This window comes from Larimichthys crocea, chromosome XVIII (genome assembly GCF_000972845.2).
Source record: "Larimichthys crocea isolate SSNF chromosome XVIII, L_crocea_2.0, whole genome shotgun sequence".
Taxonomy (NCBI): domain Eukaryota; kingdom Metazoa; phylum Chordata; class Actinopteri; family Sciaenidae; genus Larimichthys; species Larimichthys crocea.
The window spans coordinates 21,792,119-21,863,580 of record NC_040028.1 but is presented as its reverse complement, the minus strand read 5'-3'; the positions used below and the strand labels follow the sequence as shown (position 1 = coordinate 21,863,580).

Genomic DNA, 71,462 nt, shown 5'->3' with positions numbered 1-71,462 from the left:
TGGTGGATGAAGACAAGGCATATGATGGATGAATTACAGCAGATTATCAGAATATATGCTGTGAACATGATCACAAAGTAAAGATATCTATATTTGTGCACTTCTACATGACCACCAAGAGTTATATATGTTACATTTAAATCAGCATCCATTAAGACAAAAAAATGATAAAACATACAAACACAAATTCTAAAAATCTATAAATTCTAACTTTGTCTATCGTTACCTGACATTGAAATGAGCTTGGTTTGTGTTCATCTAAAGAATTAGACAGTTTGAGCGTGTGCAATAACTTTTATCAGACTGCGTCACCCTCAGCAGACCTCATTAAAAGATTGACTAACATGTCAACAGCATCATCGAACTCTGGAGGCCTGACCCTGCTGGACTGACTGAGGCTAAACTGAGGCCCTTTCACATGCATCACTAAGCCAAGAGATTTCATTTTTCTCCATGTGGACGGTATGTTTTGCCCCTTTGATGTTTTTGTGTTACTACAGTCTATGTTGTACTGTCACCTTGTCCATTTAACCAAAAGTTTTGGAAAGAAAGCAAATAAGCATTCACACATCACAATTCTGTTTATAGTTAGTTGATGATTTGCTGCTGTGCATCTGTATCTCTCTGTCTCTATCACAGGTTCCACTGCTACTGTAATCTGCTTCTGGTGGTCGGCAATGGAGAAGGAGGTGGGGGGAATATGTGACTGTCTGTCCTGTTTGTGCGAGAAACAAGGTCCTCCAGTGGGTCTTCTGCAACCCCTCCTGGTGCCCCATTGTCCCTGGTCCGACATCTCTTTGGACTTGGTCACAGGTTTGCCCCCATCTGATGGTAACACTGCCATCCTCACAATTGTTGAAAGATTCTCCAAGATGGAGATGTGCCTCTCTCCAGTTTCCGAGGGACGTGGTGTCGGATCGCGGTCCACAGTTCGTGTCTCTGTTCTGGAAGGCCTTCTGCACCCTCATAAGAGCCACTGTCAGCCAGAACCAGAGATCATGGAGCAAGCACATCATTTCAGTGGAGTATGTGCACAACACACTTCCCAGTTTCTCTTCTGGTCTCTCTCCCTTCCAGTGTGCATACGGATACCAGCCTCCATTGTTCCCAGAGTCTGAGGTGGGGGTACTACCTGCCCAGGTACTCATTCGCCACTGCAGGAATATCTGGACTAGGGTCCGCCACATACTGCTCCGTAATGCTGCTCTGAGCAAGAAAGCAGCAGATCGGCGCCGGACGCCAGCTCCTTCATATCGACTAGGAGATCAGGTTTGGCTGTTGACTCGGGACCTGCCACTGAGGGTGGAGAGCCGTAAACTGGCCCCTCGGTTTGTGGGACCCTTTCCCGTCTCCAAAGTCATCAACCCCGCTGCAGTTTGCTGCCTTCGGCTCCCCAGGTCCATGAGGGTCCATCCCACATTTCACGTCAGCCGCCTAAAACCAGTTAAAGAAAGTCCTCTGAAAATCAATTTCTTCTGGTTCACTGCTGATGTTATAGTTTACTAAAGATGAAACCAGTCTGAACAATATTATTCAGCCACAACAGAGTGATATTATCAGTGATCTGTGCTTCCACCAGGTTCCCAGAAGCCATCCCACTCCGGAAAATAACGGCTCCAGCTGTCACCAAGGCTTTGGTAAAGTTTTTCACTGTGTTTGGTCTGCCAAGAGTGGTTCAATGAGATCAAGGCACCAATTTAGGCTGTACAGGAGTCGCTAGGTTTCAGTCCTGCTGAGCTAGTGTTTAGACATGAGGTCCGGGGTCCTTTAAAAGTCCCTAAAAAGCAACTGGTTATGCCAGAGAACGGAGTCCCAAGTATTCCAGAGTATGTTACCAAGCTCAAGGATTGACTCCAGCTAGCCTGCTCTTTGGCTAGTGACGGCCTGACCTCTTCTTAGGTGAAGATGAAGAGACATTACGATCAAAGAGCGACTGTCCACTCCTTTCAACCAGCTGAAGTTTTGATTCTCTTGCCTGTTTCTGGTTCTACCCTCTCGACTAAATTCTCTGGTCTTTATGTTGTAGAGAAAAAACTCAGTGACACGAACTATGTCATCAAAACTCCTGACCGCAGGCGCCTGTCCAGAATGTGTCATGTCAACATGATAGAGCAGTACTGCTCCAATCGGAATGGGTCATCCACAGCTCAAGATGTACAAATCGCCGTCTCACCTGTGAGCTCTCTTGACAGTGATGATGAGTTAGTGATGCATAGTGCTACCCCACAGGGGGCTAGGCTCAGTAATGGCAAAATATTATCTGATTTGTCCCACCACCACACTAGCGTTGAGAAACTTATACGTGATTTCCCCGGTCTGTTTAATGACGTTCCCTCTCAAAGTTCTGTCATTGCTCATGACATTGTTCTGACAAAGCCAGTACCGATCAAACAGCATTCATACTGGGTTAATCCCACTAAGAGGGAGATAATGAAAAAAAGAGGTTGACTATCTCCTACAGAATAGATTTGCAGTACCAAGTTTAGTCCATGGAGCTCCCCCTGTCTTCTGGATATAAAGTTTGATGGAAGTCTAAGATTCTGTACTGACTTTCGCAAGGTAAATGTTCCAGATGCACATCCCGGGGGCAGCGTCACCGGGTCCCTCGCTCTCCGGTGTGGCCCTACACAGGATGACCGGGAATGATGATGCCCAGTCATACCTCGAAATGTTCAAGGCGACAGCGTCGGTGTACGGCTGGCCGGAGGCAGAGCTGGCCATGCGCCTGCTACCACTTTTATCCGGGGACTCGCAGACAGCGGCGCTCGGCCTGCCTGCCTCCTCTTGGGGGCAGTACCAGTCCGTAAAGAGGGCTGTCCTTGACCGACTGGGATATTCGGCCGAGGACCACCGCGGCGTATAGATGGCTGCAACCGGGGGAGACTGCAGGCGAGAAACAGCTGATGGGCAAAATCGTACTGGAGCAGTTCGTGGAGGGGCTGCCGGCTGGCACCCTCGAGTGGGTGCGTTGTCACCGCCCCGTCGACCTGGTGGCTGCCGTCGCCTTCGCAGAAGGCCATCTGGCCGTCCACTCCCGGGGCCAGGTATCAGAGGCCCGGCCAGCGTCCTCAGGCCGTCCCAGCCCGGCACCTCGCAGGAGACCCACGCCAGTACCCGGTCCCCCGCATTACACACCTGCTCGCCCCTCCCCTGCTCCTCGCACTAATGTCCCCTCTTTTTCTCTTCTGCCACAGAGTCCAGCCACTATGGGCGCTGCTCTTAGCCCACAGAGGGTCCCTCGGGCGGCAGGGCAGGAGTGCTGGAGGTGCGGGCAACCCGGACACTTCCGCCGCGAGTGTCCACTAATGGAGGTCGAGCAGGTGATCCGGGTTGTTGGCCCTGCGGCACCCTCCCCTGGTCCAGGAGAGACTTACAGTGTTCTGGTAAGGATTCGGGGGGGTACACATCAGGCAATGGTGGACTCGGGCTGCATGCAGTCTATAGTTCACCAGAACCTGATTCGGGTAAAAAGCATAGTGTGAAGGCTGCGGTTAGTTTCCGCCTGGTGCATCCTCTAATCTTGGGCACAGATTGGCCTGGGTTTGATAGGTTATGGGGGCAGTGTGTGGGGGTGCGCTCACAACCGACAGGGACATGGGATATGTGCGCTGTGCTCAGCGGTGACGCGAGGTTGTCCGACACTGCAGAGGGGGAGGGGGAGCCAGCGGTGCCTTCACAATAGGCGCCGCAGGTTCCTGTGTTTGACTTCATGGAAGATTTTCCACTTGAGCAGTCTTGTGATGATACTCTACGCTTTGCCTTCGACCAAGTGATACAAATTGATGGTCACATGGTGCGCCCTGACACAGTGCCAACGTATCCACATTTTTCATTGCGCAGGGACAGATTATATAGAGTGAGTCGTGACACTCAAGCACATGACATAATAACCCAATTGTTAGTCCTGAAAAGCCGTCGGGAAATAGTTTTCCAGGCGGCTCATTATAACCCGATGGCTGGACACATGGGATATGATAAAACACTAAACCGGATAAGGGCTCGATTCAATTGGCCTGGCATTCGGGCAGACGTGCGCCGCTGGTGTGCGTCTTGTCCCGAATGCCAGTTAGTTAACCAACCGGCCATCCCGAGAGCACCGTTGCGCCCATTACCGCTGATCAAGGTCCCATTCGAGCGCATTGGGATGGACCTCATCGGGCCATTTCACCGGAGCGCACTTGGATACCGCTTTGTGTTAGTCCTTGTGGATTACGCAACGCGATATCCAGAGGCAGTGCCGCTGCGCACCATCTCTGCAAGAGTGTGGTGCAGGCACTGTTTCAAGTTATCTCCCGAGTTGGGATTCCGAAAGAGATCCTGACTGACCAAGGCACCCAATTTATGTCATAAACACTGACAGAACTGTACGGATTATTGGGCATCAAGTCTATCTGAACCAGCATTTACCACCTTCAAACTGACGGCCTCGTTGAGCGCCTGAATAAGACTTTGAAGTCCATGATCCGTAAGTTTGTGCACGATGATAGTCGTAATTGGGATAAGTGGCTACATCCTCTGTTGTTTGCAGTGCGCGAGGTACCCCGGCCTTCAAGGGATTTTCTCCCTTTGAGCTGCTGTTTGGCAGAAAACCACGCAGGGTTTTGGACCTGGTTAAAGAAAGCTGGGAGGAAGGTCCGAGTCCAAGTAAGAACGAAGTTCAGTACGTCCTGGACCTGAGAGCAAAACTCCACACACTAGGACAGTTATCACGTGAGGATTTGCTCCGGGCCCAGGAACGTCAGCAGCGGCTGTACAACAGAGGATCCAGGTTAAGACAATTTTCACCGGGAGATAAAGTGCTTGTATTGCTCCCATCTTCCAACTCAAAATTACTCGCCAAGTGGGTGGGTGAGGTTGATTATGAGCTTGTGTGATCTGACAGGGGAGGGGCGACACAGATTTATCACCTCAACCTCCTTAAAGCTTGGAGAGAGGCGGAGTCTGTTTCCCTGGTGACGACAATTAGAGAGAGAGAGGAGTTGGGGCCGGAGGTACCAAAATCGACCAATCCTGCCTCGCTCCTTTGTGAAAACCATCTCTCATCGTCCCAGAGAGCAGACATCGCCAGGTTGCAGCAGCGTTACGCTAACACGTTCTCCCCCCTGCCAGGACGCACAAACCTTATTCGACACCATGTTAAGACTCACTCGGTGTGACAGTGCGTTCACGGCCCGATCGGCTAGCTGAACACAAGAGAAAAGTGGTTCATGGTTCAGTGGTTGATGCTCTGCGGTACTACCTGCTGGGGCGCCCGTTCCATCTCTGCTCGGACCACGCTCCCCTCCAGTGGCTCCACCGCATGAAGGATGCCAACGCCCGGATCACACGGTGGTATCTGGCTTTACAGCCATTTAAGTTCACTGTGATCCATAGGCCGGGGGCACAGATGGCTGTGGCTTCCTTTCCCGGAAGCACACCTGTACCCAACTGTCTAATCACTCTCGCCCTTTTTTCCAACACAGTAGCGTGCTGGACCAGAAGAGGAGGCCGGACAAAGACACATGGCAGACGGCAGCGAGTGTATATGCATGTGTATATATTGTCTGCGTCTTCCTTTGTCTGTTGCCAGTTCGTCTTGTCCTTTGTGCCAGAGAACCAGCTCCTTACCATAGCCTCGTCCAAGTCACTGTCTCATGCTCGTGTCTTATCAGGTTTTGTATTTTGCTTTGTTACTTTGTCTAGCCTTTGTATTTCATAGATTTTTCCCTCGTAAGAGTGTTTTTTTGTTTGTTATCTCTTCCCTTGATTTTGTTAATAGGTTTCCCTCTCTTGAGTGGTTTTTGTTTTCTTAGAGTATTTGGTGTTTTTCCTCCCAGTGAGTGATTTTCTGTTGTACTTTGATAATAAAAGATTTGTTTATTTTGCACTTTGTCTCCCAAGTCGTGCATTTGGGTTCAAGCCATTGTTCCAGCCGTGACAGGATGTTTGTTTATCTTGTCTTTGCAATCTTTTGATTAAAAATTTAAAAAATGCATCAATTATTCTGCTCCTATTTCTTCTTTAAGTATTTTATGGGTTTATTAGGCCAGCACACTTCTGTCTATTTCTTTAATTTTCTGAAGGACATTATCAAAATTGTCAGAGCTACATGATTTGATCTGGAAGAGAGAAAAAAGGCCACTGACACAAGGTTCAGTCTAAGAACAGACAACGTGTTCCATCTAACAAAGTGAGACAAATGTACAACCCCAAACACTTGATTTAATTAAGTAACATATTTATTGTACATCCATTTAAATGTAAACAGTAAACTAATGTGACAACATTCACTTTATGATCTATTTATTTTTTTATGTATTCAAAATAATGATCAGGGTTCTCAGTCACATGTAGGGACAATCCTGATTTTTATGCCCTTGGAACTGAAATGCTAGAAAGTGTTTGTTCAGAAAGTACAATAACAAAGAAAGAAGAAAACACTCTAGTTAATTTCACTCAGGAAACTGGTAGCTGTTTTTTCTTTTTTGTTAAAACATTATTCAGACTTAGTACCTCATCACACCTCTTCACTGATTATGGTTAAGAAAGACTGTAAATTAGTGTTAATGCATTAGTTCACTTTGGCCTGACTGAACAACCTTTTCAGGTGTTTGGATATTTCTCTCACTTTCAGTCCATATATGACTGGATTAAAGAGAGGATTATACATGACAATCTGCAGAGTCATTACAAAACGTACAGTCTTTGGAAACTCAGTTTCCAGTTTAACTGTAATAACGTCATATGTAAGTAAAACAGAATAGTTGATTAAAACTAACAGGTGGGGTAAACATGTCTGTGCAGCTTTTTTGCGGACTTCTCCACAACTGCGATATGATATTATGAGGATCTTTGTGTACGTGAAAAGAATAAAGAGCATCGGGAAAAGTGCAAGATTAAGTAGAACTACTATACCATATACAGATAGTACTTTTGATTGTTCACAGTAAAGAAAGTTTGCTGAATTATTACAATAAATACCTTTCAAAGTAAAGCTACAGAGTTTGTTGTTAATATTTAGCACAACTGCTGCTGAAATCTGACAAGCAGGCACAAGCCAAGCTAAAACCAGCAAAATACTGACAGTGGTTTTCCTCATGATGGTTGGATATTGCAGAGGTTTACATATAGACACATACCTGTCATAAGACATGGCTGCCAACAATAAAAACTCTGAACAGCTTAAAAAGTAAAACATAAAAACCTGAAAGAGACAGGCTGAATATGTTATGATCTGTTTGTCAGATAAAAAGTCAATCAGAAGCTTTGGGTAGATAGCAGTGCTCGAAACAACAGAGTTTAGTAACAAAGCTGCAATGAAAATGTACATAGGCTCATGGAGGTTTTGGTGGATGAAGACAAGGCATATGATGGATGAATTACAGCAGATTATCAGAATATATGCTGTGAACATGATCACAAAGTAAAGATATCTATATTTGTGCACTTCTACATGACCACCAAGAGTTATATATGTTACATTTAAATCAGCATCCATTAAGACAAAAAAATGATAAAACATACAAACACAAATTCTAAAAATCTATAGATTCTAACTTTGTCTATCGTTACCTGACATTGAAATGAGCTTGGTTTGTGTTCATCTAAAGAATTAGACAGGCTGAGCGTGTGCAATAACTTTTATCAGACTGCGTCACCCTCAGCAGACCTCATTAAACTCTCTACCAAGATTCACTAACACGTCAACAGCATTATCGAACTCTGGAGGCCTGAACCCACAGGAAGGAACTCTGAAAATGGGGATCAATGATGCATGTTTCACAGGACCCAAGTCTGGACTTTCACATACTCCACATAGCCAAGATGTTTACCCTTTCTTCATGTGTGGGGGTATTTTTTGCCCTCTTCATATTTTTCCGTAACTACATACGATAATGTCACATTGCCAATTTAAGATTTGGTTCACACATTACAATTCAGAACATTCATATCACAAAATCCTTTGCATGGTTTATTTGTTAACATCATTACTGTGATTGGAGGTAAGACTTCCTGATTCAAATGAAAACAATCACTCGACTCATTTCTAATTTTCTAAGTTTATGTTTATGTCTCCAGATGCCAGTGAAACCTTTTCTAATAACATTTGACTTCCTAAACCACAAATCGTTGGTCGTGACCGCAACACTGATTCTCCAATTTGTAATAAGTTATACTTATTATCTCACTAGCTGCCACTGTTGGGCCTAAATTTAGGAATCACCAGTTGTTTTTTGTCCAAGTTGGACACAAAGCTTCAGTGTGACAGTGACACTGACAACCAGGTGTGTGTGGTTGTTAAAGCCTGCGCACAGTAAAGGGTCCACCTGCTATATATACAAGGTTGCCCATAAAGTTGGGATTTTGTTTTTATTTTTTTTTATTCCTATTTGTTCACATCAGGTTAACTGTGGTTTAATTTTCACTGTGATACGTTTGGAAGAGATTGATCAATAAAGTTTTGAGAAGATACAGTTTATCTATCAAGAATAAATCACGTTGTCTAATCATTTCATGAGAAGAGGTCAAAATATTTTACTCCAACTTTTATAAAGGGGACACAAGCTGATTTAAATGAATTTGGTTCATGGCATGTGTTCTTATTCCAGTGTCTTATAACTTAAAATGATGATAACTTCACTCCATGACCATTATGATCTTTATTAATGAATGCCAATACTGGTACAAAGACTCAGATCAGATCAGATACTCTTAATCACAGCAGGAAATTCATGTTACAGCAGTAGTTGGCAACTAGATTAATTAATAGATAGATCAAATTTATAAATGAAAATAAATAAATTTAAAACATGACATTAAAAAGTGATATACCTTTTATATACCAGACACATGTACATACATGATCTTAGACTATATGAATGAATAGTGCACTTCTGGCAGCCATGATGTGAGTACTAAAATATATAGTTTGAATAACAGAATATGATGTGTTATTGTAGTTATTTAAATAATATAAGGCCATGTGAAATCACGCTAGTGTGCTGCAGTTCATTTAGAAACAAAGATTAGAATCATGCATGCAATAATTACATAATTAAAACTGACATTAACATTTGGTGTAAAAAAAGATCTCTGAAGAAATTACTATCAGTTTTTCAGTTTGTCTTTACAGAACAACCTCTTCAAGTGTTTTGAGATTTCTTTCATTTTCAGTCCATATATGATCGGATTAAAGAGAGGATGATACAAGATCACCTGGAAGGTCATTATTAAACGTGCCAGTTTTGGAAAATCAGATTCCACTCTGAGTATTATGACATCATACAGACTCAAACAGGAAAGACTGATCAAAACCAACAGATGAGGTAAACACGTCTCTGCAGCCTTTTTCCTGACGTCTCTCCCACTTCTGTATGATATTATAAATATCCTGGTGTATGTAAAAAGTATGAAAAGCAAAGGGAGAAGTGCAACATTAAACAAAATAATCACACCGTATATAGAAAGTGGTATTGAAATCACACAGTGGAGTTTGTAAGCAGAATTGCTACAAAATATTCCTTGTACGGTGAAGTTACAGAGTTTTGTGTTAGCACTGAGTGCTACTGGCACTGCAATCTGACAAGCTGGCACAAGCCAGGCTAAAACCAAGACCATACTGATGGTTGTCTTATTCATGATGGTTGGATATTGCAGAGGTTTACATATAGACACATACCTGTCATAAGACATGGCTGCCAACAGTAAGAACTCTGAACAACCTAAAGAGTAATAGAAAAAACTCTGAAGGAGACAGGCTGAATATGTTATGATCTGTTTGTCAGATAAAAAGTCAATCAGAAGCTTTGGGTAGATAGTCGTGCTGAAAAGAACAGAGTTTAGCAACAAAGCTGCAATGAAAATGTACATAGGCTCATGGAGGTTTGGGTGAACCACAATAAGATACACAACAGTAGAATTACTGCAGAGAATTAGAATATATGCTGTGAACATGATCACAAAGTAAAGATATCTGTATTTATGAACGTCCACATACCCATCAAGAGTTATATATGTTACATTTAATTCATCATCCATTAATATGATCACAAATGAAAGTGTAAAGACAGGCAGATAAGACATACAAACTGTTAAAAGTCTCAGTAAAAGGATTTAATACATACAATGTGACTGCCTTGATAGCTGACAAGAGTTGAGAAAGTAAACCGTTTGAATCCAGATTTTATGAAACGCCTTCACCCCCTGTGGATCTGATTAACTCTTCCACTAAGAAGTCTTATCATGTCTTTCTTAGTCAATGAGACTAAACTTTTCAAGGGACTCGTTGCGAAGACAGGCAACAGCACAAACTAAGAAAAGTAAATTACAATAGACACAAAAGAAAACAGACAGCATAATCCAATATAAGTAAGAACGTGGCAACAGTCTTTTTTACATTAAAGGCAAAAAAAACAACTTGTTCCTAAAATAGAAAACACTGTTTTTAAGCCACATGGGCTTAAAAACAAGGAAATCATCAATCAGAATGCAGTTTAACCCTTTCATTAAGCTTTCCTTCAAGAGTGTGCACTGAAGGGCTTATTCTATATCATGAGCTTGGTTTTATCAGCATGAATTCAGATTTCAGCTGAGATCAGGTAGCCGTATTCACGCGAGATCACGCGAGAATCCTGAATGTACTCGAGACCCCATAACAACACTCCTCAACTTGTCCATAGAAAGTTCCTGGAGTACTGTGTTTGTTCTGGAAATAAGTGAGGACATTAAATACTTTCAAGAATTGATATTTCCACATGATGATTTGACTTTACATTGTTAGTACATCAAATGAGTTTGGCTGGATGGAACAACCTTTTGAGGTGTTTGGAGATTTCTTTCATTTTCAGCCCGTATATAGTATACTGTGCACATGATCACAAAATAAAGATATCTGTATTTGTGCAGTTCAACATGCCCACCAAGAGTTATATACATTACATTTAGTTCATCATCCATTAAAGTTGTCTAAAATAAATGTTCAGCAATAAAACCAACAGATGAGGTAAACACGTCTCTGCAATAATAAAAGTTTTTATGTTTATTTTATTGAGGTTTTCATCATACAAGGAATTTGCATTGTTACTTTGGTGCATAATGTTTACAACAAGCATAGTGAGAGAGAGAATCAAGTCAAAAATGTTAAATATAAAATACCAATTGAGGATTTCTATTGATGTCTCTACTTTTTGCAGAGGATCTAGTTCTGTTGGGTTCATCAGGCCGTGAACTTCGCTGGAGCGGCGCCTCCAAGTATAAGGCCAAGTTTCTCTGTTGGAAAGCTCCCACCAGGTTAGGATCAAACTTGGGATTTCTAGGCACATCCAACTGGTAAAGACCCTGGGAAAGACCCATAACCCATTGGAGTGACTATAAGGGCCTTTTTTGGACTACATAGCCTTTTTAGCTCAGCGGTGTCAGACAAACAGCCCTACGGTCCAATATACTGAGGCCCATCTATCAGGTAGTCCAGGACACCACGGGAGAATCTACCTGCTATCAGCTTGTTCCACAGCAGTGCAGGCTGGATGGTGTTCAGTGAACTGGACAAATCACATAACATGACACAACAGTGCTACCAGGCCTTTTTAGGAGAGCACAGTTGTGAAGAAAGAAGATGGTGGCATATTCTCAATCCAACTGGCTGGTAGGGATACTGAAAGGGGTCAGAGATGGTTTTATTAGGATTCGTAGGTGGACCAGTATCTCCAGGGACTTCATCAGGTAAGAAGACTGTGCAACTAGTCTGTAAGAGTTGAATGGGCTAAGGGGTGAATTCTTAGGGACTGGAACCAGGCACAGTGTCTTCCACAGCACAGCGACCCTTTGCAGACTCAGGTACAGATTGAAGATGTGCTGGCTTTGAGTACACTCAGAGGGGCAGCTGTGGCTCAGAGGTAGAGTGGGTTGTCCACTGATATCAAGATACTGAACTCCAAACTGCTCCCGAAGGCCGCACCATTAGTGTGTGAATGTGTATGAGTGGTTAGCTCCTAAAACTGATGAGCAGTCGGCACCTTGCATGGCAGCTAATGCCATCAGTGTGTGAATGTGTGTGAATGTGAGATGTAGTGTAAAGGCACCTTGAGTGGTCGGAAGACTAGAAAGGCGCTATATAAGTACAGTCCATTTACCATTTACCTTTTGCGCTCAGGCCTATACCATCAGCACCCACAGCCTGATTGGAGTCGACTCACAGTCCTCCTCTGTGTCTGGTTTGTAACCCGGGTAGAGTTGTTGGGCCGGCAAGATGGAGGGAATCTAAAACCACCGCAGAGTGGGCCAGGGACTCACAGGTGTGTGGCTCTGTCAAGGAGTTCACCGGGGCAACCATTAGGGAGAAGGCATGGGAGCTCAGCGGACTGAAGCAGGGCGGAGACTCTGTTTGTGATTACGCCATTCGCTTCCGCACCCTGGCAACAGAGAGCGGGTGGAACTCCACAACCCTGTACGACATCTTCCTGAAAGGACTGTCAGATCCCATTCAGGATCTGTTGGTTCCGCTGGACCTCCCCCCAGACCTCGACTCCCTGAATTCCCTCGCCATTCGCACGGGTAACCGTCTGCAGGAGCGGAAGCAGCGGCACGGGGCCAGGGCGGTGCCAGCCACCGCGCCTTGCACTCCCGCGGCCCTCCGGCACGCCTTGCCCTGCCGAAACCCCCTCGAGGATCGTCCTCAACTCTCTTCCGGGCGGGAGGAGGAGCCCATGCAGCTGGGAAGGACCTGGCTCTCTCGGGAGGAGTGGCTGCGGCGCACCCAGGAAGGGAGGTGTTTTTACTGTGATGCACAGGGGCATCTCGTTGCCGCCTGTCCCGTGAAAATGGACCTGACGGTGAGTCAAATCACAGCCGTAACCCCCACTCCACGCAGATTGACTACCGTTAAAATCATGCACCTCGGCTAAGACTATGAGGTGGAAGTTTTAATTGATTCGGGGGCTGACGAGAGTCTTATAGACTGGTGGTTGGTTCAGAGCTTGGGGCTCCAGGTTGAGCCGCTGAGTAAGCCTATTAAGACGAGCGCTCTGAACGGGAACACACTTTTCGACATTTCACACATCTCCGAGCCAATAAACCTCCAAATAGCTGATCATTGGGAACACATTAGGCCTTATGTGATAAACTCACCTCTCAACACTAAGCCTGATGCCCTGTCCCGTCTTTTCAGCCCTGAGCCCGTGGCCACGGAACTCGAGCCCCTCCTTCCACTTAGCCGTGTGGTTGGAGCGGTCACCTGGCCCATAGAAGCTGAAGTGAAGCAGGCGAATGGTGAGACTCCTCCACCTAGTGGGTGCCCCAATAATCGTCTGTTTGTCCGCGTTAATCTGCACCCACAGGTGATACACTGGGCTCACTCGTCTTTGCTCACCTGTCATCCGGATGTACGTCGTACCATGTTCGCCATCTCACAGCGGTTCTAGTGGCCGTCCATGGAGCTGGAGGTTCGGGAGTACATTGAGGCGTGTCCAGTCTGCGCCAGAAATAAGAACTCCTCCAGAGCCCGCGCAGGCTTGCTGCAGCCTCTCCCCATTCCTTCCCGGCCGTGGACGGAGATCTCCTTGGACTTTGTCACGGGCCTCCCGGTCTCCAAAGGTAACTGCGGTTCTTACTGTGGTGGATAGATTCTCCAAGATGGCACATTTTATAGCCTTACCCAAATTGCCATCAGCCAAAGAAACGGCTGAAATCATGATGAACAATGTCTTCAGGATCCACGGATTCCCATGAGACATCGTGTCAGATCGGGGGCCCCAATTTATCTCGCGGTTCTGGAGAGAGTTCTGCAAGCTGATCGGAGCCACTGCAAGCCTCGCGTTGGGTTACCACCCCGAGGCTAACGGCCAGACTGAGCGCCTCAATCAACAGCTGGAGACCGGGCTCCGGTGCCTGGTGGCACAGAACCCTGCGTCATGGAGCAACCATTTAACATGGGTCGAGTACGCCCATAACTCCCTTCTCACCTCAGCCACTGGTATGTCCCCTTTTAACTGTTTTTGGTTACCAACCCCCGGTCTTTTCTGAGTCCGAACCCGAGGTGTCTGTCCCCTCCACCCATGCCCTAGTCCGTCGCTGCCGCTGCATCTAGGCCACAACACGCCAGATGCTGATGCGACAAGGGGACAGGGTTAAAAAAGCAGCGGACTGAAGGAGGAGACCAGCTCCTGCCTACCAGCCTGGCCAGCGAGTGTGGCTTGCAGCCAAAGAACTGCCTCTTGAGATAGAGTCGCGAAAACTGGCTCCACGCTTCGTCGGTCTGTTCCCCATCACCAGGATTATCAATCCTGCAGCTGTGCGTCTCCGTCTGTCCCGGTCCCTCAGAGTACATCCCACCTTTCACGCCAGTGAGATCAAGCCAGCCAAAGACAGTGCCATGATACCGGCAACCAAGCCACCCCCGCCACCCCAAATGGTCGAAGGGGGGACCAGTCTATGTGGTTAAGAAACTGTTAGCAGTGCGCAATCGGGCCGGGGCAGGCAGTTCCTCGTGGACTGGGAGGGGTACGGACCTGAAGAGCGCCAGTGGGTCCCAGCCCGTCACATCATGGATCCTGGCCTCATCGAGGATAAAGAGCCCTCAGATATTCCAGGGCCGTCTGGTATTCGGCCTTAGGGAGGGGGTAATGTCACACCGGTATGTCAAGTTTTGTTTTTGTCCTGTCTCCATGTTTGTTTTGTGACTTCCTGTTTTATTTTGGAAATTAACTCTCCTCTCGTTTCAGGTCACTTGCCCTTCCTCATGTGTCACCAGTCTGATTGTCTTCCCTGATTCCTGATTGTGTCCACCTGTTCCCCATTACCTCCATGTGTTCATATAGTCTGCGTCTCCCTATGTCCTGTGCCAGTGTGTCTTGTCATTCATCTAGACCAGGGGTCAGCAATTAGCGGCCCGTGGGCCAAAACTGGCGCGCCATCAATTATATCTGGCCCACTAGATGACGTTGATTTATTTAAAAAAAAAACAACAATTCCACAGATTTCACAACATTTATTGAAAAGTAGCTGATAAGTAACGTGACAAAACAGCAGCCAGAACGTCCTTCAGCCTCTTTACTTGACCCACAGGTTGGAACACTAATTGGCACGTGCGTGCGCTGTAACCTGTGGAAAATAAAAGTCTCCTGTGTCCCTCATGCAACGGACAACGTGAACAAATATGTTTCATTAAATAAAAAATAAAAATAAAAACAACAAACAAGGTCGGCTCAAATATCAAATAGCCTAATTAAAAAATGCACATCAGCTGCATATCCATCCTCCAAGGATTTAATTTTCTGTGTTTGCGCCTCTGTCCCGAGAGGATATGCGTTTTTGAAGTGGCCATGCTTTGTCTCATGGTGTCTTCTAACATTGTATTCTTTACAAACTGCAACAACCTCGTTGCAAATGAGACACGTCGGCTTGGCATTAATAAATGCAGACTGGTCCTGTATTCGGAATCAACTTTTCTTTTCATGGCTTTTGACAACAACATTTTGCATCGATAGCTAGCAATCTTCAGCTGATGATTTCCACAGCATCCAAAACATAAAAAACTGGCAATTGTGTTCGTTAGTTACGGCAGGTTGCTAGGGTAGGGTGCCTCATGACAGACACCAGGAGATGCAGCAGTGGGCGTAAAAACAGCACATAGAAGCAAACTGATGTTTTAAATCAAATTAAATGGATTTTTTAAGGTAAATAACGTTTATTTTTAATAATAGAAAAAATAGAAAAACTTTTTTTTTCAGTAGGAAAGCATGTTCATGCCCCGTGATGGAATTGTCAGAAAAAAAATTTGGCCCAGGTCCAAACTTATTTGCCGACCCCTGGTCTAGACCCACCAGTAGTATCAGGTCATAGTCAGTTATTTCCTTCGACACTTTTCGCCTCAATTCGAGAGTTTTTTGTTGGCCTTTTGCCATTTAATTTTCATAGCAATAGTTAGTTAGAGTTTGGACTTCTTCCCAGTTTGTGTTTTTTTTCTCCTCTGAGGCGTTTTCTGTTTTCATCGGTTTTTGTTTTTTCCCCTAGACGTTAGGATTTTGTTTAGTAATTTTTCATAGCCATCCCTCCTGTTCGAGGCGCTTTCTGTTGTTTATTCCCCTTTTTGTGTGCTAAATAAAGCCTTTTGATCAGCTCTGCATCCGAGTCCTACCTCTGTGTCCCAAGCTTGTCAATAAACCTGTTATCGTTTTCCTTCTGCTATAAAGGAGGATTCTGTTTCATATAAATCATGTAGCCCTAGCATATTCCTGGTTGTTGTCTTTTCTTAAACTTGTGAAAGACTATACTGAAAGGTTCAGTTGAGAAACTTAATGTAAGGTAGAAATTCTTAATATCACAAGCTAAAAAAGCTGCCAAATGATCTCGAAGTGTAATTTCTTCATCAGAAACATAAAATCATCTTGAAACTACTTCCTTTTCATTCATTTATGTGACTGAAAAAAGCCATAAGGGTTGTAAATAGATGATTATCATGAACCCACAACTCTAAATTTGAAGCTCTAAACATGTGAGATCATGAATGAATAGTTACAGATTTGTGGGAGGTTGTGAGAGGTTTTTACAAATTGAATTAAGTCAGTATGAATGCAGAATAATTTGCATGTTTACAAAAACAAAGATGTATGAAGGTATACACATATGTATAATATATAATATTTGTGTTTGTGTCATAATCAATCACCTCACAGTTGTTTCATATACTGTTTATACTGACTCATCACACACATCTAAGAATCACTATGCACTGCACTGTGTCAGATTGTGTGTGACAATAAAACATGAAACACTATGTATGTATATAAACTCAAGACATTCTTTATTGTTTCCATGACAAAAAGTAAAAAATGTACAACCTGGAAACAAATCCTCACATTAAATACCTTTCAAACATCAAAACATTCACATCTTTGCATTATTATTACAGGAGAGATCACTGCACATAAACATCAGGTCAACAATAATACATTAATACATTAATACATTAGATCACTTTGGCTTGACAGAACAACTTCTTCAGATGTTTAGAGATTTCCTTCATTTTCAGTCCATATATGACTGGATTGAACAGAGGATAATATAAAAATGCTTGCAAAGTAATTATCGATCGAACAGTTTTTGGAACATCAGATTCCAGTCGAGCTATAATGACATCGTACGCACACAAACAGCAAAAGCTGATTAAAACAATGATGTGAGGTAAACAGGTCTGTGCAGCTTTGTTCTTGACTTCTCGGCTGCTTCGATAAGTTATTATGAGGATCCTGGTGTAAGTAAAAATTATAAAGACAAAAGGTAAAAGTCCCAGGTTCAGCAGAGCAACAAAACCATATATAGTTAATGAAGTTGAAGTCACACAGAATAGACTGTAAATTGAATTGTTACAAAAAATCCCACTTAAATTAAAATGACAGAGTTTCATATTAGCCCTCAGGATTACTTCCGCTGCAAGATGACAAGCGGGAGCAGCCCAGGCTAAAACCAGCAGAATAATCACGGTGGTTTTACGCATGATGGTTGGATATTGCAGAGGTTTACATATGGACACATACCTGTCATAGGCCATGGTTGACAACAGTAAGAAATCTGAAGCACTTAATGAGTAATATATAAAAAACTGAAAGAGACATGTTGGATAAGATATGATCCGTTTTTCAGATAAAAAGTCAGCTAATAACTTTGGGTACATAATAGTGCTGTAAAAAACAGAGTTCACTAGCAAACCTGCAATGAAAATGTACATAGGCTCATGAAGGTCATTGTGTATCCAGATAGTATACAAAATGCTGACGTTACAGAAGATTGTAAGAATATATACTATAAACATAATACAAATATATATATACCTGTATTTGTCCAACTCCACATACCCATCAAGAGTTATATATGTTATATTAAATTCATCATCCATGAAGGATCGCACAAATTAAACTGTTAACGAAACAGACAAGCAGATTGAACAAGCATGAATGAATAAACTTACTGTGCAGATTGCATCAACATAAAACATATATGTGATAGTTTGATTCATTCACAGATAACTGACCTTAAACTGCACTTGGTGTGTGTTCACAAAGTGAAACAGTTTGAGTCAGTCAAAGCTTCTTATGACATTTCTTCACCCTCTGTGGATCTCATTAACTGCTGAGCTTTTGTGAACAACTTAATTAAACTCTGGAGGCATGAACTTATAGGTTTTAAACTTTGTTTACAAGTGAGCGTGCTCTTTTCTGCACCCCCTTAAACAACAATAATATTGCATTGTCTTTAGAGATGTGGCCAGGTTGGTGTGAGGCCTTAGCATGAACACACAAAGACACTGGGTCAAGTTCAACTGTAAAATGTAGTACCATACAGGTATGTAGTACCATACATACCTGCAATTTCCCAGCTTGGGATAAATAAAGTATATATATCTATCTATGATAAATAACACACTGCTATCAGTCTGTGAAGGTTCTCAGTCATCGAAGTCATCTCCCTTTGAGAAGAGTTTAATCTGAGACAAGCAACTCTTCTCAAAGAACACACTGCTATGTTGTCCATCACAAAAGGTAATGGTCAAAGTGGAAAAAAGGTTTTTGGTTGGTTTGTTTGGTCCTGAACCCACAGACATTACTCAGGTTTATGGGAAGAGGGGTATATATCTGTCTATATTTGTATAGTTTCCTTTTCTTTCCTTTGATTCTATGATGATCAGAAGATCATACTCTATAAACCAGATTTGATGATGTATTAGTTCTCCTTTACTTGCAATGGGTGGCCTTGTGGCCTAGTCAATGCACTTTTGTATATCCCCAACATAAACACAATGGTCACACAAACGGTATAAACCTTAGGAGAGGTCATTTAAAGAGAGATCCCGGAGATATACACCACTGTTCTAGTCAGTGTTTCAAACCCCAGTGGTCTGGTAACTTGGAAGTTAGACCCTGAAAGTGCATAGAGAATCCAGTCTATGCCAGAGAAACACCATAGTCTAACTGCTGTCATAAAAACAGCCACAAGGGAAACAAATTAACTACGTAGCATATTTACACATTTAGAAGCACCTAAACCAGGAAAATGACCAACTCTGAGCTACTACACAACATCTGGCAGGCAAAACACACTGCTTCTGTGTGCAGCTCCATATGCAGGTCTGCAGACCATGTGGATCACAGGAATCTTCAACCACTGGACCATGCTTCACCTGTTTGTATGGATCTGATCAATGCTTGATCACTAATAAACAAGACTTTATTGCTCAATTACTTCTGCACCTCTTGCGAGTTCAATTTCATTTTTCCAAACTTCTTCATTCTTAATTGGCATTCTTCAGTTCCCCTTTGTACCCGTAAGAGTGAGGTAGTGTCTGTGTCACCGATCAGGAAGGCCCAAACGCAGTACAATCTTATTGTGGTTAAGTGTTCTTTATTACACTTCAGGTAACAGATGACTGCACTAGGCAATAAGAGGGAACACAGTCTCTTTAAAAGTCTTTCGACGGAGCTGCAGTTCAGAACTCCTAAGCACAAGCTCCGAAGGTGGCCGATGAGTAATCTCCCACGGAGAAGTCGGAGCAGCAAGACGCCAAACAGATGCAGACGAAATACAGCCAGGAAACTCACAGGCTGGGTTCAGAGTTGGGGACGGAAAGCAGTCAGGTTTACCAGGGCAGAGACAAAGAGTCCGGGTCAGGAACAAGCGGGGTCGGAACCAGGAAATGAAGCCAAAGAAGAGTGCTGGAAAGTTCTGCATGGTACAAAGACAATCTGGCGATGTAACGCTGGGCTGGTGTTGCTTAAATAGTGGCTAGATACTGATGACGAGCACCTGAGTGCACAGGTGAACAGAGTTGGCTGAGGAGAGGCGAGTGGCCGGCAGGGAGAGTGAGCAGAGGGGAAAATTACTGAAAGAGCAGCAGAAGAATGGATTGTGACAGTCTGTATTTAAATCCGCCACCCACTGGTCACAGTCCTCATCTGACATCGACTCCATGTCTATCAGTTCTATCAGCTTCTTTCTTGGATCCCAGAGAGATGCTTTTTCCTAGCAGTGTACAGTGGTGTACTGTCAACCAAAAAAATGTCCATGCACTGTCCATGTCAATATTTCTTTTTATACACACATATGAACGTCTTGAATTTCATAATGGTTGCTATCTGCATGTGTGGTTCCCACTGTCAAACATGGAGGAGTTGTGATGGTGTGGAGGTGCTTAGATGGTGACACTGTTGGTGATTCACTCAAAATTCAAGGCTCACTTAACCAGCATGGGTACCACAGAATTCTGCAGAGACATGCCGTCCATCTGGTTTGAGCTCAGTGGGACCATCATTTGATTTTCAACAGGACAATGACCCCAAACACACCAAGAAGGAGTGTGATTGGAGTGCTGCATCACATGACCTGACCTCCACAATCACCTGACCTAAACTCAGCTCAGATGGTTTGGGTACTACTGGCCTTCACCTGCATTTCTATTTTTCCTGCCTATCTCAAACTGTTACTTCTTCATCACAAACATAAAATCATCTTGAAACTACTTCCTTTTCCACGATCTTCCCTTTTCAGCTGTTTTTAGTTCCTCTTTTTAGTTGAGGCTGTAAAAATGTATCTGAATTTATATTTATGTGACTGAAAAAAAACCATGAGGGTTGTAAAATGATCATGAACCAACAACTCTAAATTTGAAACTCTAACCCGTCACGGCTGGAACAATGGCTTTAACACAAATGCATGACTCGGGAGACAAAGTGCAAAATAAACAAATCTTTTATTATCAAAGTACAGAAAAATCACTCACTGGGAGGAAAACAAACCACCCAAGAGAGGGAAACCCTAGTAACAAAATCAGGGAAAAAGATCACAAATGGAAAAACCACTCTTACGTTACGAGGGAAAAAAAAAAAAAAAAAAAAGAAATACAAAGGCTAGGCAAAGTACCAAAGCAAAATACAAAACCTGATAATACATGAGCACGAGACAATGACTTAGACTATGGAAAGGAGCTGGTTCTCTGGCACAAAGGACAAGATGAACTGGCAACAGACAAAGGGAGACGCAGACAATATTTACACAGTGTAATGGAACAGGTGGAAACAATCAGGGTGGGGAGGACAATCAGACCAGTGACACATGAGGAAGGGCAAGTGACCTGAAACGAGAGGAGAGTTACCTTTCAAAATAAAACCAGAAATGACAAGACATCATTGACACAAGACAACATAAACATAGCCAGCTTTATTAGTCATGACAGTACCCCTCCTTCTAGGGACGGCTCCTGACGGACCAGGTGTCTGAGAGTGACTGCTGTAAAATTCAGAGATGAGGTCAGGATCCACAATAAAGCTGGCAGGGACCCAGGAACGTTCCTCAGGATTGTAGCCCTCCCAGTCCACCAGGAATTCCCTGCCACGGCCCCATTTGCACACAACAAGAAGTTTCTTTACTGAGTAGACTGGGCCACCATCGACCATCTGGGGAGGTGGAGGGGGGTTTAGCTGTGGGGACCATGGGGCTCTCTCTCTCTCTCTGGCCCAGCTGACGTGGAAGGTTGGGTGGACTCTCAGGGACCGAGGCAGACGCTGATGAACAGAGGGGCAGATGACGTTTGATACCGGAAATGGACCAACAAACCACGGAGCCAGTTTCCTGGAGGCAACGTGGAGAGGCAAGAGGCAAGGTTCTGAGATACCAGGCACCAAAGGCATGTCTCCAACTCCTGGTTGAGACGCTCTGTCTGTCCATTAGATTCTGGATGATACCCAGAGGTGAGGCTGACAGTGGCTCCAATGAGTTTACAGAACTCCTTCCAGAATCTAGAGATGAACTGGGGCCCACGGTCAGACACGATGTCATTAGGGAATCCATGGATGCGAAACACATGAGTGAACATAACTCTGCCGTTTCTTTGGCAGAAGGTAATTTGGGCAAGGGAATGAAATGAGTCATCGTAGAAAAATCGATCTACCACTGTGAGGACAGTGGTGTTACCTTCAGAGGCTGGGAGCCCTGTGACGAAGTCCAGAGAGATCTCTGCCCAGGGACGAGTAGAAACAGGAAGAGGCTGCAACAACCCCATCCGTACTCCTGAGGAGGTCTTGTTGCAGGCGCAGATGGGGCATGCCTGCACATACTCCCGGACCTCATGCTCCATGGAGGGCCACCAAAACCTCTGGGAAATGGCGTACATAGTTCTTTTGATACCAGGATGGCAGGTGAGCAGTGAGGTGTGGGCCCAATGGATCACCTGTGGATGCATAGTGACAGGGACAAACAAGCGATTCACCGAACACCCAATAGGTGTTGGGTTCTCACCATTAGCTTGCTTCATCTCAGATTCTATTTGCCAAGTCACAGCTCCAACCCCATGGTTCAGTAGTAGAATGGGCTCAGGTTCCTTGGCAGTAGGCTCGGGGTCAAACAGGCGGGACAAGACATCGGCCTTCGTGTTCTGGGACCCCGGCCTGTAAGACAGAACAAAGTTAAAATGGTTAAAAAAAATAATAATAAAAAAAAAGCGTCCATCTGGCTTGGCAGGAGTTTAGTCTTTTAGCTTTACGAATGTACTCTAGGTTTTTGTGGTCTGTCCAAACAACAAAAAGGGGTCTGCGCCCCTCTAGCCAATGTCTCCATTCGTCTAGAGCCATTTTAACCGCCAGCAACTCACGGTTCCCCACATCGTATTTTCTCTCAGCTGGCGTGAGCCTTCGAGACAGGAAGGCGCAGGGGTGGAGCTTGTTGTCCTTTTCGGCACGTTGGGAGAGGCCCGCTCTTGCCCCATCATTGGAGGCATCCACCTCCACCACGAACTGTCGGCTGGGATCAGGAACTGTGAGAATGGGGGCAGTGATAAAGTGAGTCTTGAGCTGCTGGAAGGCTTCCTCAGCTTGAGGGGACCACAGGAATGGAGCCTGTGGAGATGTAAGGGCATGGAGAGGTTCAGCTATGGCGCTGAAGTTTCTGATAAACCGCCTGTAAAAGTTAGCAAATCCCAGGAATTGCTGAATCTTTTTGAAGGTATCAGGTGTCGGCCACTGAGCCACAGCGCTAACTTTAGCCGGATCCATTTGTACCTTTCCAGGGGCTATGATGAAGCCAAGAAAAGATACAGTGTTGCATGAAATTCACTTTGTTTAGCTTTAACGTACAACTGGTTCTCCAGCAGCCATTGGAGAACCTGACATACATGACCAACATGAGTGTCAGAGTCTGGGGAGTAAATCAAAATATCATCCAAGTAGACATAGACAAAGTGGTTCAGGAAGTCTCTAAGAATATCATTGATCATGGCTTGGAACACTGCGGGGGCGTTGGTCAAACCAAATGGCATATCCAGATACTCATAATGAATTGTTCAGTGTTCAAATGAAGTTTTTGGGCAAAAATTCCAGTCCATGAGACTCTCATCAGCCCCTGAATTGATGAGTGCCCCGAGAGAAACTGTGGTGTCCTGATGTTTTACCTTAAGCTCTGTTAAGGCTCGGGAAGGGGGTCCAGAGGAAGAGAAATGGCTCACCAGTACCCTCCCGTCTACTGACGAACCTGCCCTCTTTGCTGGACACATCGCCACGAGATGACCCTGCTGACCACAATAGAAACACCGACCTTCCTGGAGACGACAACGACGTTCCTCTGCAGACAGTTTAGTGTGTCCCAGCTGCATGGGCTCCTCCACCTCAGGAGGAGTCTTCTGCCAAAGATCTGGAGGAGGAGGGTGTGAAGAACTACGCCAAGTGGCTGTAGACGATGCAGCACAGGTCCGATGGTGATCAGCTGAAGGCGTTCTGCGGCTCCGCTTATGTTCCTGTAAACGGGTTGTCAGTTCTGATGGCAAGGGTTATCAAAGAGTCTAGGGTGGCGGGTAAATCAAGAGGCACTAACAAATCCTGAATCGGGTCAGAAAGTCCTTTAAGAAAAACATCATACATTGCCGTGGAATTCCACCCACTGTCAGTGGCTAGGGTCCAAAAACGGATGGCATAATCACACACTGAATCCATACCTTGTCTGATGTTACTTAGTGCGCATGCCTTGTCTCGGTCAGGCGAGATAGGATCGAAAACCCCCCTCAGAGTCTCTATGAAATCCTTGAGGGAGTCCCAGATCGAAGAACCTCGAGACTACTCGGCCGTATCCCATGCCTTCGCTCTCCCGGTGAGATGGGAAACCATGAACGCCACCTTGGACCGTTCTGTGGGAAAGGCTGATGGCAGATGTTCATAATGCATTTCACAGTCTTAGACGAGGCTATGGAAAGGCGCTGGTTCTCTGGCGCAAAGGACAAGACGAACTGGCAACAGACAAAGGGAGACGCAGACAATATATACACAGTGTAATGGGGAACAGGTGGAAACAATCAGAGCGGGGAAGACAATCAGACCGGTGACACATGAGGAAGGGCAACTGACCTGAAACGAGAGGAGAGTTACCTTACAAAATAAAACCGGAAATGACAAGACAACATGGACACAAGACAACCTAAACATAGCCAGCTTTATTAGTCATGACACTAAACACGTGAGATCATGAATAATAGTTACAGATTTGTGGGACTTCAAAACTATCCAGAGGTTTTTACAAATTGAACTGAGTCAGTATGAATGCAGAATAACAAAGATGTATGAAGGTATACATATCTATAATTTATAATATTTGTGTTTGTGTCATAATCAATCACCTCACACTTGTTTCATATACTGTTTATACTGGCTCATCACACACATCTAAGAATCACTATGCATTGCACTGTGTCAGATTGTGTGTGACAATAAAACATGAAACACTATGTATGTATATAAACTCAAGACATTCTTTATTGTTTCCATGACAAAAAGTAACAAAATTACAACCTGGAAACAAATCCTCACATTAAATACCTTTCAAACATCAAAACATTCACATCTTTGCATTATTATTACAGGAGAGATCACTGCACATAAACATCAGGTCAACATTAATACATTAGATCACTTTGGCTTGACAGAACAACTTCTTCAGATGTTTAGAGATTTCCTTCATTTTCAGTCCATATATGACTGGATTGAACAGAGGATAATATAAAAATGCTTGCAAAGTAATTATCGATCGAACAGTTTTTGGAACATCAGATTCCAGTCGAGCTGTAATGACATCGTACGCACACAAACAGCAAAAGCTGATTAAAACAATGATGTGAGGTAAACAGGTCTGTGCAGCTTTGTTCTTGACTTCTCGACTGCTCCGATAAGTTATTATGAGGATCCTGGTGTAAGTAAAAATTATAAAGACAAAAGGTAAAAGTCCCATGTTCAGCAGAGCAAAAAAACTAAATATGGTGAGTGAACTTGGAGTCACACAGAATAGACTGTAAATTGAATTGTTACAAAAAATCCCACTTAAATTAAAATGACAGAGTTTCATATTAGCCCTCAGGATTACTTCCGCTGCCATATGACAAGCGGGAGCAGCCCAGGCTAAAACCAGCAGAATAATCACGGTGGTTTTACGCATGATGGTTGGATATTGCAGAGGTTTACATATGGACACATACCTGTCATAGGCCATGGTTGACAACAGTAAGAAATCTGAAGCACTTAATGAGTAATATATAAAAAACTGAAAGAGACATGTTGGATAAGATATGGTCCGTTTTTCAGATAAAAAGTCAGCTAATAACTTTGGGTACATAATAGTGCTGTAAAAAACAGAGTTCACTAGCAAACCTGCAATGAAAATGTACATAGGCTCATGAAGGTCATTGTGTATCCAGATAGTATACAAAATGCTGACGTTACAGAAGATTGTAAGAATATATACTATAAACATAATACAAATATATATATACCTGTATTTGTCCAACTCCACATACCCATCAAGAGTTATATATGTTATATTAAATTCATCATCCATGAAGGATCGCACAAATTAAACTGTTAACGAAACAGACAAGCAGATTGAACAAGCATGAATGAATAAACTTACTGTGCAGATTGCATCAACATAAAACATATATGTGATAGTTTGATTCATTCACAGATAACTGACCTTAAACTGCACTTGGTGTGTGTTCACAAAGTGAAACAGTTTGAGTCAGTCAAAGCTTCTTATGACATTTCTTCACCCTCTGTGGATCTCATTAACTGCTGAGCTTTTGTGAACAACTTAATTAAACTCTGGAGGCATGAACTTATAGGTTTTAAACTTTGTTTACAAGTGAGCGTGCTCTTTTCTGCACCTCCTTAAACAACAATAATATTGCATTGTCTTTAGAGATGTGGCCAGGTTGGTGTGAGGCCTTAGCATGAACACACAAAGACACTGGGTCAAGTTCAACTGTAAAATGTAGTACCATACAGGTATGTAGTACCATACATACCTGCAATTTCCCAGCTTGGGATAAATAAAGTATATCTATCTATGATAAATAACACACTGCTATCAGTCTGTGAAGGTTCTCAGTCATCGAAGTCATCTCCCTTTGAGAAGAGTTTAATCTGAGACAAGCAACTCTTCTCAAAGAACACACTGCTATGTTGTCCATCACAAAAGGTAATGGTCAAAGTGGAAAAAAGGTTTTTGGTTGGTTTGTTTGGTCCTGAACCCACAGACATTACTCAGGTTTACGGGAAGAGGGGTATATATCTGTCTATATTTGTATAGTTTCCTTTTCTTTTCTTTGATTCTATGATGATCAGAAGATCATACTCTATAAACCAGATTTGATGATGTATTAGTTCTCCTTTACTTGCAATGGGTGGCCTTGTGGCCTAGTCAATGCACTTTTGTATATCTCCAACATAAACACAATGGTCACACAAACAGTATAAACCTTAGGAGAGGTCATTTAAAGAGAGATCCCGGAGATATACACCACTGTTCTAGTCAGTGTTTCAAACCCCAGTGGCCTGGTAACTTGGAAGTTAGACCCTGAAAGTGCATAGAGAATCCAGTCTATGCCAGAGAAACACCATAGTCTAACTGCTGTCATAAAAAACAGCCAAAAGGGAAACAAATTAACTACGTAGCATATTTACACATTTAGAAGCACCTAAACCAGGAAAATGACCAACTACTACACAACATCTGGCAGGCAAAACACACTGCTTCTGTGTGCAGCTCCATATACAGGTCTGCAGACCATGTGGATCACAGGAATCTTCAACCACTAGACCATGCTTCACCTGTTTGTATGGATCTGATCAATGCTTGATCACTAATAAACAAGACTTTATTGCTCAATTACTTCTGCACCTCTTGCGAGTTCAATTTCATTTTTATTTTTCCAAACTTCTTCATTCTTAATTGGCATTCTTCAGTTCCCCTTTGTACCCGTAAGAGTGAGGTAGTGTCTGTGTCACCGATCAGGAAGGCCCAAACGCAGTACAATCTTATTGTGGTTAAGTGTTCTTTATTACACTTCAGGTAACAGATGACTGCACTAGGCAATAAGAGGGAACACAGTCTCTTTAAAAGTCTTTCGACGGAGCTGCAGTTCAGAACTCCTAAGCACAAGCTCCGAAGGTGGCCGATGAGTAATCTCCCACGGAGAAGTCGGAGCAGCAAGACGCCAAACAGATGCAGACGAAATACAGCCAGGAAACTCACAGGCTGGGTTCAGAGTTGGGGACGGAAAGCAGTCAGGTTTACCAGGGCAGAGACGAAGAGTCCGGGTCAGGAACAAGCGGGGTCGGAACCAGGAAATCAAGCCGAAGAAGAGTGCTGGAAAGTTCTGCATGGTACAAAGACAATCTGGCGATGTAACGCTGGGCTGGTGTTGCTTAAATAGTGGCTAGATACTGATGAGGAGCACCTGAGGCGAGTGGCCAGCAGGGAGTGTGAGCAGAGGGAGAAATTACTGAAAGAGCAGCAGAAGAATGGATTGTGACAGTCTGTATTTAAATCCACCACCCACTGGTCACAGTCCTCATCTGACATCGACTCCATGTCTATCAGTTCTATCAGCTTCTTTCTTGGATCCCAGAGAGATGCTTTTTCCTAGCAGTGTACAGTGGTGTACTGTCAACCAAAAAAATGTCCATGCACTGTCCATGTCAATATTTCTTTTTATACACACATATGAACGTCTTGAATTTCATAATGGTTGCTATCTGCATGTGTGGTTCCCACTGTCAAACATGGAGGAGTTGTGATGGTGTGGAGGTGCTTAGATGGTGACACTGTTGGTGATTCACTCAAAATTCAAGGCTCACTTAACGAGCATGGCTACCACAGAATTCTGCAGAGACATGCCGTCCATCTGGTTTGAGCTCAGTGGGACCATCATTTGATTTTCAACAGGACAGTGACCCCAAACACACCAAGAAGGAGTGATGGAGTGCTGCATCACATGACCTGACCACAATCACCTACCTAAACTCAGCTCAGATGGTTTGGGATTGTCTTAGTGTTTTCATAATGTAGAAATAATAAACATAAAGAAAACATAATGCGTGTCGATCTGCTTGTTTTATTTTCTTTGTACAACTTTGTTTCTTGCACGTGATTAACCCTCTAATGACGTGATCTCAGTGCTAAGGAGCTTAGGACCCTCTTTAACTCCACTTACATCATATCTCGAAATCTAAACCCATTTCAGAGCGTGGTTGAATGAACTAACCTCACTTTCAGATGTGAATACAGATGAGCTGCAAGGAAGAAAAACAAGCTTGAGGATTTTTGTGGGACTTTTATTAAAATACCAGTGAGCCACTGAAACTTCTAAAACAGAGTTCATATCCGACTTAGGATTAAAATTTGATATGATTTTCCCTGGGCTCTTCTGTTTCTATTGCCTGTATCACCCCTTAAAACATATCCACCATCTGTGGCCAAGATAGTTCCCAGAAACTATTCCTCTCATCACTAAAGAAAAGTGTTTAATACGTGAGACAAGTTCTCAAATGGTGAAACATGTTTGTTCAGTTTCTAAACTCCCTTTTGTCTGAAGTTTGGGATGAAGTAGATTTTATGAATTACAAAGGCTGTGATTCTAACATTACCATGCTGGGATGAGGCCTTGTGCCGCGATAGTTGATAATTATGCATAATAAGGATATAACTACCTGAAAACATAACTATTTTTGAAATGTTTATTTTTCCCATCATAAATATATGTTATTGTTACAGCCAAACCTGTCACACACACACACACCACACACACACACACACACACACACAGCTTGTGTAGAAGATAAAGATTTTCTCTGGCAAATACAGTCGTCTTCACACACCAGCCATCTACGTTGTATGATTATATGACCAAATTCAATATTAAGTTCATCAATACCCAGAGCCAATGATACTACACGAATACTTACATGTAGACAGGGCACAGCTTTGCAAATAAAATTCTGTCAGTAAAATACAGTGAAAAAAGTCTGGATTAAAGTTTGTGTGACTTGATATTATTTTTAAATATCTACATCACATTGATCACAGTTACATTGTTTAAGACACTGTGTTGTTTCCATCACAAACATAAAGAGTGGTTTTTGTTCTGGAAATAACATAAATACTTTCAAGAGGATATTCTACAGGATGATTTGACTCTACATTGTTAGTACATCAAATGAGTTTGGCTGAATGGAACAACCTTTTGAGGTGTTTGGAGATTTCTTTTTTTCAGCCGCGTATATAAGGTGATAAACAATGGATGATATAAAACTATTGAACCATCATTATTAAACGAACAGTGTTTGGAAAATCAGATTGAACTCGAGCTATACTGACATCATATGCAGTCAAACAAGAGAAACTGATTAAAACCAACATGTGAGGTAAACACGTCTCTGCTGCCTTTTTCCTGACTTCTCTGCCACTTCGATAAGATATTATAAGAATCTTTGTGTATGTAAAAATTATGAAGAGAACAGGGAGGATTGCAAGATCTAACAAAGTAAACACACCGTATATAGTAATTACCTTTGACCTTACACAATGAAGTTTGTAAACTGCATTGTTACAAAATATTGCTTTCACAGTAAAGTCACACAGTTTAGTGTCAGCACTCAGTATTGTAGGTATTGCAATATGACAAGCAGGCACAAGCCAAGTAAAAAACAACAAAAGACTCACAGTTGTTTTTGTCATGACAGTTGGATATTGTAATGGTTTGCATATGGACACATACCTGTCATAGGACATGGCTGCCAACAGTAAGAACTCTGAACCACCTACAGAGTAATATATGTAAAATTGAAAGAGACAGGCTGAATAAGATATGACCTGTCTGTCAGATAAAAAGTCAATCAGAAGCTTTGGGTAGATCGCAGTACTGAGAAGAGAAGAGTTCATTAGCAATGCTGCAATGAAAATGTACATAGGCTCATGGAGGTTTTGGTGTGACCAGATAATGTACATAACAATAAAATTACAACATATTATTAAAATATATACTAAGAATGTCATCAGAAAATAAAGATATCTGTATTTGTAAATTTCCACATGCCCACCAAGAGTTATATATGTTACATTAGACTCATTATCCATTAATGTTGTCTCACTATAACATCTGACCTGTACTGAAGCGTCTTACTCATTCACAGAGACACTGAATGTTCATCTCCAAAGTTCAGAAAATTAAATGTTTTTTATAAGATTGCTTCACCCTCCAAGGATCTCATTAAACTAAAATATAAAGAAACTCTGGAGGCCTGAAGTTACAGCAGTGTTTGACCTCTTTCGCTTGACCATTACACAATCTTTACAACTCAACCTATCAGCGGGAGCCATTGATGTCGTTCTCAAGACCGTTCTTGGTCCAGAGACCATTCTCAAGACCACATTTTAAAAGGTCTCAGACAAAGGGGACTCATTACTGTGATTGAACATAAACCTTCTAACCAATAACTTGACTGATTTCTAATGTGAAGTTTTTGTTCCTGCTCATCCAAAATTTCACACGGTCCTTCAGAGACCGTCTCGGTTGTATGTCATAGCGGGTATCTTGGTTATCATGGGCAGCGCTGCACATGAGCAGTGAACATTTTTCTCCTCATAGTTGACGTGTCAGAAGCAGGAAAAATGATCGAGGATTTGAGTGACTTTGGATTTGAGTGACTTTGGATTTGAGTGACTTTGACAAGAACCAAAGTCGTGGCTAGACGACTGGGTCAGTGTGTCTATATTTGTATAGTTTACTTTTCTTTGATTCTATGATGATCAGAAGATCATACTCTATAAACCTGATTTGATGATGTATTGGTTCTCCTTTACTTGCAATGGGTGGCCTTGTGGCCTAGTCAATGCACTTTTGTATATCCCCAACACAAACACAATGGTCACACAAACGGTATAAACCTCAGGAAAGGTCATTTAAAGAGAGATCCCGGAGATATACACCACTGTTCTAGTCAGTGTTGAGACATGGAAGGTCGGGTGGATCCGCATGGAGCGTGGGAGTTGGAGTCTTACTGCATCTGGATTAATTATTCGTTGGATTAGGAACGGACCGACAAATCTGGAAGCCAGCTTCTTAGATTCAACCTGTAGAGGCAGGTCCCAGGTGGAGAGCCAAACCCTCTGACCGACTTTGTAGTAAGGGGCCATGGACCGCCGTCTGTTGGCTGCTTCAGAGTGACGCCTCCCCGAACACAGAAGGGAGAACCATGCCTGGGCCCAGGTCCTGCGATGCCGACGGATAAAGGCTTGGACAGAGGGGCAGGAGACCTCCCTTTTCAGGGCCGGAAAGAGAGGGGGCTGGTACCCATACGCACACTGGAATGGGAAAAGACCCGTAGCAGAGCTGGTTCGCGGATTGTGGGTGTACTCCACCCACAGAAGTTGCTGCGACCAGGCCAATGGATTCCGAGAAACCAGGCAGTGCAGACCTGTTTACATCTCCTGGTTTATCCGTTCACTCTGTCCATTGGTCTGTGGGTGGAACCCAGAGGAGAGACTGGCTGTGGCCCCCAGCAGACTGCAGAAATCCATCCGAGGTAAACTAGGGACACCACATCGGCTAGGAGGCCAGGCAGGCGGAACACGTGTAGCAGCACCAACTAGGCAATCTTTTTAGCTGACGGAAACTTAGGCAGGGGCACAAAATGTGCCATCTTACTGAACTGGTCCACTACTGTAAGGATGACCACGTGGCCCTGGGAACGAGGAAGATCGGTACCAAAATCCAACGAGATGTGGGACCAGGAACGATGTGGAACCACGAGGGGCCGAAGGAGCCCTGCAGGCACATGATGTGAGGCCTTGTACTGATTACAGATGAGACAGGCCTTAATAAAGTCACTTGCATACTTAGCCAGTGTGGGCCACCAGAACCACTGTAAAAGGAAGTCTCGTGTCCTTTGGGTTCCGGGATGGTAGGTGAGTTTGCTGGAGTGGGCCCACTTCCGACCTCAAGGCCTCCGGAACGTAGAGGCGGTTGGGAGGGCAGGCACTGGGAACAGCCTGCCCCTCTGTAGCCGCTCTTACCCTTTCTTCCATGTCCCAGGTAAGAGTAGCCACCACACAGGGAGATGCAAGAATCTTGGTTGGCTCCTCCCCCGAACCCCTTTCCTTCAGGAACTGGCGAGACAGGGCGTCCGGCTGAGTGTTGCGGGAACCCGGCCAATAGGAAAGGGTGGAGCTGAACTGGGTGAAAAACAGGGATCAGCGAGCTTGGCGAGAGTTCAGTCTTTTGGGAGTGCTTACGTATTCTAAATTCTCGTGATCAGTCCAGATTATGAACGGTACCTTCGCGCCCTCCAGCCAATGTCTCCATTCCTTCAAAGCTAACGCGCCAATGTTGTAGTTTCTTTCGGCTGTGGACAGACACAGCGAGAAGAAGGCACAAGGATGTACCTTCTGGTCGGATGCAGACCGTTGTGAGAGCACCGCCCCCACCCCCACATCAGAAGCGTCCACCTCCACCATGAACTGACGGTCGGGATCCTGCAGCTGGAGAATGGCACTGTGATGAATCAAAGTTTGAGTTGGACAGATGATGCCTGCTGCCAGGGACTCGTTGATGTAGACTTCCATCGCCCTCCTCTCGGGAACCGACAGCGAGTACAGGCGACCCTTGGGTGGAGATGTGCCAGGCTGGAGGTCAATGGAGCAGGTGTGGGGCCGATGAGGAGGTAGAGGCAACGCTTTCAATTTACTCTGGTGGCACCCTGAAGATGTCAGGTGTTGGACTGGAAGGGGATGACTGAGGTGGAGGCGAGGCTTGTTTCAGGGAGGTGCGGTGACAAGTGGTTCCCCACTCACGGATGACCCCTCGTTCCCAGTCAATATTGGGGTTGTGCCGACGAAGCCATGGAAACCCCAGAATGAGAGGCTGACCAGGGGAGTTCAGGATGTGAAACTGGGCAACTCATAATGGTTCCCAGACAGCAGCATGGGTACTTGGGCGGTCTGGTGTGTGACAGTCCCCAGGACGTGGCCATTGAGTGCTCGCGCAGAAACCGGGTCAGACCATGGAACCCACTTGAACCCCAACTGCTGTACCAGCCCCTTGTCAATGATGCAGGCAGACCATTGGAAAGGAACAGGTGGGCCTGAAGTCGTGGCTTTAGCGGAGACTGCATCGTCGTAGTGCTCACCAGAACCTCCTTGATTACTGGTGAGCCTGGTCTTTTGCTGGACAGGTCAGTCTGTAATGTCCACCCTTGCCACAGTACATACAGAGGTTTCTCTGCCTGCATCGTTCATGTTCCTCTGGCGTGAGGCAAGCATGGCCCAGATGCATTGGCTCAGACTCCACCGGTGGCCCCTCAGTGGAGTGACTGATCTTCCCTGCGGTCTGGAAAATCAACTGGCGTTGAGAGAGCCCCTGGCCTCTCTCCCGACGATGTGCCTGGAAACACAGCTCAATCTGGATTGCCAGCTTCATAACCTTAACGCAGTCTGCCAGTCCATGGAGAAAAGCGTCTACCAGAGCCTCTGAGTTTCACCTTCTTTGGCGGGCCTTGGTGCGTAAATTGATAGAATAGTCCGCCACTGTGCGGTCTCCCTGCCGCATGCCTATACAGTCTCTGATCTGGCGGCCCCCAAGCCGAAAACCTTACGCAGGTCCTTGGCAAATGACTGAAAAGAGGAGCAGGCTGGAGACTGGCTGCAGTTTCCAGTCTGTATTTAAATCCACCACCCACTGGTCACAGTCCTCATCTGACATCGACTTCACGTCTATCAGTTCTATCAACTTCTTTCTTGGATCCCAGAGAGATGCTTTTTCCTAGCAGTGCACAGTGGTCTACTGTCAACCAAAAAAATGTCCATGCACTGTCCATGTCAATATTTCTTTTTATACACACATATGAACATCTTGCATTTCATAATGGTTGCTATCTGCATGTGTGGTTCCCACTGTCAAACATGGAAGAGCTGTGATGGTGTGAAGGTGCTTAGATGGAGACAAACTTGGTGATTCATTCAAAATTCAAGACTCACTTAACGAGCATGGCTACCACAGAATTCTGCAGAGACATGCCGTCCATCTGGTTTGAGCTCAGTGGGACCATCATTTGATTTTCAACAGGACAGTGACCCCAAACACACCAAGAAGGAGTGATGGAGTGCTGCATCACATGACCTGACCCCCACAATCACCTGACCTAAACTCAGCTCAGATGGTTTGGGATTGTCTTTAGTGTTTTCATAATGTAGAAATAATAAACATAAAGCTTGTTTTATTTTCTTTGTTACAACTTGTGTTCTTGCACGTGATTAACCCTCTAATGACGTGATCTCAGTGCTAAGGAGCTTAGGACCCTCTTTAACTCCACTTACACTCATATCTCGAAATCTAAACCACTTTCAGAGCCGTGGCTGAATGATACTAACCTCACTTTCAGATGTGAATACAGATGAGCTGCAAGGAAGAAGAACAAGCTTGAGTATTTTTGTGGGACTATTTATTAAAATACCAGTGAGCCACTGAAACTTCTAAAACAGAGTTCATATCCGACATTAGGATTTAAAATTTGATATGATTTTCCCTGGGCTCTTCTGTTTCTATTGCCTGTATCACTCTCCTTAAAACTAATCCACCATCTGTGGCCTAAGATAGTTCCCAGAAACTATTCCCTCTCATCTACTAAAAGAAGTGTTTAATACTGTTGAGACAAGTTTTCTCAAATGGTGAACACCTGTTTGTTTCAGTTTCTAAACTTCCCTTTTTGTCTGAAGTTTGGGATGAAGTAGATTTTACTGAATTACAAAGGCTGTGATTCTAACATTACCATGCTGGGATGAGGCCTTGTGCCGCGATAGTTGATAATTCATGCATAATAAGGATATAACTACCTGAAAACATAACTATTTTTGAAATGTTTATTTTTCCCATCATAAATATATGTATTGTTACAGCCAAACCTGTCACACACACACACACACACACACACACACACACACAGCTTGTAGTGAAAGATAAAGATTTTCTCTGGCAAATTACAGTCTGTCTTCACACACCAGCCATCTACGTTGATATGATTTATATGACCAAAATTCAATATTTAAGTTCATCAATACCCAGAGCCAATGATACTAACATGAATATCTTTACATGTAGACAGGGCACAGCTTTGCAAATAAAATTCATGTCAGTAAAATACAGTGAACAAAAAGTCTGGATTAAAGTTGTGTTGACTTGATATTATTTTTAAATATCTACATCACATTGATCATCAGTTACATTGTTCAAGACACTGTGTTGTTTCCATCACAAACAGTAAAGAGTGTGTTTGTTCTGGAAATAACATTAAATACTTTCAAGAATGGATATTTCTACAGGATGATTTGACTCTACATTGTTAGTACATCAAATGAGTTTGGCTGAATGGAACAACCTTTTGAGGTGTTTGGAGATTTCTTTCATTTTCAGCGCGTATATAAGTGGAATAAACAAACAATCAAACAATGGATGATATAAAACTACTTGAATCATCATTATTAAACGAACAGGGTTTGGAAAATCAGATTGAACTCGAGCTATACTGACATCATATGCAGTCAAACAAGCGAAACTGATTAAAACCAACATGTGAGGTAAACACGTCTCTGCTGCCTTTTTCCTGACTTCTCTGCCACTTCGATAAGATATTATAAGAATCTTTGTGTATGTAAAAATTATGAAGAGAACAGGGAGGATTGCAAGATTAACAAAGTAAACACACCGTATATAGTAATTACCTTTGACCTTACACAATGAAGTTTGTAAACTGCATTGTTACAAAATATTGCTTTCACAGTAAAGTCACACAGTTTAGTGTCAGCACTCAGTATTGTAGGTATTGCAAAGGACAAGCAGGCACAAGCCAAGTAAAAAACAACAAAGACTCACAGTTGTTTTTGTCATGACAGTTGGATATGTAATGTTTTGCATATGGACACATACCTGTCATAGGACATGGCTGCCAACAGTAAGAACTCTGAACCACCACAGAGTAATATATGTAAAATTGAAAGAGACAGGCTGAATAAGATTGACCTGTTCGTCAGATAAAAAGTCAATCAGAAGCTTTGGGTAGAGCAGTACGGAGAAGAGAAGAGTTCATTAGCAATGCTGCAATGAAAATGTACATAGGCTCATGGAGGTTTTTTGGTGTGACCAGATAATGTACATAACAATAAAATTACAACATATTATTAAAATATATACTAAGAATATCACAGAAAATAAAGAATCTGTATTTGTAAATTTCCACATACCCACCAAGAGTTATATATGTTACATTAGACTCATTATCCATTAATGTTGTCTCACAATAACATCTGACCTGTACTGAAGCGTCTTACTCATTCACAGAGACACTGAATGTTATCTCCAAAGTTCAGAAAATTAATGTTTTATAAGATTGCTTCACCCCCAAGATCTCATTAAACTAAAAAAAAACCTCGGAGGCCTGAAGTTACAGCAGTGGTTTGACCTCTTTCGCTTGACCATTACACAATCTTTACAACTCAACCTCAGCAGCGGGAGCCATTGATGTCGTTCTCAGACCGTTCTTGGTCCAGAGACCATTCTCAAGACCACATTTTAAAGGTCTCAGTCTCTGTCTCAGATAAAGGAGACTTATTACTGTGATTGAACAATAAACCTTCTAACCAATAACTTGACTGATTTAATGTGAAGTTTTTGTTCCTGCTCATCCAAACTTTCACACACGGTCCTTCAGAGACCTCTCGGTTGTATGTCATGGCGGGTATCTTGGTTATCATGGGCAGCGCTGCACATGAGCAGTGAACTTTTCTCCTCATAGTTGACGTGTCAGAAGCAGGAAAAATGACTAGGATTTGAGTGACTTTGGATTTGAGTGACTTTGGATTTGAGTGACTTTGACAAGAACCAAAGTCGTGGCAGCGACTGGTCAGGTGTGTTGGCCGAGGCTTTGCAGGTCAGATGTGCCTTTTGACAAATCTGATGGTTGTTTAGATTAATATTATTGACGTGTTGATGCTTCTTCATTGTGCATGCACAGTCAACTACCATGGGCTTGTCTGCAATTATAGAATACATATATTTAAACTAGTGCTGTCAAAATTAACGCGTTAATTTTGTCGATTATTTTAAAGAATTAACGCGTTAAAAAAATTACGCAATTAACGCGGTTTTGTTTACTTCCGGTGGCGGCCGCCATTTGGATGTGGCAAAGTAGAGCTTTGTTTCCCAGATATATTAGTGTGTGTGTGAATGGGTGTATAAGAGCATTAACTTAAAGCCCTCACGGAGACTGCGCCCGGGGCGGTCGCCCACATGCCCACAGCTAAAACCGGCCCTGTTTTTGTATTAGTTTACGGGCAGATCTGCCACATCCAATATGGCGGACGTAACGTATCGCAGCAACGGACCAACCTCTCAATGAGGCGTCTATGTATATATGCTATGATCTATCCTAACTAAAGGAGAGTCTATGTATATATGTCTATGATCTATCCTAACTAAAGAGAGTCATGTATATATGTCTATGATCTATCCTAATAAAGGAGAGTCTATGTATATGTCATGATCTATCCTAACTAAAGGAGAGTCATGTATATAGTCTATGATCTATCCAACTAAAGGAGAGTCTATGTATATGTCTATGATCTATCCTAACTAAAGGAGAGTCTATGTATATTGTCTATGATCTATTCTAACTAAAGGAGAGTCTGTGCATATATGTCTATGATCTATTCTAACAAAGGAGAGTCTGTGTATATATGTCTATGATCTATCCTAACAAAGGAGAGTCTGTGCAATCTAGATTCTATCCTAACTAAAGGAGAGTCTGTGGTGTAAAGATGGATAAGGACGGACTTTAGGGGGAACATTTCATTTTAAAAAGTTGCCCGACGGCTCGTTGGACAAAAACAAGGCAATTTGCACAGTTTGCAAAGCCGAATTTAAATTCCACAGAAGTAACACGACTTTAACATATCACCTCAAAGCAAAACACCAGTCTACACACTACGGAGTGTGGCACTGGTCAGATTGTCCTCATTCTGGCTTTTTTCTGTTTGCACTGTGCATATGTGCACCTTAAGCCAATAACATGAATGAATTTCATATACTTTATCTGAGTTTATTCTACATTAATTTGATCATTTTACATAAATAAATATTCATTATAAGCTTCAGTCTCAGAAAAATGCATTTAATTTATTGATATATTTATTGATAGATTAATCGCGATTAATCCCGATTAATTACAGAAATTTTTGCGATTAATTAGTTAATTTTTTTTAATCGATTGACAGCCCTAATTTAAACCTAACTGGAGCTCTAATAGGTCACTGTTGTCTGAAGCTTTGTCTGGGTAACACAGCTGTCCATAAAAGGGGCCATCTCTCTTTAAATGAATGAATTGTTTGAGTTAATCTGACAAATAGGTACATACTGTATAAAGGTGCATTGACTACAGAGAACCATGTGAGCTATTGACACTGCAAGGAAATGAAAGCCAACGAATCAGAAATCTGGCCTGTTCAGTATAAATTAAGCTCACCACAGAGTCAAAATTAAATGAAAGGAAACTAAAAGATATACTGTATATAATAGTATACACAGACATTTTTCTTCTCTGGCATGCTTCACATGGAGGTTACACAGGGTCCATCATGTCCTCAGGACATTGTAGGGACAGTGTAAAATAATTTTATGTGGAAAATGACTTCCTGTCAGCAGAAAAGGGCTGTCTCATTCCCTCGACACAACAGATTGTCACGGGGGAGTGGGGAGGTTACAGGAAAGGACCCAAATGCAGGTGTGGGTACACAAGGGCTAACTTTAATAATAAAACAAGATGGTGAGGGAATACAGCACGGCACAGGAACAAAACAGACCGACAAGGAAACAAAGGAAACCCACGAACTAAACAGACATGCAGGACTAAACAGGGACAGGTGAAACAGATCCGGGGCAGGTGAAACAGATCCGGGGCAGGTGAAACAGATCTAGGGCAGGTGAAACAGATCCAGGGCAGGTGAAACAGATCAGAGGCAGGTGAAACAGATCTGGGGCAGGTGAAACAGATCTGGGGCAGGTGAAACAGATCCGGGGCAGGTGAAACAGATCCGGGGCAGGTGCAAAATCAAAAAAGGCGGGAAACGAGACAGGAAGTAGAATAAGACAAGACAGACAGGGTGGAAGCTGTTCTGAGTACAGCAGCCTATCAGCTGGTTTTCTGGCTCCTGGCATCCTGGGTCGTCCCGGGCTGAGTCAGTGCAGTTAGCTACCTGGCTGACCGAGCTAACCACAGTTAGCTCTTCACTGCTGATCAATGTTTCCATCAAAGTCTGTGAATCACCTCGGTACTGTCACGGTATCCCCTGTTGACCTCAGAGGCTGTTCTCCAACACTGTCCAGTCCGACTGCTTTTAGCTTTTAGCATATGTACAATGTATAATACACCTATAATAACTAATATAATATGTAACGTACATCTTTTTCTATTCTATTTAGGTTGTTTTATATATATTACTCTTTGTTTTACTTTTAAAAACTCTACAATACTGTTAATACATCTAGTGCTCTTAATGCTGACCTCTTCTTCCCGTCACACTTTTCATTGTACTGTTGACCGTGTGTTAACCTGCATATGATATACAACTCTGTGCTGGTCCACATACTGGTGCTTCCACGTTTTGTCTACACCTATGTGTGTTTGTTGTCATAGATTACATTAAATGTTATTAATCACAAAGACAAACAGGAAACATCAAGATATTTATTTCTTGAAACAATGTCAAACTTTTTGATTGTACAATATGAATGTTATTAGTAATAACAAGGTTCTTATGGAAGGAAACAGACAAATCACTTCTCAAGACATTATTAAGACGAAATGATTGCACATTATTTGTTCGTGTTGACAGAACAGATTAGACTCAACAACTTCTTCAGGTGTTTAGAGATTTCTTTCATTTTCAGTCCGTATATGATCGGATTAAAGAGAGGATGATACAAAATCAGCTGTAACGTCATAATTAAACGAGCTGTTTTTGGAACATCTGATTCCAGTCTCAGTATAGTTATATCATACATACACAACAATGAAAAGTTGATTAAAACCAGCAGGTGAGGTAAACACGTCTCTGCAGCTTTTCTCCTGACTTCTCTACAACTTCTGTAAGATATTATGAGAATATTTGTGTACGTGAAAACTATGTAGAGCAAAGGAAAAAAGACAATATTGAGCAAAATAATCACACCGTACACAGAGAGTGCTCTTGAGCTCACACAGTGAAGTTTGTAAACTGAGTTGTTACAAAAGATTCCTTTCAACGTAAAGTTACAGAGTTTGATCTTAGAGCTCCACGCAGCTGATGCTGCCACCTGACAGGCAGGTACGAGCCAGGCCAGAACCAGGAAAATACTGATGTTTGTTGTCCTCATGATGGTTGGATATTGCAGAGGTTTACATATAGACACATACCTGTCATAGGCCATAGCTGCCAACAGTAAGAACTCTGCACCACCTAAAGTGTAAAATAAAAAGAACTGAAAGAGACAGGCTGAATATGTTATGATCTGTTTGTCAGACAGAAAGTCAATCAGAAGCTTTGGGTAGATAGTCGTGCTGTAAAGAACAGAGTTGATTAACAAAGCTGCAATGAAAATGTACATAGGCTCATGGAGGTTTGGGTGAATCACAATTAGCCATACAATGGTTGTATTACAGCAGATTATCAAAATATAAGCTGTAAAAATAAAAATAAAATAAACATATCTGTATTTGTCAATGTCTACATATCCACTAACAGTTATATATGTTGAATTTAATCCTTCATCCATTGAGATTGGCAAAAATAAGCATTAATCCATTAAACAGGCAGACAATGTTCCAGACATACTAAAAATACAACTGAGTAAAGAAACCTCACTTTAAAAGTCGACTCATAATCAGGATATGGATGTGTTATTTGTTCACTTTCCTGACTTTGAAGTTTATGCTCATGTCTAAAGTTCAGACAGACTACAGTCTGAGTTTGTCAAACGTTTTTATCAGATTGCTTCACCCTCCACAGACCTCATTAAACCCTTCAACAAAAGTAAAAAAAAAAAAGTAGTACCTTGTCTGTGACACTCGGCCCTGTTGGTTCACTCAAACTTTCTAGAACTAGAACTCTGAAATATGAAGTTTTAATATAGAACAAACGCTATTCAAACAGGAAGCAGTAGATTATTCCACATTTAATGCTCCAGACAGGATTTGGAGCGGCACAATATTTATGTGAATTAAAAAAAACTGCAGTGTGTGTTTGTGATAATAAAGGAACACCAGTGTGGAACACAGAAAGAAGATATATCAAGCTTTGATACAAACAAAATACCTGTTACAAACAGCTCCACTGTGCTCTAAAATACGTTCTATTTCACCATGCTACAGCAGCTTTTCTGGCCTGGTCCATGAAACTGACAAACAGAATCAGTAATGAGGCTCCCTGGTAGAGTCCAACACTGTAAAAAGGCTCAAGGCCTCCATCTCCATGGGAGCTGCTTGGAGATGTGTCAGAAGTGGTCACAATCTGAGAAGAAATGTGTTCTTTGAGACTTGGGAAGGTAGGAGAACAAAAGCGCAGACATCAGAGGAGTTGAGGAAGGCCATAGTGAGTCTCGTATGATTTATAAGAAAGAACCATCAGCAAAGAAGTGGACACTCTTGAATGATGGAAGAAACACTTGAGGCAAAGTCCTGAACCTGACCAACACGTCCTCTGCTGCAGGACTGTTGGAGGCCTTACCCATCTCTGTGGTAACTGAGATGGGTAAGGCGTAAGGATAAGGATAAGAGTAAGGAACACAGCCCCTCCTGGAGCTGCCACCTTACCGCGGTGGATGGGTTTGCGTGTTCCAATGATCCCAGGAGCTATGTTTTCGGGGGCTTCATGCCCCTGGTAGGGTCACCCATGGCAATCAGGTCATAGGTGAGGGACCATACAAAGTGCAGCTCAATACCCCTGATGAATATGAATATCAATGGAGCTGGGTCTACCTTGCCCGGACGTGGGTCACCGGGGCCCCCCCAGGAGCCAGGTCTGGGGGAGGGGCTGGTGGCCGGGTCTTCACCCATTGAGCCCGGCCGGGCACAGCCTGAAAGGGTGACATGGGTCGGGTGCTGAGAGAGTTGGGCGGCAGTCGGAAGCGGGGACCCTGCCGGTCCGACCCCCGGCTGCAGAAGCTGGCTCTGGGGACGTGGAATGTCACCTCTTTTGCTGGGAAGGAGCCTGAGCTGGTGCGCGAGGTCGAGAGGTACCGGCTGGATATAGTCGGGCTCGCTTCGATGCACAGCGTGGGCTCTGGAACAAGTTTCCTTAAGAGGGGTTGGAAACTCTACCACTCTGGAGTTGCCCCCGGTGAGAGACGCAGAGCAGGGGTGGGAATGCTTGTTTCCCACCGGCTCGGCGCCTGTACGTTGGGGTTCACCCCAGTGGACGAGAGGGTAGCCTCCCTTCGCCTTCGGGTGGTGGGACTGGTCCTGACTGTCGTCTGTGCCTATGCACCGAATGGCAGTTCAGAGCAGCGCCGGTCCTGGCCACATTTGCGCCCTGGGCGAACATCCCCCCCCCCCGCCCACATCGGTCTGTCCGACGCCCCCCTCTGCCTTGTCAACACCCCGCTCCCGGGGCGCCCGCTCCGCTAACTTAATGAGCGGTATCGAAAATTACCGAGGTTTTTTGCTTTTTCGGGCGTTCGTGTGCCCCCCACGGAGAATGCGCCCTGGGCGGCCGCCCACATTGCCCATAGCTAGGACCGGCCCTGGTTCAGAGTACCCACCCTCATTGGAGTCTTTGGAGGGGGTGCTGGAGAGCGCTCCCTCTGGGGACTCCTTCGTCCTCCTGGGGGTCTTCAATGCTCACGTGGGCAGCGACAGCGAGACCTGGAGGGGCGTGATTGGGAGGAACGGCCCCCTGATCTGAACCCGAGCGGTGTTCTGTTATTGGACTTTTGTGTTCGTCATGGATTGTCCATAACGAACACCATGTTCAAGCATAAGGGTGTCCATATGTGCACTTGGCACCAGGACACCCTTGGCCGCAGTTCGATGATTGACTTTGTGGTCGTGTCGTCGGACTTGTGGCCACATGTTTTGGACACTCGGGTGAAGAGAGGGGCGGAGCTGTCAACTGATCACCACCTGGTGTTGAGTTGGCTCCGATGGTGGGGGAGGATGGCGGTCAGACCAGGCAGGCCCAAACGTTCTGTGCGGGTTTGCTGGGAACGTCTGGCTGAATCTCCTGTCAGAAAGAGTTTCAACTCCCACCTCCGGGAGAGCTTTACTCACGTCACGGGGGAGGCGGGGGACATTGAGTCCGAGTGGACCTTGTTCCGTTCCTCCATTGTCAAGGCAGCTGACCGGAGCTGTGGCCGTAAGGTGGTCAGTGCCTGTCGCGGCGGCAGCCCCCGAACACTGGTGGACACCGGCGGTGAGGGATGCCGTCAAGCTGAAGAAGGAGTCCTACAAACCTTTTTGGCCTGTGGGACTCCTGAAGCAGCTGACAGGTATCGACGTGCGAAGCGGAACGCGGCCTCGGCAGTTGCGGAGGCAAAAACTCGGGCGTGGGAGGAGTTCGGTGAGGCCATGGAAAACAACTTTTGAATGGCTTCGAGGAGGTTCTGTACCACCATCCGGTGGCTCAGGCGGGGGAACCAGTGCACTGTCAACACTGTGTTTAGGTCGTCGTCTTGGGTTGGTGGAGGGAATACCTCCTCAATCCCACCAGCACGTCTTCCTTTGGGGAGGTAGAGACTGGGGACCCCGTGGCAGTCTCGCCCATCTCTGGGGCTGAGGTCACTGAGGTAGTCAAAAAGCTCCTCGGTGGCAAGGCCCCGGGGGTGGATGAGGTCCGCCCGGAGTTCCTCAAGGCTCTGGATGTTGTGGGGCTGTCTTGGTTGACCCGTCTCTGCAACATCGTGTGGACATTGGGGACAGTGCCTCTGGACTGGCAGACTGGGGTGGTGGTTCCTCTCTTCAAAAAGGGGGACCAGAGGATGTGCTCCAACTATAGGGGGATCACACTCCTCAGCCTCCCCGGGAAGGTCTTTGCGGGGGTCCTGGAGAGGAGGGTCCGCAAGATTGTCGAACCTCGGATCCAGGAGGAGCAGTGTGGTTTTCGTCCTGGTCGTGGAACTGTGGACCAGCTCAATACCCTTAGCGCGGTCCTGGAGGGTGCATGGGAGTTCGCCCAACCAGTCTACATGTGCTTTGTGGACTTGGAAACGGCGTTCGACCGTGTCCCTCGGGGAGTCCTGTGGGGGGTGCTCCGGGGGTATGGGGTTCCGGACCCATTAATACGGGCCATCCAGTCCCTGTACTCCCGGTGCCAGAGCTTGGTCCGCATTGCTGGCAGTAAGTTGGATCTGTTTCCAGTGGCAGTTGGACTCCACCAGGGCTGCCCTTTTTCACCGGTTCTGTTCATAACCTTTATGGACAGAATTTCTAGGTGCAGGCAGGGCGTTGAGGGGCTGCGGTCCGGTGGCCTCAGGATTGGGTCGCTGCTTTTTGCGGATGATCTGGTCCTTGGCTTCATCGGAGCGCGACCATCAGCCCTTTCTGGAGCGATTCGCAGCCGAGTGCGAAGCGGCTTGGATGAGCATCAGCACCTCCATGTCCGAGGTCATGGTTCTCAGCCGGAAAAGGGTAGAGTGCAGCCTCCTGGTCGAGGATGAGATCCTGCCTCAAGTGGAGGAGTTCAAGTAAGGAGGGAAGGATGGAGCGGGAGATTGGCCGGCGGATTGGTGCAGCTTCTGTTGTGATGCGGACTCCGCACCGGTCCGTCGTGGTGAAGAAGGTTTTCCAGATTTACCAGTCAATCTATGTCCCTACCCTCACCTATGGTCACGAGCTTTGGGTAGTGACCGAAAGAATGAGATCGCGAATACAAGCGGCCAAAATGAGTTTCTCTCACAGGGTGGCTGGGCTCTCCCTTAGAGATAGGGTGAGAAGCTCGGCCATCCGTGAGGAGCTCAGAGTAGAACCGCTGCTCCTCCGCATCGAGAGGAACCAGCTGAGGTGGCTTGAGTATCTGGTGAGGATGCCTCCTGAACGCCTCCCTGGTGAGGTGTTCTGGGCACGTCCCTCCGGGAGGCGGCCCCGAGGAAGACCCAGGCCCGCTTGAGGGACTATGTCTCTCGACTGGCCTGGGAACGCCTTGGGGTTCCCCTGGAAGAGCTGGACGAAGTGGCTGGGGAGAGGGAAGTCTAGGGTTCCCTGCTAAAGCTGCTGCCCCCGCGACCCGACTCCGGATAAGCGGGAAAAGACGAGACAAGAGACGAGACGGGGAACACAGGGCACCAGGATGCATTATGGGAAGAGGGCTGGCAGAGGCTGTGCAATGCTTTCAACAATGTTCTGCTGGGAAACCTCGGGTCCTGCCATACATGTGGCTGTTACTTTGATATGTACAATCTACCTGAGCATTGTTGCAGACCATGTCCACCCTTTCATGGAAACAGTGTTTCCTGCTGGCAGCAAGACAATGCTCCCACCCACAAGGCAGACATGGTTCAGGAGTGGTTTGGGGAACACAACAACCAGTTCAAGGAGTTAACTTGATCTCCAGATCTCAATCCAATCGAGCATCTGTGGGATGTGCTGGACAAAAAGTCCAATCATGGAGGCCTCACCTCCAAACTTCCAGGACTTCAAGGATCTGCTTGGTGCCACATGGTGCATGCCCCATGTACCAAGACTAAGCCTATATCACAGTGGCTTGGAGTCACTTCCAACCTGCGGCCCCATCCCTCTTCTCTCTCTCCACTTTCCTTTCTACATCTGTACTATCAAATAAAGCTGAAAGCAGAGACAATCTTGGAACTCATCGTTTTTTTCTGGGGGCATTGGACAATGTGTCTGAGCTTGCAGAGTAGTAGTTTTCAAGGAAACAGATATCCAGGCCAAGACTTCCGCCTCTGCAGCCTGATTACCAACTTGACACACAAGAATTCTTTACTTCATGATCAGCTGTATCATGAAGGTATCACAAACGCATCTGAGAGGTCAATATAGAGTCACCAGCCTAAGCTGCAGACTGCTTTATTGCATTTGTCCCCAGAGGATGAGAGGTCAGCATTGAGCGCCTATGACTCGCTTTAATGCTGACAGGAAAAGAGTTTTTCAGACGGCCTCGTGTCAATGTGGAGGCCTGAGGACACCATGGAGGTCCATCAACTGACCAACAACCTAAATGTGCTTTGCTGTGTGTTTGACCTGGAGTTACTTAGTATGAGAGCAGACCAAGTCAGTGTAGAATCAACGATTTAAAATCAAAGTAAAGTTACAATGTTACTTTAGCTCCTGCAGGAAAAAACTGTGGGTGAGCCATAACTTTTACACTCTGGTTGAAGGCAGAGATGAGAAGTAACGAAGTACAAATACTTTGTTACTGTACTTAAGTAGAATTTTCAGGTATCTATACTTTACTTCACTATTTATTTTTGTGTCAACTTTTGACTTTTACTTCTTACATTTTAGCGTAAGTATCCGTCCTTTCTACTCCCTACATTTTCAAATCAGGGCCGTTACTCTTGCGTTTAGATGGTGATTATTAATAAACAGTAAAATTTCACCATCAGTATCAGTGAAACGCGCCATGCCAACGTGATTGATTGGATTATGCTTAGAAATGTATGTAAACACACACTGATAAGACAACCTTATTGGTGCATTTGTCTTCACATGCACAAGACGATGAACATAAACAGCCTAAAATCAGGCGGGCAACTCATTGGAAGGAACTAAAATTGTTTGTGATGGTGGCACCAGGTCAGCGAAATGTGTGCGAAAGCTAGTGAGAGCGTTGGTGGAGGAGACTTGCCAATGTAGTTTTTTGTATTGATTTCAGTTCATGTTTCTTTGCTTGGACAGACTGTAGGTCCTGTAAGCTTTTCCCTAAAATGGTGGTTTTGTCCTTCACAAGGTTACCGGTACTTTATACTTTTATACTTTAAGTATGTTTTAGAGCCTGTACTTTTCACTTTAACTTGAGTAAGAAAGTTGAGTCAATACTTCAGCTTTTACTAGAGTCTTTTTAAACACAGGTATCTATACTTGTACTTGAGTAAAGAATGTGTGTACTTTTGACACCTCTGGTTGAAGGTCATAATTTGGTAATAAAGAAAAGAGAAAGTGTGTGCTGTTTGTGTGTCAGAGGAACGTAACAAAGTTTGTTAGAGAACAGCAACATGGTGTACACAGGAGCCCTCGGCTGCTGTAACCACACTGGAATGAGTCATTAGTGTCACCTCAGTGCTGAACAACAGGCCGGCCCTCAGGGGACGGGTCGGACTGCAGCCAGAGTCTGCAAACAGCTAATTATGACCCAGAGGTCACAATGAGCCGGCCTCAGGGAGACCACAACCTCTTACCACTGTGATCAGAAACAAATGATCCAACATGGTGTCATGTTACAAACACCGGGTTTCCACATGGTCAACAAGTCGTTATCTCCTCTGTCCTTTGAGAGCAGTTAAACACAATAACAATAATTATACTAATATCTATCCAGTACACTTTAACAGCAAGAGAAAATGAACATAAATATACAATATGTTTCATTTTACTGCTGTGGAAGTTTAGTGTTCTTTACCTAAAAACTGAAGAATTCACCAAATGTAACATTTACACTGAAAAAAATCAGTCATAAGAGAAACTATGAAAAAACGTGTTGCTTCAACAAAGCTCTTATTAAAACTTCAAACTGAAACAGAGGTTCAGATCACAGTTTAAACACAGTTGCTACTGCCACCTACTGGTGAAGCTTATGTCGCTCAAGAGCGACTTAAACAACATGTTGTAACTTTTCTTTCATAAAATAACAGTTTACCTCCTGTTGACCCACACTGACCTGTGATCAGGTGACCCACACTGACCTGTGATCAGGTGACCCACACTGACCTGTGATCAGGTGACCCACTCTGACCTGTGATCAGGTGACCCACACTGACCTGTGATCAGCTGATCCACACTGACCTGTGATCAGGTGATCCACTCTGACCTGTGATCAGGTGACGGTGTCTCTGTCATCGTACGTCTGTGAAGTAAACTGCTGACAACTGAGCTGCTGTTAGCTAATGTTAGCTTAGTTTGTTAGCCAGAGTGTAAGCCAGAGCACCAGGGAGGAGAAGGAGAACAATAATAATAATAAAATAATAATTCAGGCCCAGCAGCTCTCATGGACATAATGGCAGAGGAGAAGAGAGTGAAGAGGACGTTGCATAAGAAAAAAAAAGAGAGATGAGTGAACAAGAAGTCGCCTGTACGTCTCCGTCTGGGGCAGTTATGTCCAAAGTCTGGTCCGGGGCCAATCACGGCCTGTGGACAGATTCAATGCGGCCCAAAGCTTCATTCTTATAATATATTATTTATAGGCTGCTAGATTGTCAGATACTTCTGTCTGGATAACCTGTAAGGACATAATGCTGCTGTTATGTAGCTCATCATTCAGAAAATCTGACTTGTGAATGATCCTGTGAAAGAGAAGAGCACACATTTCAAACTGAAATGTTCAGACTTTATTACTCATAATAATCCTGTTTAAAATGAACACGAGCTTCAGGTTTGGATCAGCTTCATTCAGGTTAACGTGTTCATACAGTTTGTTCTGTGATCTGACTCTGATGTGACAGAAAGAAGAGCTGCTTTTTACATTTAAAAAAAGATTGAATAGTTATAGAACAGTGCATCTGTGTGTAACTCTGATTGTTGGACCCCGGGCGTCTTCACAATGTCCCATCTGGCCGTCTTTAAAAGACGTTTGGACACGGCTGGTCTCGGTGTAGCAGTGTAACATGAACAGGAGCTCACACTTGTTAATGGTCAAAAAGTGTTTATCGCTGCTATGAACACAGAAATAGCACAAACAGTGGACAGTGACACTTCTCTTCAGAGACAGTCGACTAAACAAAGAAGCTTTTCTAAGGGGAGCTACCTGAACCCAAACCAAAAGAAACAACAAGAAGACATTTACTAAAGCAAACTGACGCTGACCACAAACAGGAGGAAGAACATGCAGCTCAGTCTGAACACTGACTATTTACAGTGTGCTGGAGTCCAGGCTGAGAACATACAAAGGTGACAGCTGTCACCTCCAAAACCAAGAGAAGCACAGGAAGTCTTTGTCCGAGCAGAGGAGGAGGACAAAGCTGCACGCTCAGCGGTTCTGCTGTCTCTGCTAGGAACACCCTGATCAGCTGGACTGGATCAGCACCTAAGCAAAGATCCTCACACAAAAACAGGAGGTCACACTCCTGAACAAAACAAGAAACATATGACACAAAATGGCTGGAGACACGGCCGGACAAGAGTAAATGTGGGACTGACTTTTAGTGGTTGGTGAGAGCTTGGTGAAATAAAAGGCTGAAAGACAGACGCCGAGCTGGGCTGACTGCTGCTGGACTAGGCAGTGAGATCAGCTGCTGCTGGGGACCTGGATGATGATTGGCTGCTGGGGACCTGGATGATGATTGGCTGCTGGGGACCTGGATGATGATTGGCTGTTCATCAGAAGTGATGTAATCAGAACAGCTGAGGGAACAGTCGGCGGCCATGTTTTCTTACATCTGTGTTCTCTGAAGGATCAGCGATAATCTCTGAGGACGTGACCCAGTGACCATCACCTCACACACACACACACACACACACACACACACAGATGTTGTAGAAGGATTTACCGTTATTGTGTGTTTGTGTGTTAACACTGTGTTGACTACTGCTGAGCATGAGTGTGTGTGTGTGTGTGTGTGTGTGTGTGTGTGTGGTAAAGAGTTAAGGAGCTTTGTGATCTGTTGAAGTAAAAGTGAGTGAGAGAGACGTTCTCAGCAGGGAGACAGGTGGAGAGAGCGACAGGAGGGTGGAGGACACGAGACAGAAAAAGATTTTAAAGACTCCAAAAGAAGAAAACAAAGAAAAAGAGAGAAGAGACGGCAGCAGAGGACGAGAGGGACGAGAGGGACGAGAGGGACGAGGGGACGAGTCAGGGGCTGGTGGATTAAGTCGGGTTAGAGAGGATTAGTGTCTGTTTTGGTTTGGTAGTAAAATCACATCCATGTCAGTCACCACTGACTGCTGCTGAGGACAGAGAGGACAGAGAGGAGGACAGAGAGGAGGACCGAGAGGAGGACAGAGAGGAGGACAGAGAGGACAGAGAGGAGGAGGACAGAGAGGACAGAGAGGAGGAGGAGGACAGAGAGGAGGACAGAGAGGAGGACAGAGAGGAGGACAGAGAGGAGGAGGAGGACAGAGAGGAGGAGGAGAACAAGGAGGAGGAGGAGGACAGAGAGGAGGAGGACAGAGAGGAGGAGGAGAACAAGGAGGACGAGGACAAGGACGAGGACAGAGAGGAGGACGAGGAGGAGGTGAGTTGGTCTGTTGATGAGTGAGTGACCCAGTGGTTCACGCTCACAGCTGAATGTCTTCAGCAGATACAGGGAGGGACCTGTAGTGGATGTTGATTGGCATTTACAGCAGCCAATAGCGAGTGTGCGTTACACCTCACTGCTACACAGCAGCTAGTGTCAGCCAGTGAGCGAACAGAACTCTGACCCAGCAGTGAGCAGGTTCTGTCAGGACAGCTCACTGCTGACCAGTGTTTCCATCACAGTCTGTAAATCACCTCGGTACTGTGATATATATATATCTATATATATATATATATATTGGCACAGGACGTCACATGATGCGTTCAGGTGCGTTGATGACTTTCACCTGGTGAAGCTGAGCTGAGATCGAAGCTGAAGAGACTGAACAGGCAGGACGAGCTGCTGCTTCTCTGTGCTGGACTAGTCAGCATAAGACTGTGCTGTTGGTGAAAGTTCAGATGTTTTACTGCTTTAAAAACGCTTGTGTGATGAAAAACACTCACTCACATCAACAGTTTGTGTTAAAGGTTCTGAGTAGACATGCTGCACTAGTGTCATCACAGAGCAATGAGAACATAGTCATAATAAAGCAAATGTTTAAACGTTTTGTTCGTTAACTCATCGTAATTAAATCACTCAGCTTTTTTCTTTGTCACCTGGAGGAGCTCATTTAATGTAGCATGGCTAAAAACTGATCTTCTACATTCTGGCCTGTTATAGTGCTGCTCGTGTACATAAATATTAAAGAGTATTGTTTACATTCTGGTCTGTCGTAGAGTCTCTCTCTCTCTCTCTCTCTCTCTCTCTATATATATATATATATATATTATATATATAGTTATACATATATAAAATGAATTAAAAATTGATATCAGCTGATTGAAGTTTTGAAATGATGTCAGTCGTTCAGTCTCTGAATACTAAAAGTTACTTTGCATTTTATTTTCAGTGAAATGAGACGTTCTTCTTCTTTAAGTGTGGAACCATGAGACAAGCTATGGAGGACGGTGAGACACACACACACACACACACACACACACACACACACACACACACACACACACTTGACCTTCATTGACTTTCACTGTTTATTGTCTTGATTAAATTGAGTTTGAGTCTAAATCTGGACTTAATTTCAAGTTAATCTGATGTGAAGCCTAATTCATGGTGTTAGAGTCTCTGTGAGGTCGCTCATGTTAATCCTGTTGCTCACAAACATCTGCTGCCCCTTCACACACAGCTGGATTTAGTCTGGATGTAAATATTTAACCTTTCATTCAGAGGAAACTTTCCCCCATTTTACCTAATTTTACTTACGGCTTGCATGCAAAAGAAAACATGATCCATCAGACCGGGACACCTTTTCCCGTTGTGTCCAGCACTGTGTGTTCTGATGCCTTTCTATCGGAACCAGTATGAACCCCTTTGTTGGATCGGGCCTTCATCACTGTCGCCAATGCTCTTGTTGCCAGTTCACCATTTTCCTTCCTTGGAGCACTTTTGCAATGTACTGGCCACTGCAGGCCGGGAACACCCCACAGGAGTGTGGTTCTGGACATGTTCTAATGTTATGGACCACTGGGAAGAGGAGGTTTCCAGGCCCAGCAGTCAGCAGCCTCTACGGACATGATGGCAGAGGAGAAGAGAGTGAAGAGGACGCTGACGGAGGAAGCTAAGAAGAGAAAAGGAGAGAGTGAGCGAGCAAGAAGCCGGCGGACTCTGCACCAATAAGAAGACAGACCATGGCGTCTTTAAAATAACCGTGTGTTTCTGTGTGTGCAGATGTCAGCGAGGTGCTGTCCGGTGTGGTGGAGGACGTCGGTCGAGCTGTCCACAGAAACGTTAGCGGAGCTCAGCTTCTGCAGGAACTGCTCAATGCGCCGTGGCTGCACGCTCTGCTGAAGGTACGACCGACTCAACGGGCCTACTACTCCAAAACATCCAGCCATGACATCATTTCCTGTTTTGTCTTTCCAGATTCATGAGTGCCTGGTGCAGTTCCAGAGGCTGACGCCGAGCCCCATCCTGCCCCATGCATCAGGACTCTCACATGAGGTTCATGCACACACTCTTTGTTGACAGAAATATAAAGTAGCAGCAGAACTTTACATGATTCACAGACTTTATGATGGAAAGATTACTAAGTAGTGAGCTGCTAACTGTGGCTAACTGAACTGACTCCGTGACTCGGGAGCCTGACAGAGTGCTGCTCACTGCTGGTCTGGAAGCTGCTTGGTCCAGAGTCAAACGTTCTGCTCGCTGCAGTGCATGGCAGTGGGACCTCTTTGTCTCTGCAGCCAGTGTTAGGACAAAGATGATGGTCTAAGTCTGAACAAGTATCAGTCTGTGATCCTGTCTGTGTCTGTCTGTCCATCAGATCATGTCTGTCATACAGGAGGTCCCCCATCCCTCAGCTGAAGCCCGAGAGCTCCACAGCCTCCTCAGCTCACCACACATCCAGGTCTGTACGATCCCTCTCACACGATGCATGTTTGATGCTCTGCTGTAACACCTGTACCCGTCTCTCAGGCCCTGCTATCGTCCCACGACAGTATAGTCCATATAGACCATGGACCAGTTTTACCGCCTCTGCCTGATGAGATGCCTGAAGGCGAGGAGGCCGCGAGGATCGTCTGTGTGGTGAAGAACAAGCAGCCGCTGGTGAGAGCATTTCATAAGGTTTATGTGGTTTATTCATGTTCATATAAAGTGTCTGTGAGTAGAATATGTGACAGATGCATTAACACATTAACATTTGTCATCTGTGTTAGATTGTTTTAAAAAACAGTTTAAAAACCTGAAGAAACTGAAACCTGATCAGCCACCATCAGTAATCGACACACAACCATTAACCAAACCAATAACTAACATTCAGACAACGTCAGACGACCTTGTCATACTTAACAGTTGAGCTCTGACTACATTTGTTACTCCCTACCAGCGTTATTTTAGTGTTAGACCAGCGTTATGTTACTGTGCACAGAATGAGGTGAACCGTTTCAAACATAAAGGTTTCTGCTGCTTGGTGGATCAGATCTAATTAAACAGCGACTGTCGTGTGTGTGGTGGGATTTAAGTTTAGGATTTAAATTTTTCAGCCGTTTCCAGAGTAACTGCCTAACAACTTTCCTGCTTCCTGTTTGGTGCTGAGGAGCACACTGACCTTCTGATAGAAGACTGATGTTTCCACCACAGTGACTTAGTGTCTCATTTTACTGGTTCATAGATGATAAAAAGCTGCCGGCCACTCGTGCGTCATTTGCCCTAGTAGTAAATTGTTCGGTGGTCTAAACATTGAGAATACACTGGCTTCTACAGTCTGCACAAAGATGAGAAGATGTGTTTATACTCCTCTTTATTCCTCAGGACATATAAAAAAAGAAAAAGGTCAAACACTCCTATAACCAAACTTAACCACACACAGGATGTGACACTTATTATAAATGCAAGCGTTAAGAAGAGAAGCTCCTTTTTAATCCATAAAGATCTCAGTGTCTTATCTTTTGTTCATCAAGAATAAAGAAGTGTGCAGAGGAGTTGTAGGACCTGGAGATGGAGCGATTCGTACTCGTTGGAGCAGCCTTCGGCGCCTCACACTGCAGCGCCTCGTCCCCGTGAGGAGGGCATGGTCTGGGGAGGAGCTCAGGCCTCTGCCCCTCCCCAGAGGAAGACAGTCCCGCCCCTTTCTGCCTCACTACGAATCAACAGGAACCTCCTCTTTGTGTCCATACACCGCAGAGCTTTGGAAGAAAGGGCTCAACAAATCAGCTCCCTCCGTCTGTAGCTCCACCCCCAGCAAGGGTAAGAGGACAGGAAGCCATGCAATCACCAATCATCTGTCATCCACTGTCTGTCAGTACATCCAATCATCATCATCATCATCATCATCATCATCATCATCATCATCATCCAGTCATCAGTTCATCATCACGGCCTGAATGTATCAGAAAGGCTCCCAGAATCATGAAGCATTCTGTCTAAAAATGTCTAAAACATGGACGTAGTCTCCGACGTCCCTCGCAGGTTTCTGAAGAGCCTTTGTGAAGCTCAGTGTGGAGGCTCTGATCCTGCCTCTGTCAGCTGGTGGAGCTGATGTTGTTCTACCCTGGGCTCATATAGATGAGCCTGTTTCCACTCATACTGTATCTTTCATTCATCCATTTTCAGAAAGTCCATCTTGAGATTCGTCCAGCAGAATCGCTCATCATGTATTTTTCCCCTTAACATCTTCACCATCTCAAAAACTGTTGCTTCATTGTCTCCATCGGTTTCTTTCAGCTACTTTTTGAATCACTGTTCTTTGTGGATTTTTCCAACTTTCTCTCTTGTCTTCATGGAGGTTCATTTTCAGAGAAACCCAAACACAGCAAAGGAGAAGGTGCCTGTACTGATGTGGGCAGTGATGACTATGCCTACCCTCCTCCTCCAGTCCCAGCTTACAGCCTTCCCAACACCCCTGCCATGTACAAAAAGGGGGCTACAGGGGGACACTCAAGGAACGTCCCTACACCAGGCAGAACCTCTTCTTTCACTGGGATGAACTCTCTTAGAGCCCATACAGCACCTTCTAGTCCTGCAGTTCATCGCTCCACTCAGCAGCAGGGGGTTAACACTCTCCCCACACCTGGCAGGCAACATCGGTATCAAACTGGATCTCATAGCAAACACCAAGCAGAGCTCCAAAATCGCCCTGTGATCCAGACTGCTCCTTGTCACAAAGGACACCAGAACCAACCACAACGGACACAAAATGAGCAGCGCCAACCAAAACTCCATCAACATCAACATCCTGTTGAGTTCACCAAACAGCGCCGCATGGATGAGCTCAGGTCCACTGTCCAGACAGTGTCCAGCAGCATCAAGCACAGCAGTCAAGACGTCCACCGTCTTGGCCACAAGATGATGGCAGGGACAGAGATGATCACAGACAACGTGGAAGACAACGCCCAGGCCCTCAACCTGCTGACTGAGGTGGTTGACAAGCTCCAGGGGCTCATTGTGGCCAGCAAACAACCCAAGCCGTCACCTTCATGCAGGCCGACACAGCACGCCCCTCCCCCACCTCCTCCAAGGGTCTCAACAGTGGTCCGCAAACCTCCTACACCCTACCCATGCCGCCTCTCATCGTCCCCTTCTTCTGGCTCTTCCTCACCTTCATCTGTCAGTTCTTGTGCAGACGGCTTTGCAACATCTCGGAGTCCGAAACAAATGAACGGAGGCTCGAAGAAGAAGGTGGTGACCTTTGTTGGCACCCACAAGGCAGGTGGCAATGGTAGTAATGGACAGGTGAGGCTCAACAATGGATCCATTTCTACAGCACCTCTGGAGGACCAACAAGACTGTAACACCACCGGCTGCTTGACAACCAAGAAGAAGAAAAAGAAGAAGAATTAGACCAAAACAGATCAGACCGGTCCTCGTCTACTCTGACCATGAAAACAGACACTGACTTAAAGACCTCTACTTCAACCTTTTTAATAGAGTTAGATCTTATAAAACTCTGATATACATGCACATCAGCATTTGGATCCCAGCTATTAGTTTAAGAAACGTGTACATTTAACCATACACCTGTAGCAGACTGGTATCAGCTCATGGACAGTTCTTGTTGTTTTTTCATCTCTGGATTTATCACACGAAGGGAAAGAGCAAAATATTTAAAGGTACGAGAAACATCTCCCATTTCATCCAGCTTCCTTTAAACTTGTGACCATTGTCAACATCTCTCTTTCACTCTTTGCAGTTTCTCCATATAACTCCATAGAGTTTCTCATGTTGCAGCAGTGACAATCATCTTAATTCATCTATAATTAGTTAAAGGAAGGGGCTGGCCCATTAAGTCATGCTTAGTGATATAGACAGGTAACTTTGGGTGTCATCTGCATAGTGGTGATTCAAAACATTCACAGTTTGTTTCAGGGTGTTGGAGAGGATGTAGAAAAATATGATGAATTAAAAATATGCTTTTTATCTGTGTTGATTTGTATTTTGGAGTTTTCACCATGAGTTTGTGTGGAGATCCTTTTAGTGGCAGCATATAGAGGTTAAACAAAAGAGACCCAACACTTGAGCTTTGGGGAACTCCACGTGCCACGTCAGTTTTCTTATATACAGCTTACATAATCAGGTCCTGTGTCAGAAATGACTTTGCTTCATCCTTTGAGTCAGTTCTTAGCCATGCTGCAGCGTTTACAATAATAATAATTAGTTGCTTTCATTCCATCATTATCATCATACTCTGGAAATAAAAGTTTAATTAATTTGGACTAACTGTCTGTCAGGGAGCAACTATAAAATGGGACGAGGAGACAGGAGAGATCTACATCGCCAGGGTGATTCATGGAGGACTGCGGTGAGATGAAACTTTAACTATCCACAACCCCGATTCCAAGAAAGAGGTGACGCAAAACATAAAAATGTTACAAATCCTTTTCAATAATAATAATAATAATAATAATGTCAACACAATAAATGCACCATTTAATCATTTAAAGGAACTTATTAATTGTAACTTTTTGTCTGACCGGTTTGTTCTCGAGCAGTACGTTCGTTCTCATTCGTTCTCTTGTTCATTTGTCACGTGACAGCTGCCTGGTCACTGTCGTGTGGTTAAACAACAATAGCAGGAGGACACAGGACACAGGTCACTTTACTGTGGTGTGTGTTTGCTTTCCTGGTTTCCATATGGTTTGAATTGCTTGTGGCATTTTGTTTATTACTTTGTCAGCTGAAGCAAACCATGCTGCCTTCACAAAAGGGCTACAGCGCCACCTGCTGTAAAAATGAAGGAAATGACTCAAAACAAGATTTGTTCAATTTACTGTCTGAGAGTAAAAGATCTGAGTCAGTAACAAGACTCAAACTTCCCAACACTACACAGCACAAAGACAAGAGAGGTATTAAATGTGTTAACCTTTGTTTCTTTGTAAATGTACCATCACTCTGACTTTGATGCAGCAGGTAATGGATCATGATCAGGTCTGAAACGAGGGGCCTCAGGCTTTGGGCGAGGTTCAGCACTTTGTGAAAAACTGGAAACAGTCCAACAGTTGTTGGGAAACAGTTTGAATGAATTTCTGGATTTTACCGTCTATATTCCAAAATTCGTTCAAAGATTCAGAGAATCCAGAGAAATCTCTGCACGTAAGGCGTGAGGCCCGAAACCAACACGGTTCATGAGGCAGCTCTGCATTAAAAGCCCACATGACTACATGGGCTCAGGAACACTGCAGTTCATCTCTGCACCTACAGATGAAGTTCAGACTCTACCATGCAGAGAGAACGACAGATACCAACAACACCCAGAAACACAGCACACCTCTGTGGACCAGAACATCTGAGACCGACCGACAGGAAGTCTGTCCACGTTTCAGACTGTGTGTGTGTGTGTGTGTGTGTGTGTGTGTGTGTGTGTGTTGCAGGACTCCTCCATCCTGGTGATCTGTTAGTGGAGGTGAATGGAAACCCTGTGGTGGGTCTGAAGCCAGAACCAGTCATCCAGATACTGGTAGGTCACCCGAGATAAACAAGCTGGTTGAATTAGGTGAAAGACCAAAGAAAACATAAAGGCACATTTCAGAGTCTGGACTCACTGTACTCAACTGTGTGTCAGGTGGTGTTTGTCTTCCTGTCAGATCAGTTCTCAGGGAGCGGTCCTTCCAAACGCAGCTCAGAACACCAGCAGCTGCCTGAAGTCGGTAAGAAATGACTCTCCATCTTAAACTCTCAGAATGAATGGAGAATAAATTCCACTGATTCACATTAAACTCACTGTGAATGTGAATATAAAATCACTTTGCTCTTTGAGTGACACATACAATATTTATAAATCATGCTATGTCATCAGAGATGAAGAAAACAGGCTAAACTGAAACACTGGCTTCTTGACCATGGTCCATATCGACGCTCCAGATAACAAACAAACCTCCATGACCTCGGGGAGTTTCTGTTTTTCTTACCTACAATACGCCCAGAAAGCAACAAAGACGTTGTGCGTTCAAGTTTAGTTTGTTTAAACCAGAGCGGGACCCAGTCGGCTTCACCAGAGACTGACGCTGTTTTCTGTAAAAGTGCTGAGAGTCGATAGTAGAGAGTAAACATTACTGTTGTGTTGAAGTGTGTGATATTTCTTTTGTCTGTGTCTGTGAAACACTCAGATATGATGTTCACGACCAAATTAAACTTGTTTGCAGCAAAGACTGAATCAGACTTTGAATTTTGAATTGCTGCAGTTTTAAACACTAGATGCAGATCGCTCCTTTAACCTCTGTCTGTCAGGTGTACACGATGGTGGACTACTGCCCACTGCAGGACTCCTCCATCCCCTGTCCTGATGCAGGAATGGCGTTCAGCAGAGGAGACCTGCTGGAGGTGGTGGACCAGTCGGACGGGCGGTGGTGGCAGGCCAGAAAGCTGCACTGAGTCCTGCGCTGGTCTGATTCCCTCTGCCAGCATGTTGAAGAGGTGACACCTGACCTCATCATTCTCAGCCTTACAGAGCCGGACCACCATTAACCATGTTTGAACACCACAAAGGAACTGTTAGGTTTCTTGAATGTGCTTCTGAAGGTCACTGTAAACTCTGAGAACTTTAAATACTGGATGAGAACATGAAACCATGAAGACAGTTCCTGTGCAGACAGTGTTGTTGTTGCATGTTTCACATGTGGTCATTTGGTTTATGGATACAACTGATCTGAATTATTCACTATGTTTTGTAGATGAATCGATGAATTGTTAAGTTTATGAAACTTTTGTTTCCCTGAATCCAGGATGATGTCTTCAAATGTTTTGTGCAGATATGAGATGATTTGATCACGTGACAAATAAAAGCAGGAATTTCAGATGAACGATGACGTTCTCTATAAAGTGAGCTTCATTCATCTTCTCTGCAGTAAACAGAGGGAGCAGTGGTGGTGTCACCTCTACAGGTTCATACCTGCATCAGACCCTGTGAGGACTCCTCATTATTATTATTATTATTATTATTATTATTATTAATATTAATGTGTCCAGGTAGAGACTCTACCACAGCTTCCCAACCATTTATTGTATCTCAGCATTTCATTGATTTCTGTGAATCAAACTAAAGTGAAAGTTTCGTATTAGAAAAGTTAAAACAAGCAAAGAGAAGAAAACAGTGAATGTGTCAGATAAAAAAAAAACAGCGACACAGATTGTGAACTTTGAACTTTGGACTGATAATCAATCAAAGTTCATTTTGTCTGCATGTAGTAGGCAGCTCGCTGCCTGCAGGGGGGGCTGTTGGTCTGTCTATGAACCTCATTGTGTTTCTTTGCTCCCTGCTGGCCTCAGTCACCATGAATGATAAAGGTGAGTGATTCACTTTAGTTTCTGTGTGACTGTATGAGCCCTTCATATTCCTACCGTCCTCACACACCTTCAACAAAGACGCTTGTGTTTAACAGTTTTAATGCTTTTTGAATCAATTTTTTTGGCCTTTTCAAGCTTTATTTTGACAGAGACAGCTGAAGAGTGACAGGAATGTGGAGAGAGAGACATGACATGACATGCGGGAACGAGCCACAGGTCGGTTTCGAACCCACGGCTCCCGCTGCTCTACCAACTGAGTCTCTTTTTTGTCTTCTAGATGATGGAACACATTCTGACGACAAACGCACTGTTGCAGGTAAAACACGTCCAACACCGATCAGCCATAACAGAACAGCCTTGACCTGTCGAGGCCTCCTCAGACCTCTGAAGGTGTGCTGTGGTATCTGGCACCAAGACATTGGCAGCAGATCCTTGAAGATCCTTGAAGTCCTGGAAGGTTGCATGGATCGGACTTGTTTGTCCAGCACGTCCCACAGTCGACACCTTGAACTGGTTGTTATGTTCCTCAAACATTCCGGAACCATGTTGAACGAGGCCACATGGTCTACAACAACGCTTAGGTACGTGGTCCATGTCAAAGTAACATCCACATGAACGGCTGGACCCGAGGTTTCCCAGAACATCAACCAAAGCATCACACTGCCTTCTTCCCATAATGCATCCTGGTGCCATGTTTTCTCCAGGTAAACCTGATCCAGACCAGATCACCTGGACCAAACACAACAGACTGTGGTGGACTGTGTGTTCTGACAGCTTTCTATCAGAACCAGCATGAACTTCTTCAGCAGTTTGAGCTACAGTAGCTCGTCGGTTCGGCTTCTCTGCCCAAACTTTGCTTTGGCTTTTATGTTCTGACCCGGCCATCACAGTTTGGTTCTGGTCCTGAAGCTGCCTGGTGTATCCTGACAGTGTCGTGGCTGATCGGTGCAGATGTTTGCATGAATTCATCCATCAGTGGACTGACTCCTGTGGAATGATTGACTCTGATTAAACCAAGAGTTTAATCAGACTCTGACTCTGATATTACTGATGGAGTCTACCTGGGTGAGACAGTTAATCAGTTCCTTTAGTTTGTTAATTGATTAATATACTTCTTGCACTGCCTGAAATGTTGACGATAAATAAAATAATGAATTAAACACAAATAACTGAATAAATATGTTTTCATCACGAACATGTTTTCCACGTTATCAGCTGAAACACAGTTTGTCTCTTACATGTGCACATACAGTTCATCAGATGTTATTAATGATGCTGTGTCTGTAGTTTGAGTAAAATAAATGAATTGTTTCCCATCAGCTGGTTTCCGTCGAAGTTTCCATCTGTGGAGGAGGACGTCCTACAGGAGGACACGGCAGTCCAGCACCTCCTGCTCACCCCCTACGAGGAGGTGGCTTTGTACCAGCGCCCCCCGCAGGAGAACCACCGCCTCATCGTCCTCGTCGGTGAGAGAGGGTCCAGTGCATCAGATTTAAACCTCTCCTTTTATAACACAGAATATAATCTTTAATGTCTTTGTTACGTTACAACGAGTTTGCCATGTTGCTAGATGTCACTAATTCGGCTCTTGAACATGAAGTTCTTCATAAATTCACATAGTTTTACTGAACTTCAGTGTCTTTCCCTGAGTTTGTATATTCACACAGTTTATAATGACAGAAATTATTATTTTTTACTCATTTAGTCAAATATTATTAACATATTTGGTCATTTGAGCTGTGTTTTGTTATTTTTGTGAAATGTAAAATCTGCAGATTGATTCATCATTAAACTTCATTTAAGTTTCAGATGAGACGTGGCTGCAGTAATCCCTCCACAGTCTTTGTTCTGCATTTTATTTTGACTGTTTTAGAATTTGAATTGGTCTCTCACAAGTTTATTAAGCTGAAATATTAAATCACCTTTCCGTGTGTAAAACACTGTTCAGGTTTTCTTTTCTTCCTTGTGTCAGTACATGGTTTGACTTCATATTTTCACGTGTTCCCTGTGAACAGGAGCTTCAGGAGTTGGTTTGGGTTCAAGTAGCTCCCCTTAGAAAAGCTTCTTTGTTTAGTCGACTGTCTCTGAAGAGAAGTGTCACTGTCCACTGTTTGTGCTATTTCTGTGTTCATAGCAGCGATAAACACTTTTTGACCATTAACAAGTGTGAGCTCCTGTTTATGTTACACTGCTACACCGAGACCAGCCGTGTCCAAACGTCTTTTAAAGACGGCCAGATGGGACATTGTGAAGACGCCCGGGGTCCAACAATCAGAGTTACACACAGATGCACTGTTCTATAACTATTTAATCTTTTTTTTAAATGTAAAAAGCAGCTCTTCTTTCTGTCACATCAGAGTCAGATCACAGAACAAACTGTATGAACATGTTAAACTGAATGAAGCTGATCCAAACCTGAAGCTCGTGTTCATTTTAAACAGGATTATTATGAGTAATAAAGTCTGAACATTTCAGTTTGAAATGTGTCGCTCTTCTCTTTCACAGGATCATTCACAAAGTCAGATTTTCTGAATGATGAGCTACATAACAGCAGCAGTTATGTCCTTACAGGTTATTCCAGACAGACAGTATCTGACAATCCTAGCAGCCTATAAATAATATATTATAAGAATGAAGCTTTGGGCCGCATGGAATCTGTCCACAGGCCGTGATTGGCCTCCACAGAACCAGATAAAGTAGATTTTTCAAAATAAAAGCAGTTGTAATAAAGTCTCATTACATGATGAATGTTTGATGGCAGAATGTTGAGGACCTGAAGAACTGTTCTGCACGCTGATTTCTGCATTCATGAGAATTCTTCTTCTAGAAAACTCTGTTTTCTGAGTTGCATCGTATGAAACGTTTACCGTGTTTCGGTGCATCGCTTCTGTTTTGTGTTCAGTCACCTGAAGTCACAGCATGTGGCCACCAGGCGGCAGCACACATCAGTCAGTGCTGGAAAGCAACTAAATACATTTACTCAATACTCTAGTGACGTACAAATTGGAGGTATCTGTACTTTGGACAGTTGGTCAGACAGATGTCACTTTGAGCTGTTTAATTAGGACCAAAATATAGAATCAATGGATTCATCCAAATATTGAACCATATCAACTCCAGCAGTAAAATGTCAGAATCATCTAATGATAGAATATAGTTTATATACTGGATATCATCACATCATGACACCTGAGCCTGAAACTTATTGAATAACTGTTGTCAATATTTTTCTCATTTATTTGTTCATCATTTTGACTTTGTGTCTGACAGTGGAGCTGATCTCAGAGCAGTTCAGACTGCAGCGCTGACAGTCATCTCCACTTGTTGTGATTCCTCCGTCAGTCTCTGCTGGATGAAGCTCTCCTCTCCACTCCACCTCCCAGTAACATGGCCCAGTCAGAGCTGATGCTGCTGCTTCAACCTCTCTGGATCATCAGGACTCAGCTGATCCTCTCTCAACACAAACACCTTTCTCACCACTCACACTCTCACAGAGATAACCACCACATCAATCTGATGAGAGAAGCAGACAGACAACAGAAGTCATGAGTCAGTGTTTACAGAGACTCCCTTCATCAGCTGTCAGTCAGTGATGCAGCACATCCAGTATAAAGACCAGCAGGGCTTCAGTCCTGTTCAGACACAAGTGGAGCGGCTGTGTAGCGTAGCCAGCTTCCTGTCAGCTCTCATGTTAACGTGTTGGAGTGAAGCTCACAGACCTGCATCAAGTCTGTTGACTCTGCACATTTCACTCAAGTACACAGTGGAAATAAAGTGCTGACAGTCCCTGAACGCATCATCAGTGCAGAAACAGAGAGACATTCACTGCTCACTTTCATTTTCAGCTGTGGGTCCTGGACTTCAGCAGAGGTTCTGCTCTGTACAAAGACCACATGCTCACTAAATGTAATGATGCTTCTTTGCAGGCTTCAGTCAGACTGATCTGAGAGCTGTGACAAAGATGAACTGATCAGTTCTTTAGTGTTGGAATGAGAGAACAAACACTTTGAGATCAGATCTGATGAATGAGGACCACTGTCTCTGTACATCTTGGAATGCTGTCAGCTGGAATCAGCTTTATTTCCTGTAGACATGAACACAACAACAACAGTCGTCTTCACATCAACCAAAAACACATGATCACAACGAGCTTCTGGCTCATCTGATTGGCTGACTGTTCTCTCTCTCTCTGTCTTTCTGTCCAATCCTGAAGCCTGTCACCGTTCTCCTCTCACAGCTTCACTGAGGAAAGCAGCCGCTGAGAAGGTCGGAGGTTTACAGGAAATACTGGATCTGTGCTTTGATACTAACTGTGTTTAGTACAATACTGCTGAGACCAACATGGACTGACTGCAACCCTCTACTGACCTCAGAGTCTGCAGACTGCAGTGTGGACTCTCCACAAGATCAGACAGAGGCTTCACTGCTGAATCCTGCAGGTTGTTGTCACTCAGGTCCAGCTCTGTCAGATGGGAGGGGTTGGACTTCAGAGCTGAGGCCAGAGAAGCACAGCTGATCTCTGACAAACTGCAGCTCCTCAATCTGAATAAAGAATAAATGATGTTGATAAAAATCCATTTATAATCCAATCAGATGTGTTCAGGTTTGAAATGTGCAGCTCAACATTACTATGTCCTAATCAATGAGCTTTTCTCTAAAATGAGTAGAGTGACTTTGTCATTGTGTTATTGTGGATCATCATAATGTCAGCCTTCTACAGACATCATCCAAACGTCAGCACAACATTCAGACAACATTCATGTCGACACAGATTAATAACATGCTGCTGATCTCAGTCAAGTCTGGACTTAGAGGATCAAATCAAATCAGACATGTTGGACTAAAAACAGTTTATTATTTATTCCATGACCTTCTGACTGTGTTTGGTGTCTTAGTGGGTAAATGTCATTCAAAGGAGAGGTCTACATTTGTTCAAGTGTGTCTTCAAACAGCAGCCACATGTAACATTCAAGAGTTATTGTGGGCATGTCATCATTCCACCTCTTGGGACCAAATTCCACTTCTTGGAGTTACTATTGCCCCACGCAGCTCACAAGGACAAAACCTGTCAAATTCACAAACTTCAAGGATCCAAGGACCATGGAGAACCCATGTTTACCACAGCTTCTTTTGACTCTTGGATCCTGAATCTGTTGTGTTGTGACGGTTTTGTCCTGTGTTAGGTGCTGTTTATACTCTGAGCTCTGGTTATGCAACAACCACAACACAGCAGCTGGAGGTTTTTCTGTAGCACAGCCATATCACTTCTGATATCATGAAGATCATCACGAGTCTCACTTCATCTTTATTGAACTTTGCGTTCACTCTTTCTGATTTCTCTAACTGTCTCTTTCTCTGTTTCCACAGAAGCTCAAACTCTCTGCAGCCTGTTTTAATCTGCTATCATCAGATCGTCAACAACCTCATTCTATCCGTCACACACTTCTACAGCCTCATCAGCACTGACGTCATCTTCAGACTGATGGACCACAATGTGAGTCTGTGGAAGCTCACAAACTGTCAAACATTTGATTTCTGCACTTTCTGTGACTCCAACAATTATTCAACCATTGGGAAATTCATTCAGCCAAAAAATATAAAACATCAGTCAAAGATTTAAATGAATATTTACAAAAAAACAGCATGAACAGTCAGTGAACTGACCTCAGAGTCTCCAGTTTACAGTTTTGGACTCTCCAGTCCAGCACACAGCTTCTTCACTCCTGAATCCTTCAGGGTTGTTTCAGACTCAGGTCCAGCTCTGTCAGATGGGAGGGGTTGGACTTCAGAGCTGAGGCCACAACTTCACAGTGACTCTCGAAGTTTACGGCCTGTAAGTCTGTGATGACACATAGATTACAAAATTGTGTTATTATGAAGAGGACACTTTATATTTACTTCATGCATTTGATGTCAAACAGTTTGACATATTGTGCTTTGATGAACATTTGCTCTTCACATCAGTGGTTCAGCTCATCTTATCTCACTGTGTTTGACATGAAACAATCATTCTCATCACTCTCTCTCATACCTGCAGACTTTTAATCTGTTTAGTTTGAGTCTTGCAGATGAATGGAGAGAAAATAGAGTTAGACTGAGACTTCCAAACAGACATCATCCAAACGTCAGCACAACATTCAGACAACCATTCATGTCAGCACAGATTAAGAACATAATAAGTCTGGTGTGTGTCTTTGTGACGGCAGACTAAATTAATACAACAAACATGAAAGTAGAACAAAAGGAATTTTTACAACTTATGGATGTAAGTTATGTCTGAACAAATTAGCTTCAATTGTTAATTAAACATCAGATCTACAATAGTAACAGAGAGTCTGAACTGACCTCAGAGTCTCAGTCTGCAGGGTGGACTCTGCAGAAAATCACACAGCAGCTTCACTTCTGAATCCTTCAGCTTGTTGTTACTCAGGTCCAGCTCTGTCAGATGGGAGGGGTTGGACTTCAGAGCTGAGCCAGAGAAGCACAGCTGATCTCTGACAACTGCAGCTCCTCAATCTGAATAAAGAATAAATGATGTTGATAAAAATCCATTTATAATCCAATCAGATGTGTTCAGGTTTGAAATGTGCAGCTCAACATTACTATGTCCTAATCAATGAGCTTTCTCTAAAATGAGTAGAGTGACTTTGTCATTGTGTTATTGTGGATCATCATAATGTCAGCCTTCTACAGACATCATCCAAACGTCAGCACAACATTCAGACAACCTTCATGTCGACACAGATTAATAACATGCTGCTGATCTCAGTCAAGTCTGGACTTAGAGGATCAAATCAAATCAGACATGTTGGACTAAAAACAGTTTATTATTTATTCCATGACCTTCTGACTGTGTTGGTGTCTTAGTGGGTAAATGTCATTCAAAGGAGAGGTCTACATTTGTTCAAGTGTGTCTTCAAACAGCAGCCACATGTACATTCAAAGAGTTATTGGTGGCAGTCATCATCCACCTTCTGAGGACCAAATTCACTCTTTGAGTTACATTTCCTCCACTGCAGCTCAACAAGGACAAACTGTCAATTCACAAACTTTCAAGGATCTCAAGGACTCATGGGAACCATGTTACCACAGCTTCTTTTTGACTCCTTGGATCCTTGAATCGTTGTGTTGTGACGTTTTGCCTGTGTTAGGCTGCTGTTTATGACTCTGAGCTCTGGTTTAATGCACACCACACCACAGCAGCTGTGAGGGTTGTCTGTAGCAGCCATATCAGCTTCTGAATCATGAAGATCATCACAGTTCTTCACTTCATCTTTATTGAACTTTGCGTTCACGTCTTCTTGACTTTCTCTAACCTGTCTCTTTCTCTGTTTCCACAGAAGCTCAAACTCTCTGCAGCCTGTTTTTATCTGCTATCATCAGATCTTCAACAACCTCATTCTATCTCCGTCACACATCTACAGCCTCATCAGCACTGACGTCATCTTCACTGACTGATGGACCACAATGTGAGTCTGTGGAAGCTCACAAACTGTCAAACATTTGATTTCTGCACTTTCTGTGACTCAACAATTTATCAACCATTTGGAAATTCATTCAGCCAAAAAAATAAACATCAGTCAAAGATTTAAATTGAATATTTACAAAAAAACAGCATGAACAGTCAGTGAACTGACCTCAGAGTCTCCAGTTTACAGTTTGGACTCTCCAGTCCAGCACACACTTCTCACTCCTGAATCCTTCAGGTCGTTTGTACTCAGGTCCAGTCTGTCAGATGGGAGGGGTGGACTTCAGAGCTGAGGCCAGAGAAGCACAGCTGATCTCTGACAAACTGCAGCCCAATCTGAATAAAGAATAAATGATGTTGATAAAAATCCATTTATAATCCAATCAGATGTGTTCAGGTTTGAAATGTGCAGCCAACATTACTATGTCCTAATCAATGAGCTTTTCCTAAAATGAGTAGAGTGACTTTGTCATTGTGTTATTGTGATCATCATAATGTCAGCCTTCTACAGACATCATCCAAACGTCAGCACAACATTCAGACAACATTCATGTCGACACAGATTAATAACATGCTGCTGATCTCAGTCAAGTCTGGACTTAGAGATCAAATCAAATCAGACATGTTGGACTAAAAACAGTTTATTATATTCCATGACCTTCTGACTGTGTTTGGTGTCTTAGTGGGTAAATGTCATTCAAAGGAGAGGTCTACATTTGTTCAAGTGGTCTTCAAACAGCAGCCACATGTACATTCAAAGAGTTATTGGTGGCAGTCATCATTCCACCTCTTGAGGACCAAATTCACTCTTTGAGTTACTATTCCTCCACTGCAGCTCAACAAGGACAAACTGTCAAATTCCACAACTTTCAGGATCTCAAGGACTCATGGGAACCATGTACCACAGCTTCTTTTGACTCCTTGGATCCTGAATCCTGTTGTGTTGTGACGTTTTGCCTGTGTTAGCTGCTGTTTAACTCTGAGCTCTGGTTTAATGCACACCACACACCACAGCAGCTGTGGAGGTTGTCTGTAGCAGCCATATCAGCTTCTGATATCATGAAGATCATCACAGTTCTTCACTTCATCTTTATTGAACTTTGCGTTCACGTCTTTCTTGACTTTCTAACCTTTCTTTCTTTCTTTTCCACAGAAGCTCAAACTCTCTGCAGCCTGTTTTTATCTGCTATCATCAGATCTTCAACAACCTCATTCTTATCCGTCACACACTCTACAGCCTCATCAGCACTGACGTCATCTTCACTGACTGATGGACCACAATGTGAGTCTGTGGAAGCTCACAAACTGTCAAACATTTGATTTCTGCACTTTCTGTGACTCCAACAATTATTCAACCATTTGGAAATTCATTCAGCCAAAAAATATAAAACATCAGTCAAAGATTTAATTGAATATTTACAAAAAAACAGCATGAACAGTCAGTGAAACTGACCTCAGAGTCTCCAGTTTACAGTTTGGACTCTCCAGTCCAGCACACAGACTTCTTCACTCCTGAATCCTTCAGTCGTTGACTCAGTCCAGCTCTGTCAGATGGGAGGGGTGGACTTCAGAGCTGAGGCCACAACTTCACAGTGACTCTCTGAGAGTTCCAGCTTAAGTCTGTGATGACACATAGATACAAATGTGTTATTATAGAAGAGGACATTAGTATTTACTTCATGCATTTGATGTCAGAACAGTTTGACATATTGTGCTTTATGAACATTGCTCTTCACATCAGTGTTTCAGCTCATCTATCTCACGTGTTTGACATAAACAATCATTCTCATCACTTCTCTCATACTGCAGACTTTAAATCTGTTTAGTTGAGTCTTGCAGATGAACGGAGAGAAAATAGAGTTAGACTGAGACTTCCAAACAGACATCATCCAAACGTCAGCACAACATCAGACAACCATTCATGTCAGCACAGATTAAGAACATAATAAGTCTGTGTGTGTCTTTTGTGACTGCAGACTAAATTTAATACAACAAACATGAAAGTATGAACAAAAGGAATTTTACAACTTTATGGATGTAAGTTATGTCTGAACACAAATTAGCTTCAATTGTTAATTAAACATCAGATCTACAATAGTAACAGAGGTCAGTGAACCTCAGAGTCTTCAGTCTGCAGTGTGGACTCGCAGAAAATCACACAGCAGCTTCACTCTGAACCTGCAGGTTGTTAGCTCAGGTCCAGCTCTGTCAGATGGGAGGGGTTGGACTTCAGAGCTGAGGCCAGAGAAGCACAGCTGATCTCTGACAAACTGCAGCTCCTCAATCTGAATAAAGAATAAATGATGTTGATAAAAATCCATTTATAATCCAATCAGATGTGTTCAGGTTTGAAATGTGCAGCTCAACATTACTATGTCCTAATCAATGAGCTTTTCTCTAAAATGAGTAGAGTGACTTTGTCATTGTGTTATTGTGGATCATCATAATGCAGCCTTCTACAGACATCATCCAAACGTCAGCACAACATTCAGACAACATTCATGTCGACACAGATTAATAACATGCTGCTGATCTCAGTCAAGTCTGGACTTAGGGATCAAATCAAATCAGACATGTTGGACTAAAAACAGTTTATTATTTATTCCATGACCTTCTGACTGTGTTTGGTGTCTTAGTGGGTAAATGTCATTCAAAGGAGAGGTCTACATTTGTTCAAGGTGTCTTCAAACAGCAGCCACATGTACATTCAAAGAGTTATTGGTGGCAGTCATCATTCCACCTCTTAGACCAAATTCACTCTTTGAGTTACTATTCCTCCACTGAGCTCAACAAGGACAAACTGTCAAATTCACAAACTTTCAAGGATCTCAAGGACTCATGGGAACCATGTTACCACAGCTTCTTTTTGACTCCTGGATCCTTGAATCCTGTTGTGTTGTGACGTTTGTCCTGTGTTAGGCTGCTGTTATTACTCTGAGCTCTGGTTTAATGCACACCACACCACAGCAGCTGTGAGGGTTGTCTGTAGCAGCCATATCAGCTTCTGATATCATGAAGATCATCACAGTTCTTCACTTCATCTTTATTGAACTTTGCGTTCACGTCTTTCTTGACTTTCTCTAACCTGTCTCTTTCTCTGTTTCCACAGAAGCTCAAACTCTCTGCAGCCTGTTTTTATCTGCTATCATCAGATCTTCAACAACCCATTCTTATCCGTCACACACCTACAGCCTCATCAGCACTGACGTCATCTTCACTGACTGATGGACCCACAATGTGAGTCTGGGGAAGCTCACAAACTGTCAAACATTTGATTCTGCATCTGTGACTCCAACAATTATTCAACCATTTGGAAATTCATTCAGCCAAAAAATATAAAACATCAGTCAAAGATTTAAATTGAATATACAAAAAACAGCATGAACAGTCAGTGAACTGACCCAGAGTCTCCAGTTTACAGTTTGGACTCTCCAGTCCAGCACACAGCTCTTCACTCCTGAATCCTTCAGTCGTTGTTCATCAGGTCCAGCTCTGTCAGATGGGAGGGGTTGGACTTCAGAGCTGAGGCCAAGAAGCACAGCTGACTCTGACAAACTGCAGCTCACAACTGAATAAAAGAATAAATTATGTTGATAAAAATCCATTTATAATCCAATCAGATGTGTTCAGTTTGAAATGTGCAGCTCAACATTACTATGTCCTAATCAATGAGCTTTTCTCTAAAATGAGTAGAGTGACTTTGTCATTGTGTTATTGTGGATCATCATAATGTCAGCCTTCTACAGACATCATCCAAACGTCAGCACAACATTCAGACAACCATTCATGTCGACACAGATTAATAACATGCTGCTGATCTCAGTCAAGTCTGGACTTAGAGGATCAAATCAAATCAGACATGTTGGACTAAAAACAGTTTATTATTTATTCCATGACCTTCTGACTGTGTTTGGTGTCTTAGTGGGTAAATGTCATTCAAAGGAGAGGTCTACATTTGTTCAAGTG

General features: G+C 43.9%; 8 protein-coding genes, 1 long non-coding RNA gene and 1 pseudogene across 9 annotated transcripts in view; 2 read left to right on the top strand and 8 right to left on the bottom strand.

Annotated features, from left to right (window-relative positions):
• LOC104939642 (olfactory receptor 4D6-like) overlaps positions 1-152 on the bottom strand; it is a 927-nt gene extending 775 nt beyond the window's left edge. Inside the window, exon 1 of the mRNA XM_010756200.3 lies at positions 1-152. This exon is cut by the window's left edge and continues 775 nt beyond it. Within this exon, the coding sequence (XP_010754502.3) occupies positions 1-152 (152 nt within the window).
• Positions 153-6,550: 6,398 nt separating this feature from the next.
• LOC113748206 (olfactory receptor 11A1-like) lies at positions 6,551-7,477 on the bottom strand. The gene has a single exon (XM_027291180.1). It carries the CDS (start codon positions 7,475-7,477, stop codon positions 6,551-6,553), a length of 927 nt encoding a protein of 308 aa, XP_027146981.1.
• A 1,610-nt stretch (positions 7,478-9,087) lies between these two features.
• Positions 9,088-10,017, bottom strand: LOC104939645 (olfactory receptor 2AT4-like). Its single transcript, XM_010756203.2, has one exon. The coding sequence runs from the start codon at positions 10,015-10,017 to the stop codon at positions 9,088-9,090; it is 930 nt and encodes a 309-aa protein (XP_010754505.1).
• Positions 10,018-16,942: 6,925 nt separating this feature from the next.
• On the bottom strand, positions 16,943-17,869 carry LOC113748230 (olfactory receptor 140-like). Its single transcript, XM_027291249.1, has one exon. It carries the CDS (start codon positions 17,867-17,869, stop codon positions 16,943-16,945), a length of 927 nt encoding a protein of 308 aa, XP_027147050.1.
• Positions 17,870-24,906: 7,037 nt separating this feature from the next.
• LOC104938982 (olfactory receptor 4D6-like) lies at positions 24,907-25,833 on the bottom strand. The gene has a single exon (XM_010755445.3). The coding sequence runs from the start codon at positions 25,831-25,833 to the stop codon at positions 24,907-24,909; it is 927 nt and encodes a 308-aa protein (XP_010753747.3).
• A 3,753-nt stretch (positions 25,834-29,586) lies between these two features.
• Positions 29,587-30,411, bottom strand: LOC113748228 (olfactory receptor 49-like). The gene has a single exon (XM_027291248.1). The coding sequence runs from the start codon at positions 30,409-30,411 to the stop codon at positions 29,587-29,589; it is 825 nt and encodes a 274-aa protein (XP_027147049.1).
• A 5,266-nt stretch (positions 30,412-35,677) lies between these two features.
• On the bottom strand, positions 35,678-36,608 carry LOC113748205 (olfactory receptor 11H2-like; annotated as a pseudogene).
• A 3,584-nt stretch (positions 36,609-40,192) lies between these two features.
• On the bottom strand, positions 40,193-41,131 carry LOC113748204 (olfactory receptor 10AG1-like). The gene has a single exon (XM_027291179.1). It carries the CDS (start codon positions 41,129-41,131, stop codon positions 40,193-40,195), a length of 939 nt encoding a protein of 312 aa, XP_027146980.1.
• A 9,516-nt stretch (positions 41,132-50,647) lies between these two features.
• On the top strand, positions 50,648-56,195 carry LOC113748161 (uncharacterized). Its single transcript, XM_027291105.1, has 8 exons — positions 50,648-50,692; positions 51,645-51,702; positions 52,478-52,599; positions 52,673-52,750; positions 53,073-53,156; positions 53,225-53,356; positions 54,211-54,496; positions 55,035-56,195. Exons 2-8 carry the CDS (start codon positions 51,681-51,683, stop codon positions 56,087-56,089), a joined length of 1,779 nt encoding a protein of 592 aa, XP_027146906.1. The 5' UTR covers positions 50,648-50,692; positions 51,645-51,680; the 3' UTR covers positions 56,090-56,195.
• A 4,121-nt stretch (positions 56,196-60,316) lies between these two features.
• Positions 60,317-61,508, top strand: LOC113748109 (uncharacterized). Its single transcript, XR_003464122.1, has 3 exons — positions 60,317-60,609; positions 60,733-61,093; positions 61,349-61,508. It is a non-coding gene; the product is annotated as an uncharacterized LOC113748109 (long non-coding RNA).
• Positions 61,509-71,462: the final 9,954 nt, after the last annotated feature.

Bases quoted from the DNA above. Each gene is read 5' to 3' on its own strand.
- LOC113748206 (XM_027291180.1), bottom strand. From the start codon at position 7,477: ATGGATGCTGATTTAAATGTAACATATATAACTCTTGGTGGTCATGTA.
- LOC104939645 (XM_010756203.2), bottom strand. From the start codon at position 10,017: ATGGATGATGAATTAAATGTAACATATATAACTCTTGATGGGTATGTG.
- LOC113748230 (XM_027291249.1), bottom strand. From the start codon at position 17,869: ATGGATGATGAATTTAATATAACATATATAACTCTTGATGGGTATGTG.
- LOC104938982 (XM_010755445.3), bottom strand. From the start codon at position 25,833: ATGGATGATGAATTTAATATAACATATATAACTCTTGATGGGTATGTG.
- LOC113748228 (XM_027291248.1), bottom strand. From the start codon at position 30,411: ATGGATAATGAGTCTAATGTAACATATATAACTCTTGGTGGGCATGTG.
- LOC113748204 (XM_027291179.1), bottom strand. From the start codon at position 41,131: ATGGATGAAGGATTAAATTCAACATATATAACTGTTAGTGGATATGTA.
- LOC113748161 (XM_027291105.1), top strand. From the start codon at position 51,681: ATGAGACAAGCTATGGAGGACG. The intron at 52,751-53,072 runs GTTCATGCACAC...TCTGTCCATCAG, and splicing joins CATCAGGACTCTCACATGAG to ATCATGTCTGTCATACAGGA. The intron at 54,497-55,034 runs GTAAGAGGACAG...GTCTTCATGGAG, and splicing joins TAGCTCCACCCCCAGCAAGG to GTTCATTTTCAGAGAAACCC.